Source organism: Lactuca virosa, chromosome 1 (genome assembly GCF_052849685.1).
Source record: "Lactuca virosa cultivar CGN04683 chromosome 1, Lactuca_virosa_CGN04683_v6, whole genome shotgun sequence".
Classification (NCBI taxonomy): Eukaryota; Viridiplantae; Streptophyta; class Magnoliopsida; order Asterales; family Asteraceae; genus Lactuca; species Lactuca virosa.
The window spans coordinates 208,168,821-208,240,909 of NC_136426.1; the positions used below are offsets into that span (position 1 = coordinate 208,168,821).

Consider the following 72,089-nt stretch of genomic DNA (forward strand, 5'->3'; position numbering starts at 1 on the left):
TGCATGTTTTCTAGGCATTGGACATGTATATTACAAAAATTTAGCAACACAACAACCATTCAACTCCTATAATCGCAAGCCAGCAAGCAGTAGTACAAAAATGATCAAAGGACACACCATAAAATTGTGACCATCTGCGTATAGTGACATTTTCTTTTTTCACTGAAAGTGTGACAAAAGGTGATTCCATTGTATGAGTCTTATGGCCACTTTAAAATTTAGTGTGTATATGATATGAAAAAATATGTTCGTATCACAAAAGTGTGGCTATTGGGTAAGAAATTTTGTTGCTATAGTCAATCATTTTATCCAATATGTGGCGTTAAACCATCAATAGACACAATTTTTTTTATTAATTATAGTGATTCATTAGTACAAAACTGCACATAGGACTCGCCATATAGGACCCAGTTTTTGAAAAAAAAAAAAGAGGTTATATGATGAAAAACCCAGGTTTTATATTGGGAATTATGATATGCCGCGGTCTTAGTAAGGAACCAAGTCATATGTCCATGTTAAATAATCTTGTTGTTGTTCACATAACCAGGTCATTTTCACGTACTGTTATCTGGCCCGCTTTCCCTAGTACAACCGTGTTGTATGACTGAGAAAGAGTGTTCAAAATACCGTTTTCAAAAACAACACTCTATGGTATGCCCTTCAATTTTCACACGTGCAGAAGGGCTATAACACTAAGGGCCCGTTTGATAGTTGTTGACTGAGAAATGTCTGTTTGAGTAAGAAATTTTGACTGAGTAAGAAATGATGATGTTTGATTGTACATCTGACTGAACGTGCTGACTAATGCAAAATGACTATTTTACCCTGATGCGATATTCATTTTTATGCAATATAATAATAATAATAATAATAATAATAATAATAATAATAATAATAATAAAGATGATGATGATGATGATGATAATAATAATAATAATAATATTAATAGTAATAATAATAACAATAATAATAATAATAATAATAATAATAATAAAAATAATAATAATAATAATAATAATAACCAGTGTTACACATTATATAAAATATTTGAGCAAATATAACAAAAAAAACCTTCTAGTGTAGTGGAAAAGATGTGGCTTTGTGAATGTAAGGTCATGGGTTCGATTGTCATTGCCCTCCTTTCATTTGGTGTGCACTAAATTTTTAAGGGTAGAATTTGAAATTCTTTATTCCTTTCTGAGTCTGCCATCCACCCATCTCTTTAGTCTTTCCCAGTCAGACCTTGCTGACCGAGTCATACACCAAATCAAACACTTTCAGCTGACCGAGTCAGTCAAAAATGTCTGACTTGACTCGGTCAGATGCATATCAAACAGGGCCTAAGTTTTTTTTAACAATTGGGTTACTTCCAAATTGGAACTAGTTTTGAAACAAACCCAGATTCACGCCCTATAGTCAATTAACTCTATGACTTATCCATTATAACTCTCATTATTGTCTTCTTTGACACACTCTAATATTAATTCCTTGCAAGGTATATTTCCTACTCTTCTTTTGTTCAATTCAGATAGGTATATACAACATAAATTTTAGTCAAACAATATTTAAAGATATCCAGAAATTTCATCAAAATTTATTTACAACAAAGCACCTAACAATCTAAACATGTGCATATATATATATATATATATATATATATATATATATATATATAAAGCATATATAATATGTACAAGGGTTATATGCATATGTCTTAAATTTAAGATTCAAGTTTAAGATGTACAATGATTTGATGCATGAATCAAAAACTGGATTAGAGAAGGCAGACATCGGACGGATGCTTTGAGTTCTAATTGTACATGTTAATAAATCTTTTCAATCCAATGGTTACAAACTTATTTCACACGGATCCATTAGTGGTGATCCATGGAGTTAAATTTAAACCAATAAGAAAGAAACACAAAAAGAACACTTGAAGAACAGGACTATAAAATAAAATGACCAGTTAAACATTCTTTTAAATATCCAATATACTTTTTCTCTTATCTCTCTAGAAAGACTATCCTCCAGCCACCTCCACGACTCCACCTTCAAACACCATCTTCTACCCCCACCTCTGGTACAACCTCATCGCTTCAGCCACCTTGCTACCACTGCGACAGCCGTAGCATCAGCTTCCCTTACCATCATCGCGGCTCAAAACCAACGCATTCAAGTATATTGGTTATAGCCGGTAAACACGCCATTGTAGATGTCATTGATACCTCTACCTCCACAAGTGTCGTTGTTAGCCACTGAAGGCACCTAGATCTAAACACCGATCTCTTCGAACTAACCTAGATTTAACCTCGATTTACCTCTCTCTTTCTCTCTAACAACTTTGTTTGGGTTGAATACTTTATACTTGTGATCTTTTAGCTTTTTAGTTTTGATTTTCAGATATGTAAATATGAATGAATCGCTGAGGTTTATGCGTAGATTAGTCAGGTAAGAAGTAAAGCTGTAAAGGATGACCAAAATTTGAATATATAAGTTGTTATATTTTGTTAGATCTGATTTTTTTCCTATACGTAGGAATCATGTTTTGTAATATGATTTGGTAATGGTGTTTGATATAGATCCATAAATCTGAACTTTGGCAGTCAAATAACAAATAAAAAAGTCTAATTGATTTAGATTTATAAAACATTTGAATTGTTTTTTTATTTTAATGGAGGAACTTATGATACAATTATATTTTATAAATCAAGAAATTTTAAGAATTCATTATCGAAAATAATATTTGTTATAAAAAATTAAGAAATGATTTGGGAAGCATTCTATACAAATTGAGATAATTTAAATACGATGAATTTATTTTATACAAAATTTTAAATATTTCAAGAAATTACATAAATTGTAAATAGTGTCAATTTATTCTAAAAGAGACATTAGCGTGTATTACTTTTAATCCTTTTTAAATTGTTGTATCATAAGTTCCTCCATTAATTTGAATGAGCTCCATAATTTGGGGAATTTTTTTTGCACAAATAACCTATAGCTTAATTATTTTATTTAAAAATTTCATTTTCAATCATTCCTTTTTACTTATAATATTAAGTACGAGAGATGGTGATTTTTTGCCATTAATTAGAATGCAAGAAGAATAAAATTTTGCCATTAATTACAATTCAAGAAGAATAGACTCAATTAATTAGAATGCAAGAAGAATAAAAATTTCATTTTGACAATTTTTTAGAATTTTCAGTTTTTAAGGAAACACATATAAAAATGCGGTTTAGATACACATACACTGTTAGATAATCTTTACTATCTACTTGATCTTAACAAACAAACAAAATGAGATTTCCAGTCTCCAAACACACCAAACAAATTGTTGGATCAAAGTGTATTTTTCTAACCCAAAAACCAACTTACACTTGATTTGAAATCGAAATAGGCTGCCAAAAGAAAAATAATCGCCACTCAGAAACTATTTTCTAGAAGAATCTATATTGCACAAAATAATCCATCAAAAGGCTGAAACAAACTATCTTATACGAAATGGAAATTAATCGTCGTACGAAAACTATCTGCTAAAAGGAACTATCTGGCGCCGCCGCATCGCGCGGGTATCCTACTAGTATATATATATATATATATATATATATATATATATATATATATATATATATATATATATATATATATATATATATATATATATATATAGTAGAATGTCATTTATCATAAACAATTAAAAGTTTCAAACACTACAAAATTGTTTCCATGTTCTAATACTAGCTCTTTGTTCATATAATCTGATAAGCAACTAAAATCACAAGTTCCAAATGACCAAACACAAATATTTGTAAGTCCAAGTTGGCTTCCATCAGCCATTGCAATCTCTAGTTTGGATCAAGACAACCACATGCAGACCTGTGTCTTAGAATTTCAGACAAGGTTTAAACAAAAAATGTTAGTTAATGTGATCATAGATTGAAGAAAGTAAAACAATTCATATACTTGATTAAAATTGGAAAACATAATTGATATAAGTTATATGATTATGAAAGTTAATTGGATCATAGATTAAACAAATTAAAACAATTCATCTCTCTCTCTCTCTCTCTCTCTCCCCCCCCCCCCCCCATACATACAAACACATAGCCACCTTTATGAACATGAAGAACATTCAATACTCCCTACCCCTTCTCTAGTGAAGCAGATCTTTTGGTCACCACCATAACACTGCCAAACCACCAACAATCACTAATTTTGCCAAGAAAAATCGAGCCTTTAGAAAATCATCATCATATCCATCTTCAACCCATCATGAAAAATCACCACCATTGAGAACACATCATCCCCGTCTACCTTGTTCTTCCATTTATCTTATGATCAAATTGCATCTCAACAAAATATTAAGAAAGATGGTTGAAGAATGAGGGACTATGATTGAATGGAGAAGTGCCACCTATGATTGAACAAAAAAAGAAAAAGAATAAGGGTCGGACCTACAATCGAGTATAAAGAAGGATACATAGACGAAATTAATGGAGGTGGTCGGATGACCGTCGACTTCAGATCTTCTGTAAGTTAACGGTGACAAAGTCAGATCTAGAAATGGACACACACACATACACACTTATGTCTATGTTGGGGAAGAAGATCATCAATGTCGAATCCGTTGAACTCAAATGCATTGAAGACGGCGCCTACAGTAACATTCTAGATTTGGTGCACCATTCAAAGTGCTTTCAAAAATTGATTTCATCTCCTCTCAGCCTCTCTCCTCCTTCCTCTCTGTTCGGAACGGATGAACAACTACTAGGGTTTCGTCGATGGTGGTTCACAACAGTGACAGAGAAAGCGACAGGTTGGAAAAAACGAGAATGAAGGTTATTGGGTGGAGTTTTACATCAAACAGGTAGGAATGGTGGGCGTGTGGTAGTATGGAATCGTATTGAAAGCAAGATTGGGAGGAAGAAGATAGGATCGATGGGAAATTTTTTGGGGAATGAGAAAGTGTGCGAGAGAGAGAGAGAGAGCGAGAGAGTTAATTTGCATTTTCATTTTCTATTTTTTCTGTTATAAAAATTATAAATATAAAATAGAAAAAGCAAATTATCTTTTTTCTTTTTTCTATAAATAAGAAAAATCTTAAATAATAAAAAAGTGAAAAAGAAAAAAGTAAGTGCAAAATCGTCATTATGAAAATATTCAAAGCAAATTGGACCTAACTCGCAACTAAATGAAAAACATGGAACCCTGGTGCTAATCCGAACCTTTTTGGACCAAAGAGGCAGTTTTCAACAAACCATAGGGACTATTTGTGTAGTTTTGTCTCTATTTTTTATTCAAAATACCTTGATTTTTGGCTTATAAATTAAAGGTAATTAGTAATGACCTAAAATTTATTTCTTTGGTTATACTTTCCTAATTTTAATTGTTTTAAATTGATATTCGTAATTATTTTTATAGAATCTTTGAGGTGAAAATTTATAACTTTAGGTTGTTAGGGCTTGTTAGGGTTTTGTGATTTTGTTAGATATTTAATGTGTGTTTATGTGTATATGCGTATGTATGTGTAATAATAATAATAACAATAATAATAATAATAATAATAATAATAATAATAATAATGTTAATCATAATATAAACATACAATAAGTGATAACAACAATAAATATAATAATAAATATAATAATAATAAAAATAATAAAAATCGATTATAAAAAATATATATTTTTAAAATTTGTATACTTGATTTCCTAAAAATCTATTTATTATCGTTTTTTTTTTCTAAATTCCACAGATAAAGCGCAGACAACCAATAATAAATTCTTACAAAATACTATGAATTTTTTTTTAAAAAAATGTTCTTTTATTAAGTTGAAATTTTTGTTCAAGTAGTATATGAATTAAGGAAGAGCCCTTGTGCTCGTGTTGTGGAATGATGCTACCTGTGTGTGGGTCCGACAAGTTGTGGGACTACAGGATTTTAGCAAAAGCATATCGGTTTGGTAGTTTAGGAAGCAGTGTCTTGTTCACCACTAGATCGTTTATCTCCCAGTTTGTCCTACGTTGTTCATTATATTCATGGAATCGTTAACATCATGATGAGCCTTTTCTCAAAGGAATATCTAATCCCTTCGGTCAAGTGAAAGATGTCGACAACAGTGTATGGTCCGTGGTTATGTTTTTCTAGTGGGAACCTTAGGTAATCATAAGCTAAGTAGTCAGTTTGAAAGACAAATGGAATAGAATTAGCGGTAGTTCGGTATGGACGGTCTGTCGGGGAGTCATAACAATTCGAGATTTCAAATTTTGGGTAGATTTGATGTAGTTTTCTCATAGGGTATGAGTTTAGGATGATAAAGGATTCGTCCATCATCAGATGTGGAGAGCCCTGTTAGGGTTGGGTGTGGTTGCCTTGGAAAGGTTGTTGTATGTCCGAGGTTGTGGTTGTGTTGCTCAGGCTCTCTGGCGTGCCTGGGATGGTAAGGAGTCATTTCAAGGACGAAATCTAATTTAAGTTCGGGAGAGTTGTAACGCTTGGTTCTTTGCACATTTCGGTTTAGACCCTTTGGGGGCGTATTGTTTGCAGAATTGCTCTCTAGCGGAAGAATTGCCATCTTTGGGAAAGTTGGAGTACGTTGGGCGTACTCCATGTACGTTGGGCGTACGAAGGCAGTTTGGTCGCAAAGCTCATCTACGTACGCTAGGCGTACGTGAGAAGATTAGAAACCCTACCTTAGGGGCTTGTACCCCATATAAACCATAAGATAACTTCTTTTGGCCTTGTTTAACCAGCCTCCATACCCTTGAAAATCATAATTCGTTCCTTGGACTTTGTGTGGTGCTTTTGAGCTTCTGTGAAGCTTTTGATGGGTGTTGTGCATCTTGAAGTGGTAGAAGGAGAAGCTTGAAGACTCATTCTTTGGAGGAGGGCCTTGAGATCCAGCTTTAGCACCATTTCGTGGCTTTGAGGTATAAAGTTCAAATCTTGGTATCTTTTTTCATATATCTACTCTTTAGCTTGTTTATGGTCATTTTAGTCTCTTTTTTGTTGGTGTTGGTATCGCTTTTCATATATCTACTCTTTAGCTTTTGATGGGGACATTTTTGGAGCTTATCCTTGTAGATCTCGACACATTAAGGGTTTCTTGAGCATAAAGGTGCAAACTTTATGGTGATTTGGTCTTATGCATGTGTTAAGTCATTTATAAAGCTCTTTTGAGCTCTAAAATAGGATTAAGCCATGCATGCATGTAAAGTCGGAAACTTTACGTGACAAACCAACTTAAGGAAGTCAGATTTGAGTTTGGATTGAATTCTGAATCAATTAACAGCTGAAAATGGGAAGTGGGTCAAGATGGTGGAGTACGTTAGGCGTACAAGTGGGTATGTTATGCGTATAAGCCCTCAAGCTAGTACGCTGAGCATACCCCGCGTACTCACCAGTTTAGGCTTCAGACTTATGGGCTCACGGTATTGGACCATGTTTAAACTTAGATGCTTTGAGCCTTGTTGGGCCATAATGATTCCATTGTTGGGCTATTGATACTTTATTGGACTCTGATGGATGAAGGACCATGAAAGCGATTGGGCCCAATTTGGAAAATTGAGCCATATTGGACTTTGGGTGATTTTTTTGGAATTTTGGGCTTTTTGGACAATTGAATTGGGCCTTGGCCTTGGGCCAAGTTGGGTAGAGGCTAAAAAGGTCTTTTACACTAGTTTGGACTCTTAGATTGAGTCGGGATCTAATTATTAATTCGATGTTATTATGTGGTTGATAACGCGAGGATTTAGCTGGCCAGTAGCCAGAGATTTATCTACGAGATTCAGCAGCGTGAGGTGAGTTTCCTCACTATGTTTAGCGGGTTGAAGGCACCAATGTTGGGCCATGGTTGTTAAGTAGGATGCTAGATGTCTATGTAACCTTTGCATGTGTATGTGCTTGTATGCTTACTAGGCGGGGCCCGATGGTTATTATGTATGCTAGTATCTTGTTATGATTATATGATTTGTATGTGGGCGGGGTCCGTTGTGAGACTTTGAGTGGGGTCCGTTATATTTAGTGGGTGGGACCCGTTATATGAGTTTGGGCGGGGACCATTATACTCAGTTGGCGGGGCCTGTTATATTCAGTGAGTGAGGCTCGTTAGGCGAGTGTCGACGAGGCTCGATAAAGTCATTATATGGGGGCCATTATGTGTTTAGTTATGTATGGTATGAGGTATTGTGGGGAACTCACTAATCTTTGTGCTTATGGTTTTCAGTTTATGTTTCAGGTACTTCTAGTATCAAAGGGAAGAGCCTGAGATGATTGCAAAGCACACACCACTCAATTCCACATTTTGCGATTTACTTTGATAAGGATGATGTATTGATAAAATTTGATCACCTTGGTTTTATGACAATGACATAGTTTATTGTTTTATTAATTTAAAATGAAGTATTTTTAGGTCTTATTTTTAGGTTGTTTCAATATCGACCAAAGTGTTGTACATTTGGCGAATGGTCCACAACATCTTTTGGCAACATACCAAAGCTACGACATAAACGTGTATTCGTTTTACACAAATATACAAGATGTAAAAAGTACATTTGAAAATAGAATTGATTATATAATTATCTTGGGATAGTCATGATGTAAGGTCAAGGATCACTTAACACTTGTGTTATGGTGTCCTTCAAGAAGTTTGGTAATTAAAATATGATTTTAGCATTGTACCCATGTTCAAGTACATATGGTTCGACACCCAACAATATATTAAAATTGACAAATGACTTTATAATTATAAATAATCCACATCTCATTTTGATAAATTTCAACTTTATGTATTTACTCTTTAATATTATATTAAACTTTTTAATTATAGTAATTAAAATTTGATTTAGGTAATAATGTGATCTTTTCTAAATAAAATAACAATTTAACAAATCAACCATTACATTAACATAAAATCTGAAAAATGAAAGTAACTAAGAAAAACAATTAATTAGTTTAACATAAATATGGAAATAGTAAATATAATATTAATCGTATGATGAAAGTTATATTTTCCATCAATTGCAAAAAATTTTGGTTACAATAAAGGAATTCAACATATACTAAATGAGAAAATGGAAAATATTAACTTACTGCCCGCCTAATTTTCATGAAATATATTGAAAAATGGCGCCCTTTCCATACCACCGTTTCGCATCTCGACATATCTCCTACGTTAACAAAAACACGAGAAACCATAGTCACATCATTTCATCCTTCCCGATTCCCACCAACACCGGAGCAAAATCACTGTCGTCTCTCCTTTTCCGCACTCTGAACTCATGTGTTCACTTCTCTCGTATGGGCCCAAACACGGTGAAAAATCTCGAGTCACCATCATCTCTTTTACTTACCACCATCGAATCAAAAGCATTACGACCTCTCTTCCGTCGCGCTTCAATTGGCGTAAGTAACATCCTTCTCCTTGTTACTACCATGACATCTCTTTCTTACCACTAGTTCATCAATAATCCATAACCAGAAGATCCACATGTAGTACAGTCAATAGTTTCTTAATAAGGCTCATGTTAACACGAGTTGGGTATTTGCAATTTGTATGATTTTAGAGAACAAAAGTAGACATTTAATTTACTCTTAACATAGATTTACTAACAAAATCCTAAACTTCAGTTAATAGACTTTGATCTACTCTGCTATTACTTGACTTATGGTTGGTATGTTCACATCAACAATTGACCATCCATACTACTTCAAAGACACCAGAGGTGTATCTTGATACAACTTTAATTTTAGTAGGAATATTCATCATATGCCAAATACTTGTAGTGAGAAAAGGATATAAGATGGTTTTCCAACAGTTGTTGCTCATTAAGCCAATTTCCGTTAGTCTCATGGGCGGAGCCACCCTAGGACCAGGGTAGGCCCAGGCCCACCCTCAATTTTTCTTTTTTTTTCTTTGTTTTTATTATATATATATATATATATATATATATATATATATATATATAATATTATGATTTTAAGTTAAGTATTAAGTCTTTAAATGAACTAGTGTAAGTTTTGATGAATTATATTAACTTATAGCATGGGTTTCAATTTACACTCATGTGTTAACATATGAACTTATATATTCATGTATTCATAGCATCCAAAGTTTTTATTGTATCAATGTTATGAGGTGAATTCCCTTGTACATGGTTGTTGTTTAGACTTTTATTGACTTGAAACAATGGGTTGTTACATCATAGGCAATTATTTAAACCATGGCCATCAATATCTAGTCAAAACACACAATTAGATGAACATGACTATTGTCTTCCATATTTTCACATTATTTGTATATTAACATGTCGTTTTATTTTATATTCTGACACAAATATTATCTAAACATGACTATACAAGAATTATTAGTCACATAATTACTGAATATAGTGAATTGTCGTATTTGTTTGACACACATTTTTTCGACGTTATTATTGTTTAAGTTATCGTCATAAAAACATGAGCAAAATAAGATCTCAAAACACTAATATATAGTTTAGATCATGGCTATTGTTAAATGTTTTGCAACATGTCAAAAATGAAGTAAAGCAACCATTGTATAATTTAAAAACATTGAAAAACTCTAAAGCATGGCCAAGTTTATAATATAGACACATAAAAATTTTGAAGTGTGATTATTGTTTAACATTCAGTGACATTAATTAAATTTTAATTGTTACTTTAGCTATATTTTAAACACATCAAATCAATATAAATGAAAGTAACAATAAACCAACAATATGAAACGATAAAAATAAATTGATATTATTAATACTTGAAATGCAAATTTGTACATAAGATCCCTAGTTTAAAAAAAGGGTACTAATAACAAGTATAAAAATATGATAAAGAAAACAAAAACATCATAAACCAAAAACTAGATATAACTACGCTTTCATCTTTCATCTTGTTGGTACTGTTCCTTGTCTCCTTGAGAGCTATCGCTTGATACAAAAGTACAATGCCTAAAATGGAATTGAATGAGAATGAAAACATTAGAACCTTATTTGCTTAACTATTGGATCTAATATCATCTGTGTAAAGGTTTGGTAATACCTTGAGAAAATATTGGTACATCCAAGTTGAGGTGATTTATGTCTAATTTACACTACAACATCAACATAATTGAAATAAATGTGAATGCAAATAATAAAAATTTAACTCATCAACAGGATTAATGACACTTGGAAAATACATTGCATTTCTTTTCATAACTCAAATTGTAAAAGAGAGAGAGAGAGAGAGAGAGAGAGAGAGAGAGAGAGAAAGAGATAGAGAGAAAGAGAAAGAGAGAGATAGAGGTAAAAACTATGCGCATATTTAGGTTCCTACCTAACCAATTACAACAAAAGGTAGCATTTGCACCATTTAGACAGAATCTTTTCCATTTGTTTGGAATTGGTTTCATTCCTCCATCTGTAAAGCTCATTCACTCTAGCGAAGCACCTATCCTTTAAAACTGAGCAAAAATGTAAGGCTGGAGATAATTTACTTAAATCAAAATAAAATAAAGTATGAATTCTGAATTTCATTAAACTATTGAGAATAAATGACTATATTATTATACAAAGACAATATAATAGTGGCCAAAAAATAAGATATGTATAGTATAGAATATCAATTGCTTAGACAATCTAGAAAAAATAAGTTGGCTATTATTTTTGTATCAGTTATTGTAGTGTTTCCCTAAACATAATCAAATTTATATGACACCTATAATTATATAATAACCAATAAATTTTGGATAAAACTAAAATAATATATAAAGAGAGAGAAAATTCTTAATTTTTTTAAGTTACCAATGACCTCAACTAAAGTAGATTTTTGACCAAATAGTGTAGCATACGATCTACCAAAATGAGTACAAATATGTTTTATAAAAGAATCATGAAAACTTGTATTTAAAAATAATGCATATTTAATTAAACAAACACATATAAAATCTATTTATTTGACCAAATACAAGCAAGTTTTGGCTCTAAAGAGTAAAAACTATAAATGATACTTCCAAACTTAATCGCTCTTAAAAAGTCAAGGGGTATTGGCTTGATTAAGAAAACACCTGAAATACAATCACATATTTATGATACATTAAGATGCATTAAAGCATCTAAAAGTAAAAAAAAATTGTTTTATATTACAAGTACATTATGTTCCAAAACAAACATTGTTTTATATTACAAGTATATTATGATCCTAGCATAATTAATAAACTAAACTCAAAGAGTGTAGTTCCAACTTGATTGTGCTCATCTTTTTACTCTTCTGTAAATATCTGCAAGCCATTTACAAATATTAGATTAACATTTAAGTACGAAGTACCTAATTGTTATATGAAAAGTATGAGTTCTATCTAGTATATACCTGAATTTCTAGTCTCTTCCAAACTTTCCTGCTAGATAAGAGTAGCAGATCCTCTTCCATTGTCCAGTTTCTTCACAAAAGAAACAAGATCCACAGATGCGGGCGGTCACATTTTAGAATCACCGTGACATATTTGGAGTCATCAGCCGAGGTGGTAGCGCGAGAGGATGACAATGTCAACATAGTGGACTGAGACATAGTTTTAATGAGCTATGAAATAAATAACAATGAATACATATATGATGCAATGCTTACACACACCAAATTCACATTCTGAATTTATTTTTTGAAATAAATTTTACGCGAAAATTAGGTTGAACATATTCCCATTATAATTAGCTCATGTCTTGTATAAATCTTTCCTTATTTAGACATAATTGATTAGGCTATGTTTAATTGAGGTCCAATAATACAATTCCCGCCCTAATTATATTAGTAGCATGTTCGATGTAAAAAAAGAATATAGATTTTGGTTATAGGTTGGGTTTTCTTAAAAGAAAAACAATTCTATCTATAACTTTAGCTCTGATATCATTTTTGTCACACCCCGCTAAAGTGGAAATGCAAGATATGACAGCGCTAAAGTTTCGCTACAAAAGATAAAGATACATAATATTAGTTATAATTTAAAGTTTACAACCCATAATTTAAACAAAATAGAATACAAGTTTCCCAAAATAACATTGTTCAAAAGTTAATTTCATAAAATAACTTCCACACGATGCAACATGCTCTATGATGATGAATCTTTATATCCACTTACTAATTATTTCTTGAAAAAACATGTAAAACGAGGGTCAACTATGAAAATAGTTGGTGACTTCACAACTTTACTAAATCAAGGTTTTGTATAAAAGTTTCCAAAAATTGAAGTTCATTGCTAAAACATGTAAATAAGTTTCCATGTATGTAATAATCTTTGTATGCGCATAATAATCCACAAAAAGTTCACAACCAAGCCTATGATTGATGCCCTATTAACATCTATGCTTATCATTCCATAGATGAATATGGTAAAATACACTAAAGCAATCAGGTGAGTGAGGATTTGTCAAATTCTAATAGCGCTATTAATAATGACCATTGGCTTAAAGAGTTAATGGTTGGAGTAAAGTGTATGGGACTTAATACTATAAGGCCTCATGTTTCAAGTTGCATACAAATACATAGCAAAATATCAAAAAATACAGCAATCAAGTTTGATACAATTCAATATAGATACACCAAACATAAATAGTTAGGACATGTTTTTCCACCCCAAAACATTTAAAAACCGAAAATAAGGGATGCGTGAATACTCACAATGTTTCAAATTGGTACAAGTGGTGCCTCGGAATACACCAACAACTTACTAAATGGATCTTATGACATCAAACACACGCTTGTGAGTTTCTATGTAGAAATCTAACGTTAATATACCAAATTCTACATATAGAGAAATGCCAAATTTTGTTCTAAGTATTGGTTTTCAATTATTTGGTAAGTTTTTTGATATGGTGAAATTCATAACTCATGTGGTTAAGCCAATTTTAGGTGTTGTTTTCCAAATTTTTGTAATATTAATTGAGGGTATTTCAACACATTTAAAGGTGTTTTAAACTCTTCAAATCAAAAAATATTACCAAACAATTTCCACAAAATTTCAAACTTTACAATTTCATTCCAATTACAGTTAAGGGCTTCCAGAAAATTTTCCTTGAATTTTTGATACGTTTAGCTAATTTTCTTATATTTAATTCTCAAAATCAATAAAAATTCATGGAAAATATCAATCCGTCAAGAAAATTTCCCAAACTTTTTGCACCACTTTTAAGAAACAAATATAAGTTCGGAAAAATATAAAAGCTGATTTTCAAACAATTAACCTGATTGTTCTGATTTTAGTGCACTTATACTAACAAAATTGAGATAAATAGAAAACAGTTTCAAAAATTCCCCAAGCGTTTTGTACTAGTGTTATTAAGCATATAAAATATGATAAAAATATAAAAGTTGGTTTCCAAACAGTTTAGATATTTTTCTTTGTTTTATTCACTTAAATAAGCATTAATTTCTGAATAATTGTTAAATAGTTAAGGAAAATTACCAAACTTTTTCTAAGATTCATATACAGTGTACAAAGTCTTGGAAAAATAACAAAGGTGATTTTCATAAAAAGGAGTGTGATTTTTAGATTTTTGTTTTTTTAATATTAGGAAAATAGAAAAATATAGCATACAGAACACATAAATCATCCCACTTTTTATATGGCATCCTAATGTAATATAAAAAGTCATGGAAAATTTTCATGAATTTTCCGTGAGTAAAACTAGTTTTCTCGATTTTAGTCCACTATATGTACACAAATCATGGAAAAATATATTTACATTATGAAAATTTTCCAAAATATTTTTTCAAGTACTCCACATTGTGTAGGAGCTGGAAAAAATCATAGCTGATCATTTTACATTCCCTAACACGGGTTTATGATTTATTGGAACTAAATAAAAAGAAAATTAAAAGTCATACCAAACGGTAACAAAAATCGATGAAACTTAATGAGAGACCTTTATTTACTTTAGAGGCATCCACAAATTTATCTAGGATTTATGGACCTCAGAAAGTATTTTATATGATTCATGGCCTTGTTTCCTTGTAACAATTACAATAAATTGAAGAAATGAAAAGAATTTTTAGGATTTTCCAGATCATCTTATGTTCTTACTGGGATCCTGAGAAAATTTTGTTTTGAATAGAAAAGGAGTTTAGATTTTTGTTTTTGAATAAAATCCTTTACATGCACTATTAACAATGTACTTTGATCATCAAGCCTTTAGGTTTGATGTTCATCACATGCATCACGGTTTGAAGAACATGCATGGACATATTTTGTTCATTATAATGTTTTCCAAGGAAAAACTTGGATGCATGAGGTGGATGAACATTTAAAACTAGTAAAAATCTTTATTTTAGGGTTTGACATAGGTTTTGGTCATTGGATTTCACCATCAAACAACATGCGTGTTGTTCATGGGTGAAATCCTACCACCATCATCATCAAAATCGACTTTCATGGTTATGCACATGAATGTTCATAAGGAATTGTGTAGGAGAAGAAGAAAGTGTAACAGAAGTGTAGGAGAACGAAGGATTTTCGTGATTACCTCTAAGAACGACACTTAAGGATGAAGATTTTATGCTTGAGAAGTGTTCATAGCTGAACAATTTCATGAGTTTAGAGAGAGATTCGAGAGAAAAGGTGTGGTAGAGGTGTTGGAGTGTGAGAGAAAGTAAAATAGGAAGATGGAGTGTAGGAGAAGAGAGAATCAGAAACTGATTGAGATTTTTGGGGAAGAGGCTTTCTTGGGAGGTGGAGGCCAAAAATATGAGGGAGGAGAGAGAGTTTCCCTCTCTTCCATTTTTATAAAATTCAAATTCTTTATAAAAATATAAAATTTTTATAAAATGTGAACTTTAATCTAGTTTTGACAAAACTGCACAAATGGACCTTGTGGTTTGCTGAAAATTGCTTCTTTGCTTCAAAAAGGTTTAAACTAACACTAGAGATCCAAACTTTTCATTTTGTTGCGAGTGTGGTCCAATTTGCTATGAACGTTTTCAAAATGACGATTTTGCCCTTACTTTTTTTCCCTGTTCAAGTTTTTTATTATATATATATATATATATATATATATATATATATATATATATATATATATATATAAAACAAAATTTGCATTTCTATTTTATATTTACAATTTTTTATAAAAAAATAAAAAATAAAAAATGAAATCTCTCTCTCTCTCTCTCTCTCTCTCTCTCTTTGTCTTCTCTCACTCTCTCTCGCAAACGCTCAAACATAGATCCACCTTTAAGAATATGAAGAAAGTTCAGTACTCCCTACCCTTTTCTGGTGAAGCAGATCTTTCGGTCACCACCATAAACACTGCTAAACCACCAACAATCACTAATTTTGCCAAGAAAAATCGAGCCTTCAGACAATCATCATCATATTCATCTTTAATCCACCATGAAAAAACACCACCATTGAGCACCCCTCATCCCAATCTACCTTGTTCTTCCATTTATCTTTTGCCCAAATTGCATCTCAACAAAATATTAAGAAAGAAGGTTGAAGAACGAGGGACTGTGATTGAATGGAGAAGTGTCACCAGTGATCGAACAAAAAAAAAGGAATAAGGGTCGGACCTACAATCGAGTTTGAAGAAGGAGACACAGACGAAATTAATGGAGTTGATCGGATGATCGTCGACTTTAGATCTTCTATAAGTTAACAGTGACAAAGTTAGATATAGAAATGGACACACACACACACACTTAGGTTTAGGTTAAGGAAGAAGACCATCAAAGTTGAATCCTTTGAGCTCAGATGCATTGAAGACGGCGCCTACAGTAACATTCTAGATCTGGTGCACCATTCAAAGTGATTTCAAAAATCGATTTCATCTCCTCTCAGCCTCCCTCCTCACTCCTCTCTGTTCGGAACGAATGAACGACGACTATGGTTTCGTCAATGGTGGTTCACAACAATGAAAGAGAAGGCGACGGGTTGGCTAAAACGAGAATGAAGATTATTGGTTGGAGTTTTACGTCAAACGTGTAGCAATGGTGGGCGTTTGGTAGTATGGAATCGTATCGAAAGCAAGATTGGGAGGAAGAAGATAAGATTGATGGGAAAAAATTTTGGGGATGAGAAAGTGTGTGTGAGAGAGAGAGAGAGAGAGAGAGAGAGAGATAGAGTTTGCATTTTCATTTTCTATTTTTGCTGTTATAAAAATTATAAATATAAAATAGAAAAAGAAAAAAGTAAGGGCAAAATCGTCATTATGAAAATATTCATAGCAAATTGGACAAAACTCGCAACAAAATGAAAAGTTTGGACCTCTGGTGCTAATCCAAACCTTTTTGGAACAGTGAGGAAATTTTCAACAAACCACAGGAACCATTTGTGCACTTTTGTCTATAGTTTTTACTAATAAAACCTTGATTTTTGACTTATAAATTAAGGGTAATTGTTAATGACTCAAAATTTATTTCTTTGGTTATACTTTCCTAATTTTAAATGTTTTAAATTGATATTGTAAGATTCATAATTATTTTTATAGAATTTTATAGGTGAAAGTTTATAACTTTAGGTTTTTGGGCTTTTTAGGGTTTTGTGATTTTGTTAGATATTTAACAACATATAGTAGTGAAATTAGAGAATTTTAATTTATTTTTAGGGTTTTATACACTTTTTCAATTGTAACAAATGTTTGGAGTTTGTTCTAATTCGGGTATCGGCATTTTCTACAGTAGCTAGACAACTTACTAGAATCGTAAGAGTCAAGTATATATGGGTTATGAAAAGATGCATGAGTCCGAGAATGACATGAATTTGACCGTTGTCAAAGTAATTAGTAACCAATCACCGATGAAAATATTTTTTTCAACAGATTACCAATGAAATGAGTTTGAATTGAAATACCGACTAGATATAACAAACTAACAGATTACCGCCATAATCTAAGAATAACTCACTAAAAAATTACTAATAGATTTTATATGAAATAATAGAGATGATTTTGGCATTATAAAAAATAACAAACTCATGAAAAAATTAAATAAACTTACACATTGAAAAAAAATCTTAAAACATAGTACATCAAATCTATGTTTTAAAACCAACAAATATAAATCCACGAAAATGGTATTCATTATTCATTCATTCATTGCTTACTTTAGTACATAATCAAAAGACTAAAACATAAACATCTTGAAAAGTATCTCCACCTTGAAGCCCACCACCTCCTTTTCTAACAAAGATGTTCTTTAAAATGCCTCCATTGATATCAATTTTTGGCATTTATTATTCATTCATTGCTTACTTTACAACTCAATCAAAAGACTAAAACAAAACCATCTTGAAAAGTAACTCCACCTTGAAACAAAACCATCTTGAAAATTAACTCCACCTTGAAGCACCACTTCCTCTTTTTCTAACAAAGATGTTCTTTGGAATGCTATTATTGTCATAGAAACATCTTTCCGAAGAAAACAATCCACTTCACATCGGAATATGTGATTCCGATTCCGATCCCTCCGAAATGAAAACACACCTTCAGATCAACAATCTCATATTAAATCGAGTGAAAAAGGATGGAAATTTTAGCAAATTCAGATTCAAATTAACACACCTTCAAATAGATCTTCTTGTGTTCCCTCAAACACCCTATATGATATTCCCTTCCACACTGCAAGGAGGATAACTCTAACAATCAGAAATGAAAACGCAGCATAAATGGATTTTTTTTGAATGACCATTTTAACCTTGGACCAAAACTAAAACAAGAACTATACTACAGGGACCAAATTTATTGATATATATTTTTGGAATAAGCATGTCAAGATCTAGTGATCAGATCTGCAACTTCCGTCAAGATCGCCATCATCTCCAAACATTATTTAGTAAGAATGGAACAAGATGTCAGATTTAGACACTACTGAAGCGTTACTAAATATAGCATAAATTGGAAAGTTGAGAATTAAAAATTTATTGGCATCAAAACAATTACATAAGAAAACGTTTTATAAACTTACCTTTGAAAGGGTAAGGTAGAGTGGCGTCTGGACAAACCCACAAAACCGACTCTTGAAATGCTATGAACACCTAACTGGTATCGATCTGATTCTACTAGACTGACAACAGATCAAGAAATAGAGTCAGTGACAGGCGAACAACATGAACTTCGTAACACCAAAAAAAGGAGACAAAACAGCTTGAAAACACATGATTCAGAATGGTATAAATTAACGTATCAGTTAACTTACATGTTTTTTGATTTAAAATCACGCGGATCTTTGCTACTTTTCGGATCTATGTGCATGATAGAGAATTTTTTTTTGAAATCGACACACAGAAGTCCTGGTGATTATCTTGACCGAAAAAGACGCACATCGATAACTTTATCAAAACAATGCATCATGTGTCAATGCTGGATTTAGATTCACAGGGCTGATTATGACAGTGGCTGTGAAATCGTATTAAAATGAAACTGAACATCTAATATATAGTAAGAAAAGGGTGGGCGTCAACCCTAACCCTAATCTCTAGCCATGGTGATTTGCATCAACCTCCCCTAAAATTGTTCATATCTTCACATACAACCCAACTCTTACGCAAAATGACACTTTTGTTACTTGATGAATAAAGTGGTACATGATTTTTTATTTGTAGTTTCTTTTAACGGCTCTTATGTGTAAATGGCCATATACTATGCATAACTATTTTCTTTAACAGCTCTTATCTCTAAATATCAACAGTATCTTCATTTATTTATTTTGCAAAAATACATTATATATTTTTTTCTTGTTTAAGTGAGAATATTTACCATCATTTGATATTGTGATTATTCTAGGTTGAGTTTACCATATTCATTGTTTAGCCTTTCAACATGAAAGCGTGTAATTAGCATAAACTTCTTATAACATTTGATTATGAAATTAATGGTTTGACTAACAGTGAAATTAATAATGTGTTAAATGAAATTGTAATAAACAAGTATATTGGTAATTATACTTATTTTCAAATTAAATTTTCTAAACAAACATATGTTAATAATGTACATAAAGTAAAGTCGTGCATATATTTATCATTTTACATCTCCTCAAGTTAAATCTGTAAGTATAAGAAAGCTGAAAAAAGATCCGAATTTATAAAAGTTCTATTAGAAAGTTTATTTGGATGATTATTGGATTACTCGCACCTGATGTTTTGATATTGGCACATTGTGCTATATTTATTGCAACTTTGCATTTAAAGTGTATTTGGATTCCTTCTTTGTTTCACAAAAGTGTGAGTTTTACAACATGTCAGAGACAATTGAATGAGTTTTGATAAGCATGCCAAAAACATAACACATGCACAAACTTCCAACGTAAGATTGATTTTTGCAGATCAAGTTCGACGGTAAACATCTATTGTCGGTCAATCATTAATTTCCATATTGATATAGTATTGAATATTTATCCAGATATATTTATAAAATTGGTCTATGTTTCAAAACTAATGTTGTATTTAATGAACTTACCAAAATTAACTATGGTTAATGTGATAATTCTATCAAGCATCTCTTACATGGTATTACTCCATGAGTAACGCCAAGAAACCCTAGACTACTAGTGTGATACTGTATACTCCTCCGATAAAGCTCTATATTCCTCAAAAAAACAACAAAGGGGAAACATAACAACTGGTCAAAAAATTCACAGAATGGTAAGGGTGTTGTAAGGGGGTAACTAGTCATCTATTTATAACCATTGTGAACGAAATCAACATCCAAGACAATAGTAATATGCATGTTTTCTAGGCATTGGACATGTATATTACAAAAATTAGGCAACACAACAACCATTCAACTCCTACAATCGCAAGTCAGCAAGCACTATTTCAAAAATGATCAACGAACACACCATAAAAGTGTGACCATCTGCTTATAGTGACATTTTCTTTTTTTCACTGAAAGTGTGACAGAAGGTGATGCGTGTGACCATCTGCTTATAGTGACATTTTCTTTGTATAAGTCTTATGGTCCCTTTAAAATTTAGTGTCTGTATAGTATGAAAAAATATGGTCGTATCATAAAAGTGTGGCTATTGGGTAGGAAATTTTGTTACTATACTCATTCATTTTATCCAATATTGTGGCGTTAAACCGTCAATAGACACAGTTTTTTATTAATTATAGTGATTGTGTATCACCAATTGGCAACACACTTTTTGTTTCAGTGTGGCATTATGTAAATAAATTTTCATACAATTCATAGTTTACTAAAACTATTGGGTATCATTTGTAGACATGCAATTATGGTGAACATGACCATGTTCACAAAATGAACACATGTAATTAATTTCATAAATGACGATTTGTTAATAATTAGTCACAAAACAATCTTTTACTGTGACTATTGTCTAGCGTAGAGAAACACACAATTAAGTACAACATGATGATAAGTATTATAAAGACACACACATTTTATTAAAATTATGGATTTAATATTAGCTTACGACCATATTTGTATTAATTATCTTGATCGATGCTATCATTTAGGTATATAAAAATTTGTAACTATGACTATTTTACATCATTTAAACAAAGAAAATCAATTAAAAAATAAATGTAGTTGATTTATAGACACAATAGTGTTTGTAATTGTGACCAATATTCAATTTATTACCAAAAAATTGGTTATTAGTATAATCTATTTAATCATTTAGACACGCAAACATTGTTGAGTGTGACTATTGGTTGTACTATAATCTTAGACAGTTATTTAAATCGTAGCCATCAGTATCCAGTCAAAACACGCAAACATTCACTCTACCTCTCATTCTCTTTCACACTCTTCATCACCACCACTCCATTTCTCCTTTTTACCTCTCACAAACCCACAAAATTTCTGGAAAAATAAAATCAATAAAACCTATAATCAGGAAATCTTCATCATCTTAAAGTATTCTTGAAGGTAATCCCGAATTTTCTTTCATTCCCCTTCACTTTCTTTCAAAGTTTTACTTGCTTTCTTGCAATTTCTCCATCTTCTACTCCATTCTAATGAAAGATCGTGAACACGTAAACATACACACACACAAACTCATGGTTTTGATGATGATGGTGGTAGGATTTCACCCAAAAACAACATGCATGTTGTAAATGGTGAAATCCAAGGACCAAAACCTAAGTCAAAATCAACATAACATACTTTTCTATAAGTTATGGGTAAAAATCACCACATGCACCCTAAGTTTTCTGTCAAAAATGATTTTGGAACATTTCAAACTCATGAATGGTCTTCAAAACAACATGCATGTGATGATCTTCAAGCTTAGATGCTTGATGATCAAAGTTTCTTGTTAAAAGCTTTCAAATATGTTCATAAAGGATTTATTCTCAGATAAATACCTAAAACTCCTTTCTGATCAAATCCAACTTTTTCAAGAATCCCACTGATAATATAAGATGATCTCTAAAGTTTCAGAAAATAATTCATTTTTCTCGAATTATTATAATTATTGCAATAAAATAGGGAAATAAATCATATAAAATACTTATGAGGTCTATAAATCCTAGGTAAATTCGTGGATGACCCCTATAATAGATAATAATTTTCGCAGCTCCTACACTATGTGTAAGACTCCGACAAATATTTTCAAAGTTTTTCATAATGCATTCCTATTTTTCCCCGATTTTTGTATTTATAGTGGACTAAAAATAGGAAAATTCTCTATAATATATTAGAACTCTAAATAAAAATTTGGATGGTTTTTCTATTCAGTATGCTATTTTTCTTCTATTTTCTAATATTAAATACACTTAAATCCACAAAATCGGATTTCAGTAGATAAAAACCACCTTTGGTAATTTTCCCAGATTGGGTTAAACAGTTTAGAAATCCATTTTTATATTTTTCCCAACTTAAGAATGTTTAATAACTGTAATAAAAAATTTTTGGGCAATTTTGGAAACTGTTTTCTATTTATTTCAATTTTTATTAGAATAAATGCACAAAAATCATAAAACTGGGTTGAACAGATTAGAAATCTATTTTTATATTTTTCCCAGCTTCTGTATGTCTAATGCCAGTATTATAAAAAGTTTGGGAATTTTTATCTTCTGAATTCTATTTTTCACAAATTTATATTTTTATGAAGGCATAAAAATTTGAAAAAATAGTTAATCACAACAAAAGTTCAAGGCAAAATTTTTGGAAGACCTCTATTGTGTTTAAAATGAAAATTTAAAGTTTGAGAATTGTTAGAAACTGTTTGATAATATTTTGGATTTTTAGGAGCTTAAAACACCTTTAAATGAGTTGAAATACCCTCAATTAATATTACAAAAATTTGGAAATTAATATCCAAAATTGTCTTAATCACATGAGTTATAAAATTTCACCATTTCAGAAAAATGTTTGTAACTTATCAATATTAAATTTTGACACAATATTGACATAATTCTATTGTAGTAGTAAGTATACTAATGTTAGATTTCGATTAGAGACTCACCAGCGAATACCATTATTGTAGGAATCGGTAATAGTACAAGTGGAACGTAGTTCAAGGCACCATTTGCATCATCTCAATGTATTGTGAGTATTCATGACTCCCCTATTTTCGGTTTTTATGTTTTGGGGTGGAAAAGCATTTCCGAAAAACTATTATTTCTTCGTTGTATTTAAATTGATTTGTATCAAACATGATTGCTATATTTTGCTATATTTCTCTATGTATGTCTATGCAACACGAAACATGAGGCTTTATCGTCTTAAGTCCCTTCTCTTACACTTTAATCCAACCATTAACTCTTTGAGCCAATGGTAATTATGTATAAAGCTATTAGGAATTGACAACTCCTCACTCGCCCGATTGTTGGAGTGCATGATACCATATAATCTATGGAATGATAAGCATAGATCTTGATAGGGCATCAGTCATAGGCTTGGTTGTGAACTCACTGTTTGCTCATATACATACAAACTTTTTACTTATTATAGCAACACACTTGTTTATTAATTATAGCAATGAACTTTATTTCCCATGAGAATATGAACATTGCATCTCATTTTGGCAACATACTTTATCTCTCATGATGACAACGAACATTGTTTATGCAAACTTATTACTCATTTTGCAATATATTTCTACTTATGGAAACTTTATTACTCGGTTTAGCAACAAACTTCTATTCATGAAAACTTATTTACTTATTTTAGCAATGAACATTTGTTTATGGAAACTGTTATCAATATTCAGATTATCATGAATTTCAAACTATATTATGTTATAAACTTGTGAGTACTCACCAACTATTTTTATAGTTGACGCTTGTTTACATGCTTTTTGAGGAATCATCGAGTAAGTGGCACTTAGGGACACATCACTTTTAGGAGCATTCGCATGTGTTGTATTTCAGTTTACGTTGTAATTTCTTTTAAAAATTTGTTCAAACCCATTGTAAATTTGTAATGATTTTTAATACTATGGTTGGTGTTGTCTTTTAACTTTTGCTATGAAACCCTTTATAATGCCACGCCTCGTGTTTCCGCTTTAGCGGGGTGTGACAATTATGCTATTTTACTAAGTTCAATACACAAAACAAGAACATACATTTAAACTATAATAGGTATAGTTTGGGAAACACTACACTATTTTACAAGTTCAAGAATACTATACAGAAAAAAGTATATAAACTATAGTATAGTTTATGGAATACTACTCTATTTCACTATTTCAAGGATACACTACTAAATAATTATTTACGTATAATTATTATTACATTACAAAGTACACTACTACGAGGTGATACATACAGTTTCAAGTACAAGAGAACACTACGACATTACACATAAACTAGTTAATACATGGTTGTGAGACACTACTTCAATTGTACCCATCAAGGTATAGGTCCAATTCCTATAAATTATAACCATAGTCTCCTGGAGGGAGAGCGTGAATTTATGTATAGATCTATACAAGACTGCCAATCCCGCACGTAAACTGTTAGCTACAGTTAGGCTGGCAAGTCTGGGGTGACAAATGTCATAACATTCCGACGCTTGAAGAACGTCGTAGAGGCCACTAGTCAATTTAGCAGGGTTATATGAAACTCACAACATATCAACTAGAACATTTGTTTACGGGATTAAAACTACTTCAATGGTTTTATTTTAAATAATAAAACTGCAGTACACTATTTTACACTACAGTTGGTGGATTCCAGACACTCATACAAAAGGTTTTATTTTAAATAATAAAGCTACAATACACTATTTTAAACTACAGCTGGTGGATTCCAGGCACTCATACAAGAAGGTTTTCATACAAACACTACTACAGTACACTATTTTTTTGTACCATATACAATTTCAAGAACATGCATGATATAGTTTTATTTATTAATAAGACTACAAATTAGTATTTCATAGTACAGTAACAAAAATACATTTTTGTCTTAAGTCCTAAGACTAAATTTCATACACTAAAGAAAATATTGGATTTTATGAAAGTACACTATAACATTTTCAAAGAACAATGACAAGCTTTCCATTTCAAAGACATACTTATGAACTCACACCTTAAATGTTGTTACACTTTCAAAACCACTTGTATTCTCAAGGAACCGGTAGACAGGTACACCCACAGGTTTTGAGAAGACGGAGCTTATTGAGTCGCATCTCTTATACTTTTGCTATACACTTTCGATGTCGTACAAATTATGTATTGAACAGATGTAAATACTATATTCTATAAATGTAATGGTTGTGTTCGTTTTGATTACTATTATGCAATTTTTGTGATACTGTACATGATGTCATCTTCCCCCGAATGTTTCCGCCATTCCGGTTTGGGGGTGTGGCACCGAGTAGTTCAACATGGGGAGCCCTGATCCTATTTGTGAAGAAAAAGGACGGGCCACATCGGATGTGTATAGATTACCGAGAGCTGAACAAGGTAACGATGAAGAACCGTTATCCTCTCTCGAGGATTGATGGTTTTTTTGACGAGCTTCAGGGAGCATCTTGGTTCTCCAAGATCGATCTGCGATCAGGTTATCATCAGATGCGAGTCAGGGATGACGATGTGGAGACGACAACTTTTCGGACTCGCTATTGTCACTATGAGTTCGTGGTGATGCCATTTGTGCTCACCAATGCTCTTGCCGCGTCATGGATCTCATGAACAGCGTATGCAGACCGTTTCTAGACCAGTCTGTAATAGTTTTCATAGATGATAACTTGGTTTATTCCAAGACTCAGGAGCAGCACGTGGAGCACATGAGGGAGGTGCTAGAGACACTGAAGAGGGAGAGACTTTTCTCATAGTTCTCCAAATGTGAGTTCTGGTTGAGTGAGGTGCAGTTTTTGGGGCACCTTGTCAACCAGCAGGGTATTCTGGTCGATCCGGCCAAGGTAGAGGTCGTGAGGCTGTGGGAGGTTCGGAGGTCTCCATCCAAGATTTGGAGTTTTCTTGGTCTGGCGGATTACTATCGGAGATTCATCTAGGATTTCTCCAAGATTGATGTCCCGTTGACCCGACTAACCAAGAAGTCGGTTACATTTCGTTGGGGCCTGAGCACCAGGCAACCTTCGAGACACTCAGACAGCTGTTGTGCGAGGAATCGATTCTGACCTTGTTGAAGGGCGTAGATGATTTCGTGGTTTACATGGATTCGTCGATCACATGTATGGGTACAGTGCCGATGCAGCGGGGTCGCATGATAGCATACGATTTGAGGCAGTTAAAGCCTCATGAGGCGAACTACCTGACTCATGATTTGGAGCAAGGGGATGTGGTTTTCACCCTCAAGATTTGGGGACACTACCTCTACGGGGTTTTAAGTTGTACCATTTACACAGACCACAAGAGCTTGAGGTATCTGATGGACCAGCCGAATCTGAACATGAGGCAGCGTTGTTGGTTAGATGTGCTAAAGGATTATAACTATAAGATCCTTTATCACCCAGGGAAGGCCAATGTGGTGGCCGATGCTCTTCGCCCTGATTATTGGTGGCCCTACATGAAGTAGGATATAGCTTGGTACATGGAAAGGTGCTTGACTTGCAGGAAAGTCAAGGTCGAGCACCAGCGACCTCACAACAAGATGCAACCTGTTGGGTATTTTGTGTTGCGTCATGGGCTTAGTTTTTGTATAACCGGTATGGGGCTGTCCATATGTGATTATTGATTAGGGTTAAGCTATTTATAGTGCATGCATGTATGCCTTAGATACGGTCGTCATTATTATTATTATTGCTTTGTAACCCTAAACATCTCTACAGACGAAGTTCTTAATCGAGCTCTTCTGAGGTGTTAAAGCTTAGTCATTCGACACCAGTTAAACCATTCCTATGTTCTTTATTGCATTATTTATTGCTTTTCTGCTTAGAATCAATCGATCCTACTAGAACTTTGTTCCAACAATTGGTATCAAAGTAGGAGACTGTGTAATTAATACGCATTCCTTCTGTTTGAAGAACTCTTTGGGGTTTCCGCTTTTATCAAATATAAAGAAGCCGTCTTCTTCCTGTCGACGGTAACTCTTGTGTTTGATAAAACCCTAATCTCAAGTTTACAGGTCTGATTCTAGAAGTACCTAGGAAAGGCTCATCATGTCTCACGACGATTCTCAAACAAATCCCATCAACATCTCCAACAGCATTGGATCCACTACAAGGGTTCCCATTATTTACACTCAAGACTATGAAGTGTGGGCGCATCACTTTGAAGATTACGTAGTTGGATCTGAAGATAATGGTTATCTCATTTGGGAAGCTATCACAATTGGGCCGTTTGTTCATTCTGGAACGAACAGGACAGTGAAGACTCAAAAAGAATATAATAAGCTTTTGGTGGACGTAGAGAAGATTCCACAAGACGAAAAGGATAAGCTACTATGTAACGTGAAAGCCATGAGAATGATCAGATCTGCATTGCAATCTGACACTTTTCGTTTAGTCGGTTCATGCACGACGGCTAAAGAAATCTGGGATAGGTTAAAAGAACTATACTCAACCGATGAGGATCTAGAACACTCGATCCAAACCTTGTTGCTCTCAGAATTTGGAGCTTTTGAACATAAACCTGAAGAGAAACTGATACAAACCTTCGATCGCTTCAATCATATCCTCAGCAAGATGATCAAGCATGGTATTGAAAGAAAAGTGATTGAGCAGAAGGTGACATTCATGAATGGCTTAAGACCAGAATGGATGGCAGTAGTTTCAACGGTGAAAGCTCATGAACAATTTAAATCATACTCGATAGCGAAACTGATGGGTATTCATAAATCCCATGAAAGCATGGTAACCAAAGAGGCAAAGGTAGTTTCCGGTGTGGGATCGCTGGCTCTTGTCTCAAAAGGCAAAAGTGTAGCAGAAGAACAGGAGGATTCAGATATGTCTGAGTGTGACCTTACTGGCGAAGAATATGCAATGATGGTCACCAACCCAAAGAAGTTCACACAAAAGAAGTTCCCTATCAATAAGAACCAAAACTGGCAAGGAAGTTACAGCTCTGAGAATGTGAAAGAAGAAACGAAGAACACCCCTCAAAAGGATGACGACAAGAAAGAATGCAAGCCTGTAGGAGACTCTGGATTCGACTGCAATTATTGTCATGGCAAGAACCACTTTGCCAAAGATTTCATGTTAAGGAAGACGGCTGAAAAAAGGGACGGTGAAAATCATGAGGCTTATCACATGCGAAAGTTGGAAGAAATAAAGAAAAATAATGCAACTAATAGTTCAATGAATGCCTTGATTGTGCAGTAAAATGTGGATGAAGATGAGTTCGGTGGCGTCGAGGTCTGGTCAACCGATTCTGAGGATGAAGAAGTGAGAAAACCGTCACATGGACGAGCTTATGTGGCAAGAGAGGAAGTTACTAGTTCGGCTGGGAAATGTTTAATGGTTACTGCTGGAAGACCAACCGAAGGTGAGCATAAGGAGTCGAACCTGAATGAGGACAAGTGTTTTGTAGCCAAGCCCATGAGTGAAAGGATCAACGACTGTGACCGGTTGATCAAAAAGGTACAATCCATCCTTGAATCACTTAAAGTTCCCATCACAAACTATGAAGAAGAATTAAATGAACTAAAATTTAAATTTTCTAACTTAAGTGGTAGTCTCATGCAAAGTCGCTTAGCGAACTCTAACCTAACTGACCAACTCAGCACGGTGTCTTCGAAGAGTGAGGAGAGAAGGATGTGGATTGAGCTGAAGGAGACGGAGTTAGTTAGAGCTAGAGACGAACTTATTTATTTGCAACAAGACAATTTAAAGTTTTTAAAACAACGGAATGTTTTTTGTTTAATTGCAAAACGTTTATATACGAATATTACTCAGTTGAACTTAGACTGTGAAATAGGGAAAAAGATTCACAATATGATTTTACCCTTCCTTGAATTTAAGGAGGATGAGGTTACTGCTGAGTGTGAATCAATAATATCATCAGACGAGACTTCCATCGCTTACAAAATAGGACTGGACAAGATTGAGACCTTTATTGACTCAAAGGAACACAAATGCATGCTCAAAAATATTTTGGATGAAAATGATAGGTTGAAAATTAAGTCCGAGACCATTCAAACATTTGACTCGTCAAACGCCAAATTAATTTCAAAACATAAAATGAATATAGAAAACACGTATGAATTTGATGAGGAAAGTGAAATGAGCGAAATCCCGGTGGAAGATGTGGTTGATTGCTCTGAATTTTTGAAGAGCAAAATCGAGAATGAAAAACCACTCATATCTGAGAACTCAGTTGAATATCCTCGCATGTCAAAGGACAAGTCGAAGAAACTCAAAGAAAAAGCAGTTGTCTATCAGAAAGTTCAACAGTGCCAAATCAAGTATATGTTGTTGAAGGTGTCACCAAGAAACAAACGGCAAAATTGAAAATCTTGGTCGACAAAGACAATGCTGAAGGATGCGACGATTACTTCTGGTCCGCCCCTATCGATAATGCAGACGAAACCGTCGGCTTATCGGAGCGAACCTCATGGAGAGTAAGGGGTAGATACGTTGTTGAACCCATCAACAAACCCTCAAGTTTTGATAAACCAAGCACGAGTGGAACAAAAGAGATACCAGAAGAACCAAAGAAGGCATCCAATGTATCTTCCAAGACAATCGAAGCTCAAAAGGATAAGCCGAAATTAAGCTTCAATATTCATAAATCTCAAAAGCAGCTGGCTGAACAGAAACACCAAAGAAATCAAAGATATATGAAGAATCTGAATGAGCGAAAACAGTTTTGGCAGTCTCAATACCCTAACCATGTTCCTTCCAAGAAAGATTCAAATGTCAAAGGAAATGACAAGCCAAAGATCAACCGAAAGGAAAATTTCAGTCCGAGCTCCTATTATTCCAAAGCTCAGAACCGAACATCCAGTTTCGGTTCCAACACCAGAGCTCAGTTTCGAACATCCAGTTTCGGTCCTAACGCCAAAGTTGAGAATCAAAAGTCTCGTTTCGGTCCGTCTTGCTGCTAACAAAAGCCTTCTTCAGTGAAGGATATCAAAGGAAAGGGAAAGCTTGATTCGAACTATGAAATCAATAATAAGAAAAAGTCTAGTAACCCTAGGACTCGAAAGAATATTCCAAAACCAGCTAACATAACACCATCTGAAACACCACAATTTAAACAAGACAAAAATAAAATAAAAGTTTACACCATCAAAAGAAAAGACAAAACCACTCTAATAAAAAGAACTTATTTGGTTGATATTTCTGTTGCTATTCCTTTTTCTGTAAAAGACTCACCAGGGCCCAAGTGACTTTGGGTTCCTAAATCTGCTTAAATTTGCAGGTTATAAGTGACGAGCAGTTTGATGACGAATGGTACATAGACAGTGGCTGCTCACGTCACATGACAGGAAGGAAGGAAGAGCTGAGGGAGTTTCGGTCCCTTAAGGATGGCAGATGTGTAAAGTATGGAAACAATTCCTATGGCACAATCAAACGATATGGAATGATAACGAACGGAGAATTCACAATTCGAAAAGTGGCTTACGTGGAAGGATTGCAGCACAACCTCATCAGTGTATCTCAATTGGTTGTGGGAACCGGTGTGAAAGTTTCATTCGATGATGAGAGATCAGAAATTATTGAAAAGCAATCCAAAAGAGTTCTGTTGAAGTCTGAACGCAAGGTAGACGGCTATCAAAGGCGAACTCTGATGAAAGTTGGTTATGGCACCGACGGCTATCGCACCTGAACTTCAAAGATATTAATAAGTTGGTGCTTGGTGATCATGTTCGAGGTCTTCCTCTTCTCAAGTTTGATAAGGAACACCTGTGGGCAGCGTGTGAGATGGGAAAGCAAAGCAGAAAGAGCCATCCCACACGTATCAATACAAAGATTGTTGAAGCTCTTGAACTTCTACATATTGACTTATGTGGACCTTCGGCTATGGAAAGCATCGGTGGTAGTAAGTTCATTCTTGTCATAGTAGATGATTTTTCCCGCGTCGCCTGGGTTTTCTTTCTTAAAAAGAAATCAGAAGCAACTCCTAAATTGAAAGCATTTATCAAGCAAGTGGAACTGCAACTGCGAAAGGTGATGAGGAACATAAGAAGCGACAATGAGCTTGAGTTCAATAATAAAGAGTTTGAAGACTTTCTGGCTGAAAAGGGGGTAACTCACAACTTTTCTGCTCCATATACTCCACAACAGAATGTGATCGTTGAAAGGCGAAACTGTTCCTTGTGTGAAGCAGCCCGGACCATGCTAAGCTTCGCTTCTCTTCCACTCTATTTCTGGGCTGATGCCATTGCAACTGCATGCTACACTCAGAACCAATCCTTCCTCAACAAGCGATTCTCAATAACTCCATATGAGATTCTGAACAATCGTAAGCCCAATGTGAAGTTTTTCCACGTTTTTGGTTCTAGATGCTTCATTTTTAATTCTAAAGAGAACTGAAACAAGTTCGACGTAAAAGCAGACGAGGGAATATTTCTTGGTTATTCACTTACATCAAAGGCATATAGGGTTTTGAATAAACGCTCCAGGAAGATTGAAGAAACCTACTATGTGACTTTCGATGACAATTACATGAAGAAGATACAAACAAGCGAAGGTACTGTAGAAGACATTTTTCCAGAATCAGGTCAAGTCTCGGTCCCTATCTCCAATCTGTTTGAAGAGTATATGCTACTCTTTGATGAACCGGAAAAGGCAATAAACTCAGAAGCGAAATCAGCAGATAACAACATCGACTATCTCAAAAAGATCATCGATGATGCTGCAAAGGAAATGGGAGGTGATCATCCCACACCAACCGAAACTCAACTAACTAAAAACCCTCCAAGTGAAAGCTCTACATTCAAGGGGGAGGGTTTGTCTGTACCAAAAACAACTGAAATCCCTTTCAAGGGGGAGAATCCAACTCCGATCAATGATGGTCCAACCGAGGGGGAGTGTCCTGAACCCGATACGGACTACACTTCGCCATTTGAGGGGGAGAATGAAAATTCAAATGACGAAAGCGAACAATACGGAACTTGAAGAAGAAGTAAATGCTGAGTTGGATCTTGTTTATGACCCGAACTATCCTCCTCTTACGAAATGGACAAAGGATCATCCTAAAACGCAAATTATTGGTGAATCATCTGAGCGAGTTCTCACACACTCCCAACTTAAAGCGAAACAAACTGCTTTATTCTCTCATGTTGAATTCTGCATGTTTAATTCGTTTGACTCCAAAATCGAACCGAACACGGTTAATGCTGCACTTGATCACGCTGATTGGGTACAAGCAAATGCAAGATGAACTCCATGAGTTTGAACGTAATAGAGTTTGGAGGTTGATTCCCACTCCAAAGGATGCTTCTGTGGTCGTCTTAAAATGGGTCTTCAGGAACAAGTTGGATAAAGAGAGCAACGTCATTCGCAATAAGGCTTGGCTAGTGGTGAAGGGATATTGTTAGGAAGAAGGAATAGATTATGATGAGACCTTCAGTCCCGTAGCAAGGTTGGAATCAGTTAGAATCTTTCTGGCATATGTTGCACATAAAAACTTCGAAGTTTTCTAGATGGATGTGAAATGTGCTTTCTTAAATGGAGAACTAGAAGAAACGGTGTATGTTGAACAACCTCCTGGGTTCATGAACGAGAAATTCCCTGATCACTGCTATGTGTTGGATAAAGCTGTATATGGTCTAAAGCAAGCACCGAGGGCCTGGTATGAAACGTTAACTCGCTTTCTTAAAATGTCGAAATTCAAGCAACTGCTATGTGTTGGATAAAGCTGTATATGGTCTAATGCAAGCACCGAGGGCCTGGTATGAAACGTTAACTCGCTTTCTTAAAATGTCGAAATTCAAGCAAGGTTCGGTTGACCCAACCTTTTTTCGAAAGAAAGAAGGCAAACATTTAATGATAGTTCAGATTTATGTCAATGATATCATCTTCGGCTCCATGAATTGTAGCTTAACGGCTGAATTTAGGAAGTTGATGGAGACTAAATTTGAAATGAGCGCAATTGGTCCAATTAACTTTTTCCTTGGACTGAATATAAGACAGGGACCAGAAGACATTTTTATTAACCAGGAGGCCTACACTAACGATGAAATTTAGGAAAAACTCACTAATAGATTACCGATAGATTTTATGTGACAGGTTGGCGGTGCATTTTTACATTATAAAAAAAATATAAATTCATGAAAAAATTAACAATAATTGCATATTCAACAAAGGAAAAATCTTGAAACATACATCAAATCTATATTTTAAAGCCAATAAATATAAATCCACCAAATGGATATTCATTACTCATTCATTCATTGTTTACTTTACTTCTCCATGCAAAGACAAAAACGAAAACCATCTTGAAAAGTAATTCCACCTTGAGGACCCACCACCTACATTTCTAACAAAGATGTTCCTTAGAATGTCACCATTAATAGAATAAAATCACTTCCAGTAATGGAATCAACAATAGATGTGAAGCGTTTCTGTTACAATCAATAAAAACCTGCAGAAATAAAATAAATGGTAATCTATTGATTAATCTGTAGCAACATTGTAGAATAATAATAAAAACACTATTTTATAGTTTATAGATTATACTCACATGAGAGATATCAACTGCTTGTGAAAGCAACACTTTGTCGTCATCAGAAACATCTTTCCCAAGGAACACAATCCACTTCACATCGGAATTGGTGATTCCGATTCTGATTCCTCCGAAATGAAAGCACACCTTCAGATCAACAATCTCATATTAAATCAAGTGAAAAACGTTGGAAATTTGAGCAAATTGAGATTCAAATTAACAAACCTTCAGATCCATCTTCTTATGTGCCCTCAAACACCCTATTAGATATTCCCTTTCACACTGCAAGGAGGATAAATCTAACAATCAGAAATGAAAACGCAGCATAAATGGATTTTTTTTGATTGACCATTTTAACCTTGGACCAAAACTAAAACAAGCACTATACTACAGGGACCAAATTTATTGATCAGATCTGCAACTTCTGTCAACATCGCCATCATCTCCAAACATCACTCAGTCATTTATTGGCATCAAAACAGTTACATAAGAAAACGTTTTATAAACTTACCTTGGAAAGGGTAATGTACAGTGGCTTCTGGACAAACCCACGAAACCGAATTTTGAAATGCGATGAACACCTAACTGGTACCGATCTGATTCTACTAGACTGACAACAGATCAAGAAATAGTGTGAGTGACAGGCGAACAACATATATAAACTTCGAAACACCAAAAAAAGGACAAAACAGCTTCGAAACACACGATTCAGAATGGTATAAATTAACGTATCAGTTAACTTACATGTTTTTTGTTTTAAAATATTGCGGATCTTTGCTAGTTTTTGGATCTAGAAGCATGATAGAGATTTTTTTTTTTTTTTTCGTAATCGACACATAAAAGTCTTGGTGATTATGATGACCGAAAAAGACGCAGATCGATAACTTTATCAAAACAATGGATGATTTTCAGAAATAATATATCGTGTGAATGCTATTAGATTCACAGGGTCGATTATGACAGCGGCTGTGAAATAGTATTAAACTGAAACTGAACATCTAATATATAGTAAGAAAAGTGTGGGCGTCAACCCTAATCCTGATCTCTAGCGATGGTGATTTGCATCCACCTCCCCTAAAATTTTACATTTCTTCACATACAGCCCAACCATTACCCAAAATGACAGTTTTGTTGCTTGATGAATAAAGTGGCACTTGCTTTTTTATTTGTAGTTTTTTTTAAGAGCTCTTATTTGTAAAAGACCATAGTAGTCCTTACTATACATAAATATTTTTTTAACAGCTCTTATTTGTAAATGGCCATAGTATCTTTATTTATATTTTTAGCAAAAATACTTGTTACATTTTTCTTTCTTTTTTAAGTGAGAATATCTTCTATCATTTGACATTGTGATTATTCCAGGTTGAGTATACCATATTGATTGTTTAGCCTTTCAACATCAAAGTGTGTAATTAGCACAAACTTAATATAATGTGTGGCTATAAAATTAATGGTTTCATTAAAAGTTAAAATTATAATTGTGCTTAATGAAATCATAATAATCATATATACTAACAATTATATTAATTTTAAAATTAAATGACGTGAAGAAGTTGATGTTAATAATGTACATAAGGTAAAATTGTACACATATTTATCGTTTTTACATTCCCTCAAGTTGTACTCTATAAGTTTAAGAAAGCTCAACGCAAAAGATTTGATTTTGTGAATGTTACATTGAAAAGTTTATTTGGATGATAATTGGATTACTCACACCCGGTGTTTTTATGTTTGCATATTGTGTTATATTTATTGCGACTTTACATTTAAAGTATCTTTGGATTCCTTTTTTGTTTCAACGCAATGTGACTTCTAGAACATGTGAACGACAGTTGAATGAATTTTGATAAGCATGCAAGAAACATAACACATGCACAAACTTCCTATGGACGATTTATTCTCGAGGATCAAGTTTGTTGGTAAATATCTATTGATGGTCCATCATTAATTTCCAGAATAACATAGTATAGAACATTTATCAAAACACATTTGTAAAAATGGTCTATGTTTGAAAACTAATTTTCGATTTAAGGAACTTACCAGAATTAACAATCGGTAACGTGATAATTGTGTCAAGCATCTCTTACATGGTATTGCTCCATGAGTAACACCAAAGAAAACCTAGACTCATCGTCGATACTATATACTCCACCGCTAACGCTAACGTGCTATATTCCACAATATACAACAAGAGGGAAACAAAATAAGTGGTATTTAGGGGTAAAATTGTCAGTTTTTATCATCTTACTTTAGTACAATGCTACTTAACACAATTACTTATACCACACTTTATATGCAAAAAAAAAAAGCAATGTATTTTTTCTGCTATCTCATAAACATGGAAATTATGGATGATTTAGAAAAATAAACAGTATCTTCTTAGGGCATGGGTATTTTAGGTAATTTGATTGTTTTAGTTTCTTATTCATAGTACATAAAGTATAAAGGTAGAAACAAGGGTGATCCCACCTATAGGCAGAGCGTGTCCATGGACACCCCTTATTTTTGGTTTTTTTTTGTATGTTATATAATAAATTTGGATGGCACCTGTTAAAAATTAGTTTAATGGCTAATATATATATATATATATATATATATATATATATATATATATATATATATACAAATTTATCCAGGAAAACAATCTGATTTATAAATATCTTAATTTACATTTGATTTTTCAAACTTGTTAAAAAATAGTTTTGGATCTTAGAAGATACTTATCCAGGAAACCAGTCTGATTTATAAATATCTTAATTTATATTTGATTTTTCAAACTTGTTAAATACAAGAAAAAAAATATTCTTATAAACCCGTTAAATACAAGAAATTAACAACGAACTTTGAGGAATAAAAGATAAAAAGACGGAAAATACATAAACCCTAAAAAAACAAAAGTTACATAATCTTTACTCATTGTTGCCGTCCGTAACCGCTCTTAAGCCCATCGACGTTGTTTGCTATGGAGCAACACAATCATCTACCACTCTCAGTTGAATGAAAAGCTTGAACTTGATCTTCTTATCACCACATACTGTCTCAAACTCTCCATTTTTTATGAGTCTATGTTCAACCCTCTTTCTTTTCTACTTTATAAACTTTGGAACTAGAAATCTAAAGAAAGTTGTACATAGTGGAAGTTGTTTAATGGACTTGGTACACTATTAATTGTTTAATAGACTCTCTCTCTCTCTCTCTCTCTCTCTCTCTCTATTGGTGTGGTTTATAGTATAGTCAATAGCATGATATAGACAACCACATATTCTGAAATAGCATAAATCATATTTACCATTAACTTTTATCAAATTACATGTACTAAATGAAATTTACCATTTTACCAAATTACGTTATACAATGGTTCATCATTTATGGCTTTAAATTTGATTTATTATACAATCATTAAATGGAGTATAGTTGTATTATATGTTTAATTAATAACTTAATTTTGACTTTTATGATATTAACAGTGATGCTCTAAAATTAATAGATAAGTAGTAAACTTATATTAACTGTTTAGATTATAATTAGATTTAGAATTTCTGAAATTGTATGACTTTGTGACGATTATTTTTTTAATCCAATTATAATGTTAATGTTTTTCAAAAAGGTAAACGAAACAAGTTCTTTATCTCATGATAAAGAAAAACCATGTGTGTAACATCCCGATGTTAAGGGGATGCTTATTTTAGTCCTTTAATTTATTTAGGTTGCATTTTGGTCCCTTAGTTCAAGAAAGTATGCGATGGAACCCTAATGGTATTATTGTAATTTTTGGGGATTTGGAATACTCAATGCGTACGTGGTGTACGTTGAACATGCTAGGGCGTACTCATTGTATAGTGAGCGTACTTGCCAGATTGGGAAACCTTAATTTTTTGGGTTTGGCAAGAGTATAGAGCATGTGCTACTTGCAATGAAGACACTACTTTGTACTATGCAACAAATAAAGTCGTATATATCGGTCATCATCGTTTCCTAGATGCTAATGATCCGTTAAGAAAGAGGTTGGAGTTTAACGGGTTGGAAGAGACAAGACCTGCTTCGAGACACCTTAGTAATAACGACATACAAGAGTAACTAGGTTGTCTACGAAATCATAAACCAGGTAAACATCCTGAGCATGGAGGTAGGGAGCCAAAGAGGCAAGATGACGAGTTGAACCGGTCGAAACGAAGCCTTTTCTTCAAACTCGAGTATTGGTCTTCTCTACAGTTGAAGAACAACATAGATCTCATGCATGTCCAGAAAAATTTGAACAAGAGTTTGGTAGGTAGTCTTCTAATGAACGGTAAAATTAAAGACACATCAAATGCACGAGAGGACTTAAGAATTCTAAACATTCGGAGAAATGAATGGTTGCAAAAAAATGGTGAGAAGTTTCATAGATCCCATGAAAAATACTCTTTCATGAGAGAATTTTGTAATTGGTTTCCTGAAAAGGTAACATAAATTAATAAATAAATTTGTTTCATTGATCTAAAGAATACATAATACATATTACTCTATACTTGCTAGGTTCATCAAATGAAAATAGAAAACTCTCCAGAATTCCACAAAGAGTTGTCGGCTCTTGCAATGGGTCTGCAAATGAATGCTTATTCTTACACCACTTGCATAGTCAACGGTGTTAGGTTTATGGTACTTAGTCATGACGCACAACACACAACACAAAACTCTCGGGTTTTAGCAGTGGGTGAGAAAGGCGAGAAATATTATGGCCAGTTAGAAGAGATTATAGAGTTGAAGTATACACATGATTATTCAACTGTATTATTTCGTTGCAAGTGGTTTGATACTTGAACAAGAGTTATTTCTAGTGATCATTTCACATGTATCGGCACACGAATCGAAGCATACAAAGATGATCAACTCATATATGCTTCACAAGCCAAACAAGTGGTCTACATTAGAGAGCAAAACAATAACCATCGATGTGTTGTCGAGCATGTTAATCATCAAAGTATTTGGAATCTACCTTCAAAAGATGATCGTCTCAGTCCAAAATGTTGACAATGGCTCACACGGAAAATGTAGACAATGTCGACATACTTCAAATATCTCTTTATCCGATGCTCCACTTTTTATTGATTTCAGCATGTACTTTCAAAATATTCCTAAAGTCAGTGTTGAGGTAGAAAGTGCAACTGAAGTTCCTCCGTCAACTGGTAGAGTCAATGATGTTTCTTATTGCGAGACTGATTACGATGATACCCATTCTGATTATGATACCGAAGAAGACACTGAAGGATATAAGGAAGATTCTGATTAGAATATCTTTAAGGAAATACGTGTTTGTAATATGAACTTTATTTGGATTCCGGGTTTAAATAGAAATGTTTATTCCTATGTAAATGTTTATTTGTAATAAAAGTTGTATTTGTATATCTTATAATTTTTCAGGAAATGTTGTCAATATGGATTTTGTTTGTGTATACCATGGTTGCTGTTATGGGTCGTGGACACGGGGGTGATGGGGTTGAGGACCCACCTTTCCCAGGTGGTAGAGGTATCGATCACCATGAGCAGGACCATAAGTTTATTATGGATTTTTATTTACTATTTTTATTCAATTATTATAAATTAAATACCATTTCTAATAATTTTTAATTATATTTGTAGTTGAGCAACATACACGTAGGAAAGTCCGAGGCAAAGCCAACAATATAAAGTTTGAAACATCGATCTTATAGAAGAAGGGAAAACCGATTACCATGGATTATGATAGGGAGATAACATATGATCCCATAGGAGAGCCGAAAGACATGTTTTCACGAGAAGTTGGAAAAACAATGTGGCATATGGTCCCTTTCTATAAATGGACATGGAAAAAAGTTTCCCCTGCAATAAAGGACACCGTAATACAACATTTAGGGGTAGTTATTTATTTAAAAATATTTTATATGGTTAATTATGACTGGTTTTTACTTGGTTAACTTATTTTTTTTATTTTGTAGATAAAGTTTGATTTGGATCAGATTTACCAGGATGTACAAGCTAATATGTTGACAAAGAGTTTTCAAGCAACTTTGTTAAAAGGTTATCGAGACCGTAAACCTGACGCAAAAGAATATTTTTTGGCAGTCGGAGGGTATGATGATATACCGAGAGCATTAGAAACCCTCCAGAGGATATGGATGGTGATAACTGGAAGTAAGTAGTTGAGTATTTCCAAACGGACGAACATAGAATTGCTCCAGACAAGAACAAAAAAGTTCGTCAAATGCAAACGAACGTGAGTGGGGGTTCGAGCTCGTATAGAAGCACTTGCTATTAGAAGGTAACGTACGATACATATAATTATTTATTTAAAATATAATCTAATTTTTAATGTTAAGCAAAACCTTAAGAGGGTGGAAACGTCTCGCAAGGCTCATACCGATAGGGATGGTGTATTTGTTACTACCGAGGCGGAACAACAATATGTCAGTATTTTATTATAATTTTATAATAATTAAGTGTTTATTTATACTTAATTGTTACTCACTTTTGGGAATTACAGAATCGGTTAGTCGAAGAGCTCTTAAAACAAACCCAAGGTGAAAGTGGGTTAACACCCGCTCAAGAAAGAGTTGCTTTTGAGAAAGTATTAGGAGAGAGACGTGGCCATATTAAAGGCATCGGTCGTAAACCTTCTGCTCTCCCGCCGATTTCACAGCCATCGCAACCATCACCATAACCATCACAACCATCATAGGTAAAACAATCTACTTTGGTTTTTTGTGGTGATTATTTGCTAAAAGCATTGGTAATTGGATTTTTGTCCCAAGTGCAATCTACTTTGTTTTTTTTTGTCTTAGTTTAAAAATAGCAATCTGCTTTGGCATCATAAAATTTATGTTGATTTGGTAATTTTGGTTTTGTGGTGATTATTTTCTAAAAGCATTGGTAATTGGGTTTTTGTCCCAAGTGCAAGAAAATAGCAATGTACTTTGGCTTTTTATCTTAGTTTAAAAATAGCAATCTACTTTGGCATAATAAAATGCATGTTGATTTTGTATTTTTTGTTTTGTGGTGATTATTTGTTAAAAACTTTGGTAATTGGGGTTTTGACCCAAGTGCAAGAAATATTAATGTACTTTGGCTTTTTGTCTTAGTTTAAAAATAACAATCTACATTGGCATCGTAAAACGCATGTTGATTTGGTAATTTTCGTTTTGTGGTGATTATTTTCTAAAAACTTTGGTAATTGGGTTTTTGTCCCAAGTGTAAGAAATAGCAATGTACTTTGAGTTTTTGTCTTAGTTTTAAAATAGCAATCTACTTTGACATCATAATATGCATGTTGATTTCGTAATTTTCGTTTTATGTTGATTATTTTCTAAAAACTTTGGTAATTGGGTTTGTGTCCCATGTGCATGAAATAACAATGTACTTTGGCTTTTTGTCTTGATTTAAAAATAGCAATGTACTTTGATAGTTTTCGTTTATGTTTGATAAATTAACTCATAAGTTTATATATGTTGTTATTTATTACGTAGTTGGAAAATCTTCGGGCAATACTTAATGACCCGACATGTAGGGATGAGCATTATTTGTTTTTTCAATCACAGAATAATCGAGGAAACGATGGAAACGAAGATGATGCATCATTTATTTATTTATACCAAAATAAAAGGTAGCATCCAGCTGTCCAGTTACTCTAATTAGCTCTCAAATCCCCTTTTTTCCTTCTATTTTTTAAAGTTTTAGTCGGAAGTTAAAGCATGACGAGCATATCGAGACACAGGGAAGCTTAAAAGGATCATTTGCAGACATCCAACCTACAAGGGGTTGATAGAATTTTTTTTATTTTTCATTGTTTTTATTTTTTTTATTTTTACAAATAAGTTATAGTAGGATAGAGAAAAATATAGGAGGCATATGTGGTATTTGATGATAACTTATACAAGAGGTGCATATGTAACTTGTTCTTTCCTTCCAAGGAAACAAATATACATTAGTAAATTTTGATCATAGCATCAGTTTATTAACCCAATAAAAAAAACTATGTTATATGATCAACTTTGTTGTGTAATATGTTGTGTTTTCTGGCATAGGAGATAAACACATATAAAAAAATACATCCAACCCACTATTGATAAATTTTTGGACATGAACCTTTGGAAGATACAATTCTTAATTTGGGACAACAAAACACTAAAATAAGCACCTTCATTTCCATTAGAAAACATTACAAAAAAAAGACTTGATTTGAATGGCAAAGCAATAGAGATGAGCAAAGGTCGGCTGAGCTACAAGTGTAAGTCCATTGAGTGATAAAACTTAGAAACTACCACCTAGAAGGATATTTATTTATGTGAAAACATACTAGAAATAAACTTGTCACTATTGGTTTTTGGTATATTAGCCATCCTCCAGTACGCCAGACTTCCTTTGAGAGAGAGCTCTGAAGTATCGTTGCTCATTTAATGAAAGAAATAGATTAAAGTTTTGAAATTGATTGCAAAAAATCAAAATATGAGTTATTTATCATCAAAACATTATCAGTTTAGTTACTATCTGCTCTACATAAAAAAAATAACTGCATAAGAATGATATCTACCTTTAAAGTGGGCGCCATCTCCAAATAAAGACTCGTATGACTGTATACGCATATCAATTTCAGACATCAAAAATCGCCATATGGTTAGGCTGTACTCTACAGTTGTTAACTGAAACACAACAATATCTCCACCAATAATGTGATTCCAGGACTTATAATAGCCCAATGCATCTTCTTCTTCATCCGCGTCTCCATCATCATACACAAAACATACCCCACACTCAACATGAAATGGTTTTGGCCTCATGCAAATAGTAATATGATCACCACATTCCATCTCATTAATCCCAAGCATCTAATGGCTTAACAACGTCAAACTATTTCCAAGGACATCGACTCTGCGAATGTAGTGTTCGTATATCCAGGTGTGGTTCTTTGTTATATTACGGATTATTATCACTGGAAAATAAAAGAATTCATAATCCAAAAATCGAGATGTCGGCACACAGCAGAACTTCAATCCTCTGAGCTTTTTCGGAGATGATGGGATGGTAAATAACATTGATGACCTTATGCGTCTCTCTACAATCCAATTCGACATCACTTCGCCTCCATCAATTGTGATGAATATTCCAAACTCATAATACATCTGCCAAATACAACAACCTTCATTAACTATATATACATGCATAATCATACAAAGGCATATACTTAACTAGACCAAACCTGGATTTTAGATTCCTCTATTCTATCCTCAAGAAAAGTTCCAATGCGCCTTATGATAAGGAAGTCTAGCTTAGCCCAGCCCAAACTACGTAATACATTTTCCTCAACACCTTCCATTGGTTGGATTTTTATCATGCCTTCAATTTCAAATGATGAAGGTGCTAACATCTTCCAGTCTACTAAGAACAAGAGTAGGGACATTTGCGGATCAAATACAACTTTCCGTAGCAAATGCTTATTAGAGTCGAAATAGAGGTCCAAATATGTTTGTGTGTGTGGAGGATGCTCTACTGACGTCAACATATTACAGTTTACCATACTAAGCCAGTTAATCCTATGAAGGCTTCTCACACAACTAGGCAAGGAAACAATAGGATTACAGTCTAAATATAATCGTTTTAACATGGATAGCCAACTGAAGTCCATGGGAAAGGATTCAGACAAATTATTATTTGCAAGTGACAACTTTACTAAAGATCTTGGCAAAGAAATCGTAAAGAACTTCAAATCACTTGGTATACCCTTGAGAATGTTGTCAACCTTGAGCTTTTCCGTTGAATCCATATCCCTAATCTTAATTCGATATTCACCAAGACTACATCCCTTTAACAACAATGTTTGAACCTTTTTTAACATTCCTATGGTTCTTGGTAGTTTTCCAAGCTTGTTGCAGTAGCTTAGATCGACAAGCACAACTTCATCACATTGTTCAATTGATTCAGAAACATCAAGCAAACCAGTGCAACCTCTATGTATTAAACTCTCAAGCCCTAGGGAGACGGTCAAAGCCACAAATACGACGAAGTTGTTCACAGAAACTTAAATTAAGAATCTTCAAGGATCCAAACAATCTTTTGTCTTTTGAGCACGATCCAATTAAGTGCTGAAACCAAAATAAGTTAGAATTGAAATGAATGTTAATATGTCATCAACTCGAAATACAAGTGTAACAAACAAAGATAAGTTACCTTTAGCCTTTTATGAATTCATTGTGGATAACTACAAAAAATCCCAAATGATTCAATATTGCTATATGACATGTCAAGAGCAACCAGATTCTCTATCGGTAAGTCTAAAGGTATAGATGTAACGCCCCAATTCTGGTACGTAATTTAAATTAAGTGATTTTTTATTTCTTACGAGGTACTCGACGAGTCTGAAGCTCAACTCGTCGAGTAGAGTAGGGATTGGCACGCGGTTTAAGTTGGCGACTCGACGAGTCCATATCCTGGGACTCGGCGAGTCTGCCAGTCTGGATGAAATCCTAATTTCAAGGGTTTGCACCCTATCTAAACAACTTTATAACCTCCCATCCCAGCCTCCATCACCTCCAGAGCAAATTATTCTGTAACCCTAGACCCATTGTGAAGTTTGAGTGCTTTGTGCTCTTTGAAGTTTTTAGAGAGAAACAGGAAGGAAGATCCAAAGGAGAAGAAGAGGATCTAGGATCCTTGTGCCATCTCAGAGCTTATTGAGGAATAAAACTCGAACTTTTTCTATTTGCTTCACTTGAATCACCTTTAAAGCTTAATATAGTCACTTTTGGGGCCATTTCTAGACTTGATTTCGAGTAGGGGGTATGTAGAGATGAAGGGACTTCAGATCTAGTCATGTTTGAGCTCCAGAAGCTCAGGACTACGATTTTTATTGAGCCAAGTTTATGCAAACCCTAGATCTACACTTTTTAGCTTGTTTAAGGGCCTTCTTCCCCTATAACTCGATGCATACACGTAAAGTTAGAAACTTTATGTGTGAAACCAGCCCTAGGAACCCAGATCTATGAATTGAATGCACTGGAATCGAGCAAAATCGACTGTATAGTAATGTCATGCATGGGAGTCGGCGAGTTGTTCTTTAGACTCGACGAGTCGAGTCGCGAGTTCCCGATTTTTCCCTGTTTGAGAGTTTAGGGTGGACTCAGTGAGTGAGTAAGGGACTCGGTGAGTTAGAGCTCCGATCTAGCAACGGAGGGACTCGGCGAGTCTACGCCCTGACTCGGCGAGCCCAAGGCAATCTTCTTGCCTCAAGAACAGACTCGAAGAGTTGTTCATACAACTCGTCGAGTCACAGTCTGGTCGTGTTCATCCGATGAAGGAGAACTCGACGAGTTGTTCATACAACTCGGCGAGTCAGATGAAGATAGACTCGTAGTTAGTATCGAAGAAGAACTCGTCGAGTATTTGCCAAACTCGACGAGTAGAAGCGGGTAGAGGATTAGTTTGGATGTAAGGGACTCGGCGAGTTGGTGGCCCAACTCGGCGAGTCCGGTCACTTGGAAGTTGACTTTGATCACGAAGTGGACTTTGTCCGGGGGTAAAATAGTCATTTTACCTTGAAAGCAGTTATGAGTATCTAATTTAGTGTTTTTGGGAATTGTAGTTGGGCGGTTCCGGAGCAGCAGTCAATCAGTTTCAGATTTAGCATCTTAGCAGCCAGAGTTACAAGGTGAGTTTCCTTCCAGTAGGAACGGGTCTACGACCACAATGCCGGCCCGTTTAGTTAGTAGTAGTTCCGAACCTCGGTCCGATGCAGTAGTTAGAGTGCTTGATGTCTGTGTGATTCAAGCATGTTTTCTGTTATGTGTTCCGGACCCTGGTCCGATGCAGTATGCAGTATATGTGTTCATGCTAGTTAATATGTTTATGCTATGTTATGTTCAGTCAGTTCAGGACTTCGGTCCGATGCAGGGGACAAGGTCCCAGTCAGTTCCGGACTTCGGTCCGATGCAGTTTCCGGACTTCGGTCTGATGCAGAGGGCAAGGCCCTGGTTAGTTTCCGGACTTCGGTCCGATGCAGTTTCCGGACTTCGGTCCGATGCAGTGGGCAAGTCCCAATAGTTGTTTACATGTTATTGTATGGTATGTGGTAGTTTGGGGGAGCTCACTAAGCTTCGTGCTTACAGTTTCAGTTTTGGTTTCAGGTACTTCCGCTAGCAAAGGGAAGAGCTTAGGATGATGGCATCGCACACACCACAACTTCAGTTTTATCCTGAGAGTTTTATTAAGATATTTATTATGATTGATACAGTTTTTGTTTTAACTCAGTTACTATGACATTTGAGTTACACATTCCATGATTTTGATTATATATGACATTCGATGATGTAGTTTTTAGTAATATTAAAACAAAAATTTTTGGGTCGTATTTTGGGTCGTTTCAATAGACTTCAAAAGGAACCCATGCATACACAACCATCTTAATTCTTTTAGAAAACTCTTATAATAGTCGGTTATTTGCACATAATTTAGTTGAAGAAGCATTAGCCTATCCATCTTACTCAATGCATCTGTTCTCAACTCAAGTAATCCATGTAACTTCAGTTTCTTAAGCATTCTCATGTCGAGGGTGAGGCCTAAAACACTTTATGTACCCTACAAAGAAAGGGCATGAAAAAGTAATTTAAAATGTTATAAACAGGTATATAGAAATACAAAATGCAATAAACAAGTATACATGGCATCTTACCTTTCTTTGTTTCAACACTTTGAATGACTCATGACCCCATAATCGACTTCGTTCCCATGGCTTGTCAAGTGATTCTTTACGTACTATGAATCTTCCCATCTCTTGAACCAACTGATGCATCATCAACTCAATATTCATCAATTCTTTATTCCATCCAATACTAAGAAGGCATCTGTTAATAACATTCATGATCCCATAATAACATTCATGATCCCGAACCTGGTCTCTATATCACATGCTTTTAATATTGTTATAGAAATATCTCTATCCGTTCCAACAAAAATACAAACAATATACTTAAAAAACTCCTTATCATTTTCTGATGGCAAAGAGTCGAAGCTTATTCTCAAAACATTGTTTATAGGGGAATCATTTTCTTTCTTTAGCTTATCTATGTACCCCTCCCAATAACTTACATCTCGATTATGTAAATACCTACCCAAAACTTTAAGTGCCATTGGATGTCCTTCACAATACTTTACAATCTTTTTTGACACGTCTTCATAACCATCCTTGGGATCACTGCACATGAATGAATGAAAACACAATTTTTTTTGTGAATCGATATCAGAGATGTCTTTAAGCTCGTACATTGGATGCTTGGGTTTAATGTTCTTTTTGAAAATTGCACAGCTCTCTGTCAACCATGCATCTTTTGTAGTTATTATGATTTTGCTTCCTGGATGAAAACCTGTGCTTCCAAGTAATGCATCTAACTGATCAAGACTACCAATATCATCAAGAACTAGAAACACTTTTTTCGGGCTATTGCATGCTCTATCATTATGGTCTATATAGAATCATCATGAACTTGAACTAAACTTGATTTTGAAATGTCATCACAGAGTTCTTTTTGTACATCAAGCAGTCCATTAGATTTTTCAACACATCTCCTATCGATATCTTCAATGAAGCTACCAGTGTCAAATTCATGAAAATGTAACACATACACATATTTTGCTAAAGATGTCTTACCGATCCCACCCATACCCAAAATAGTTAGTATATCTATTGTATTTGATGATGCATCTTTCGATCACGAAGTGACGACTTTAATGGAATTGTCCATCCCAATAAGTTGTGGTAGTGGAAACTTTGAGGATATGTGCAAACTACGGAAGATATTGTTAACAATTTCATCAATAAGCTCCACCTCTAGCCTGGAAATTGATTTTAGTAAGAACCACAATACACAATCCAGAAAACTAACTTGCCATATTGGAGATTTAGATTTTTTCCAAAGATACAAAACAAAATTATATCATATTAAGCTATTATTTAATTAAGTTTTTGACAGCATAAATATATCCTATTTTCACTTTTAACCATATAAGCATCTAATGTGGAACGTCATATAACATATTTATTATTTATAATAAGACCAGAGCCTCCGATGTAACAGAAGATTTCATTAATGGGCCACCAAATTTCATTGTGTTTCTACAAAACCATCAAACTTTAATACCAATATGATTTTGCATAAACCATAACTAAATGTCATTATACAGTTATAAGTTAACGTTTACTAATTAAAAGCAAGAGCATTAAATTATCATAATAAACGAAGATACGCTTTGAAGGTAGAATGATATATAAATAGTAGATACCTTACGAAATGCATAGAAATGAACTAATTCATGATAAAATAACAAATGGATAGAAAGTGTGATAAATTTAGCAGGATTGCTTAACCTACATATATAAATTAATTTATGAGATCACGTAATTGATACATTTAGATTCAATTTCAAGCATATCTTTATCAAAATTTAAATGCATAAAAATGTGCTTATTTTATGATTATGAAAAAGGTATTGAAATGCATAAGGATAAGATGATATTGACTTTTCATATGCTAATTAAACTATATTAAAGAAGTACGGAAATATGAGAAAGAAAGTGGTTACCTTCCATTTGCATCCTTCCCTTTTAAATCAGCAACTTCTGTAACCGCTTTAATCCGTTGGTCCATCTTTTGAGCCCATTTACTTCTTTTATTTGTATTTGTCTACGCCTCCATCGTATGTCTATGCTTAGCCATTGCATCTCCAAAGCTACTTAGTGGCTTCCAGACATGGGTGGGCTCCACATGATAAAAGATGGGGATTACAATATGTTTGTATGTCCTAAGTTGCTCAAGGATCAACACCAGTTCATCAAGACACCATGTGGAAGCAGCATAGTTCCTGGACAACACTATAACAGAAGCCTTGGACGATTTAATGGCACTCCCCAATTCGGGTTTCAGATCCTCCCCGGTGTCAATTTCTTCATCATCCAAGAAGGCAGATATTGGCATGCATGAGAGCATTGTAAAGGTGATTAGTGAAACTATGACGAGTGGCAACACCTCTTAAACTTAAAAATACATCATATCCATGACGATGAGTTGATGAAGATCCTTGTGGAAGTTCAGAGAGAAAAACCATTACGAGTTACGGCTTAAGGACCCTTCACCCTTTCCATAATTTTGTGTATTTATTTCTTATACATGGGTGTATCCCAATAAGCACTGAAAATGCTCTACAAACCATCAGTTATGAACTGATTTCACCGATTACCTCTGGTGTTTCTCAAAAAGTAAGTATTGTGCTAATAAAATTTTGAATCCCACGCTTTCCTACTTGAGCCTCAATCTCAGGGCCTCATATACAATGTTTCTACATAAAATCCAAATTATTAATACCTTACGCAACTAAAGTCTTGTCAAACAATATAACCTCAACAATAAAACTTCATAATCTTCAATATAAGAAAATTAAATGATTAAAATCAATACATATGTGACACCTCAAAACTTTTCCATGTGAATTTAATTTACTTTAGAAGTAACCAACATATATACAGCTATGTATTGATAAAAAATCACCACAACATTGAGATGGGAATTGTTTTAAAACTGGTTACACAGTTAATGGAATTTGTTAAACTATTTTTCCGGTTTAGTTCGGTGCAAATAAATAGCCAAGCAATCTATTCAACGAACCTACAAAACCTTTTTATTTTTAATTTAATTAACCCATCATAGACCAGTTTTTCCTTCTGATTGCAAATGCAACTATGAGCATCTTAATGATAGCTAGATTATGTGACAAAGGTGACTGTTAGCGGATATTATACCCATTATATTTATTGTTATGTATTTTATGTATTGTATTATTAGGCCCATTAGTTTATACTTATCTTGTATGAATATGGCCCAAGAAGGCAACCTTGTATTTATACCTTTGTGCAATGCATATTGAATTATGGGAAAATACGTTCACTAACATGGTATCAGAGCTACTATCTTCTTTTGTGATAACATCAGCTCCGTATACATGACCTCGAACCCCATCCAACACCAACGCACAAAACACATTGAGATTGACATTCATTTTGTGCGTGATTTGGTTGCTCGTGGTGTTGTTCGGGTCTTTCACGTTCCATCATCCGCTCAGTATGCCGACATCTTCACCAAAGGCCTTCCGACACAACTCTTCAACGATTTCAAGACCAGTTTAAACATTCGAAATGCTCCTCCCGATGAAACTATGGGGGAATGTTAGCGGATATTATACCCATTATATTTATTGTTATGTATTTAATGTATTGTATTATTAGGCCCATTAGTTATACGTATCTTGTATGTATATGGCCCAAGAAGGCAACCTTGTATTTATACCTTTGTGCAATGCATATTGAATGGGAAAATACGTTTACTAACAGTGACTTAAGTGAAAAGTGACATAGGCTTAGTTGACCAACAGTGTAGGTGTTAAATCTATAAAGAAATCCCTTTTAAAATTTGCCGCTTAAAGAAAACCTAATTTAGCTTATATGTGAATAAAGTGAGCATTAATTGATTGACAGAGGATCTTTGCGCTAGCAAAATCCGAATTTTTGATTCAAAGGACACAACACCCAAGAGTATTTCCCAAGAACCAAGATGTCTTACAATCTGGCTTCAACAGATAAACAAGTTTTGCAAAAGGGAACATCACCAGACAATTTATATAGCATTATCGTTCCGGTTCAAACAGATTAAAATATAGAAAATCGTGTCCGTGAGTAGGAAAATTTAGAGGAATTGAAATTAAAAAAGTACATGTTGGACTCTGTACTATCCTAATTGAAAAACAAAACTGAAAAAAATAAATAAATTAATTAAAATAAACAATTTATTTGATCGAATAAGCAACTAGCTGTTAATGAACAAACAAATTATTATAACGTGATTTATGATTTTCAACACATAAATCCAAATAATCCAAACTAAATTTAAATCCAATCAAATATAATTAAATTACAATTCTGTTGGATCGGTTTTTACAATTCAATTTTCTAGAGGTAAGACATTTTAATAAATATATAACTTGAGTATTAACCCACTTAATAAAAGAGACTAGAAAAAATAGTTTAGTTAGTTGTGATTTGTAAACAACTACCAAAAAATTAAATTATAACTTAATATTTTAAGGAAAAAAAACTTTTGATAAGTACATATTAATGTATTATATACATGAAACTTTCAAATCTATTAAAAAATAATTTAATAAGTTTATAAATTATTAAGATATATATTAAAATTAATAAATCTAATAAATTGTTATTTGGATTTTTTTTGGAATATTCTGTTTTTGTTTTATAAACCAAAACCGCTCCAAAATCCAAAATAATAATTCAGTTTTGCTAAAATCCAATCCTAAAATCTAAATATCCAAACCACATAGTCTGATCTAAATTGTCCAATTGGACAATTCATTTTATCAGAATATGGAACAACCCTACTTCCATGTCTTTCAAAGCCGACCGTAGACTGTTAAAACGAATCTTTCTTTTGTTTTATTCTTTATCGTATTGGATTGACCCAAATTTAGCAATCCAAGAAAATAAAGTGTTCGCGGGCGAATATTTACTCTTTCAATTTCTATTTAAGTTCTATCATTAGCTCATAACTTTTTCGAATAGATGAATTGGTTTCTGGTCGGTTCCTCCATCCCGATCCATGGATCATTCGAATTCATTTTCACTAGAATCTTTTGAAATCATAGGTTCCATCGTTCCCATCGCTTCCTATTTAATGGTTAGGTCTGAATTCTACAATGGAGCTATTAGTTCTTGAGTCAATATTCTTAGCCTTTATTGGCTCGAAGCTCTTTATTTTTTTTTTCAATGAGCAGATCCATTTAATGTTAATGATGAATCCGTATTGATGCTTTATTACACAGCTTTTTTGAGATGACTCATAGACCTTATATATTGGAATTCTATATCATCAATATTCTTTTTCTTTCTTTCTCTCATCCTTCCATTTATCCATACCCTTTCTTTTTTATTTCGATTGACAACTTAGAAGCATATTTTTTAATAAATAATAAAAAAAGATTTCAGTTGCTACAGCAATATGAACAATATATCATATCTTGACTGATTCTTTGGATCCAGATAATACGAAGTGATGAGTTGGTTATTACTTCTATAGTTATTTGTTTATACCGTGGGACTGGTTTTTTATACTAACCCTCAAAAAACCAACGAGTCACACACTAAGCATAGCAATTTTATTAAAAGATTAATTGAATTTTTATTCAACCCTATAGAATTGTAATTGTTCATTTTTTTATTGAACACAAAATAAAAAGAAGAAACGAATTTCTCATTTTTTGTTCCATCGCTAGATAGAATGCAAAAGGAATAAAGGTTTATTATTCCCCGTCTATAAATATCCAAATTTTGACGCCTAATACCCCATAGATCGTTCGAACTGTATAGCAACAATAATCAATTTTAGCTCGAATAGATTGTAGTGGAACCCTCCCCTCTCTGATCCATTCAACACGCACAATTTCTTTTACGTCGATATGTCCTACAATTTGCACTTGAATTCTTTTTGTATCTGTTTGTTTAGTTAATTCTATAGCCTTTTTCATTTCTTTGCGAAAAGAAACTCTATTTTTTAATTGGCCCGCTATAAATACTGCAAGAAAATTAGGGTTTCCTTTTGCACTTCTCGACAAATATAATCTGTTTCATTATTCTAAGTGGTTATTCTCTTTTGGGTAATAAAGAACTTGTTATTCTTAACTCTTGGGTTCAAGAATTCCTATATAACTTAAGTGACACAATAAAAGCTTTTTGTCTTCTTTTGTTAACTGATTTATGTATTGGATTTCATTCGCCCCATGGTTGGGAACTGATGATTGGCTTTGTCTACAAGGATTTAGGATTTGTTCATGAGCAAATTATATCCGGCATTGTTTCCACTTTTCTAGTCATTCTAGACACAATTTTCAAATATTGGATTTTCCGTTATTTTAATCGCGTATCTCCGTCACTTGTAGTGATTTATCATTCAATGAATGACTGAAAAATTATCTACCTAATCCAATTAGATTGTTTCTTACTTTGCAGTTGTACATAAGCAAAGCATTGAAAATCGTACTCACTCTTTATCTTTCTACCCATCCTGAACATTCATCATATATATTAATCATATATATTAATCCAGTCAAATTATTCTAGTAAATAACAGAATCATGGATAGGAAACTCCATTAGTGACCTACAGCAATTTATTGTATAAATTTTCGGGATCAATGGTTGGACCATGCAAACCAGAGATAATTTTTCTTGGATAAGGAACAGATTACTCGATCCATTTCCGTATCGCTCATGATATATATCATAACTCGTGCATCCATTTCAAATGCATATCATATCCCATTTTTGTACAGAAGGGCTATGAAAATCCACGAGAAGCGACTGGACGTATTATATGTGGCAATTTCCATTTAGCTAATAAACCAGTGGATATTGAGGTTCCGCAAACGGTACTTCCTGATACTGTATTTGAAGTAGTTGTTCGAATTCCTTATGATATGCAACTGAAACAAGTCCTTGCTAATGGTAAAAAAAGGGGCTTTAAATGTGGGGGCTGTTCTTATTTTACCGGAGGGTTTAATATAGATGGCGAGTGCCTGATCGAATTGATAAGGTCATGTAGGAACAAGGTTCAAGTCTACCGGTCTGTTAGGATGCCTCATCTGCATACATCACTGCACTTCCACTTGACACCTATCATAATGATAAACGGCTCGTATCGTCGTGACCTTCTCTTGAATTCTCAAAACTTTTGTCGCTCCATCCCCGCAGGGGCAGAGAACCCGTCGCTGTCTCGGCTGTGCTACCGGAGGCTCTAGGGAAGTCGGAATAAGAGAGCACTCATCTTGGGGTGGGCTTACTATTTAGATGCTTTCAACAGTTATCTGCTCCGCACTTGGCTACCCAGTATTTACCATAGGCAACGTTTACCGCGGGCACGATAACTGGTAGACCAGAGGTACATCCTTCCCGATCCTCTCGTACTAGGGAAAGGTCCTCTCAATGCTCTAACGCCCACCGGATATGGACTGAACTGTCTCACGACGTTCTGAACCCGGATATAGTCCTCTCGTACCGCTTTAATGGGCGAACAGCCCAACCCTTGGAACATACTACATCCCGAGGTCGCGTAAAAATTTAAGATAATCAATATAATGAAATGTATGCATATAAAGGGCAAAATGTCATAAGTAGTAAGTTTGTGGATATGGAATGAAATAAGTATATGTAATTTTTTTACCAAAGGGGTATTTTGGTCTAAATGTTGGAAAAATATGAACTCATGATGCATTTTGGTAAATAACTCCTATATATATCTCACTAGAGGTAATTTATCTTATTTAAAATTGATAGGAGTGAATGTTAGACTTTGCATTTAACAGCTACAAAAATAAGGAAAGGTAGGTACATAAAAGAATATCAAAACTGTGAATGCATGAGGGTCACAATGCGACCAATAGGTGTACGACGCGCCTTTTTGACAGTTATTTGGTGATAAATTTGACATAAGTAGGGGTAACATACTTTGGTCGCGGCGTGATGTTAATGTGAATAGCGAAGCGAATGCGGAAAATATGATTTTTAAATGGGTAAATAAAGCATGATGCATACCAAAGGAATCACGACACATACTGGGTCACGATTCGACTATAAGAGGATCACGACGACATCAGATTAAGTTTTAATCTAAAAAAAATATTCGAAACTCCGTTTTTCACAAACCTCGAATTAGAAAATTTCTGTGGCGATTTTGTGGAATAAGAAGGTGATTTACGAATCGTAACAAGGGATTGCAAGAGTTTATTTCACTAGTACAAAAATGACTTACAGTCACACCAAAAAAAGTGTGACCATATGCGTATAGTGACATTTTATTCTTTCACTAAAAGTGTGACAGAAGGTGACTCCATCGTATGGGTATTATGGTGACTTTAAAATGTAGTGTCCGTATGATATGAAAACATGTGGCCGTATTATAAAAGTGTGGCAAATGTGTACAAAATTTTGTACCTTAAATAAATCATTTTATCCAATATTGTAGCGTTAAACTGTCAGTAGACACATTTATTTAGTAACTATAATGACTATATATCACCAACTTGCGACATTCATGTTGTATTAGTGTGGTTTTTTCTAATATATTGTCACAGAGTTTAAATTTTATTAAGACTATTGTGTATCTTTTGTAAACATGTAATTACGGTGAGCATGACCATGTTCGCTAAATGGCCACATGTAATTAATTCCATAAGTGGCGATTTGCAAACAATTAGAATCAACTATTGTGACTATTGTCTATCGTATAGAGACACACAATTAAGTGAAACACAATCATAAGTATTATAAAGACACACATTTTGTTAAAATTAATGAGTATTCTGTAACATCCCAAAATTCAAGTCCAAAAATTTCATTTTTAATTAATTAACTCATAAAACATTCACTAGAAAATATTGTATAAACACGTCATCTCATAAAATAAAGTATCATGTTTGAAACCCACAACATAAACAAATATCATATCAGAGTACAATCCCAGAAAACACCGTGCGGAAAATCAGATGTGTGTGTGATGCCATGCTACGCCACCGGCTCTTTCCCCTTAGACGAAGAGGTACCTGAAACCAAAAACTGAAACCGTAAGCACAAAGCTTAGTGAGTTCCCCCATCATACCACATACCATACAATACCATCGGTATCTTTCAACCAGTAATCATCATCGGTATCTTTCAACCGGTAACTGGGGACTATTCTACCCCTTACCACTAGCATACAATAACAAGATATAAGCATACAGTCAGGCATATCCGGGTACTGACCTACCCCTTGGTCCTAAGGACCACTATCAGGGAAACTATCCCTATCATGCACGTAACATATCATACATATATAACTCATAACCAAACACATACCAGACCAAGATAATTATCACAAAGACAATCATCTTCAAAATACTCCTCATTGGTGGGTCGGCATTGTGGCCTTAGACCCACCCCTACTGGAAGGTAACTCACCTCGTACAGGTAGCTGCTGATAATCAGTGCGGGAAACCTCTGTCCGCTGCTGCTCCGGAAATCCTCCGGCTACGAACCCCACAAACACTCAGTTAGAAACTGATTTCTATACTCTTAGGGTAAAATGACCATTTTACCCCCAACCAAGTCAAGTCAAAGTCAAAGTCAACTTCCAGTTGACCCGACTCGCCGAGTTGGGACAACAACTTGCCGAGTCCCTCACTCTCTACTCGTCCTCATCCGCGACCCTACTCGTCGAGTTGGGTCGTCAACTCGACCAGTTCTTCTCTCATCCGAACGCCCCATGAAAACTCATCCGACTCGCCGAGTTGATGAACAACTCGTCGAGTTGGCCTTCATCTGATGAACCAGATCGGTCCTTAACTCGGCGAGTTGATGAACAACTCGTCGAGTTCTAAGGAGATTGCCTTGGACTCGCTGAGTCCAAGAGTGCACTCGCCGAGTCCAGTCTTGACCAATTCCATACATTTGATTTAAATGAGATCTAACACACCAAAACCATAGATCTGGCCTCCTAATGTCCACTTCATACCTAAAGTTCCAATCATGATGCACATGCATGGGGTTTTTAGCTCAAAAATCCACCTAAAGTGTCCTACAATGTGCATGGGGATTTCATGGCCCTAAAGTTTGCACCTTTATGCCATGAAACCCCTCTTAAGGCCCAGATCTGATGTCAAAACCCATCCCACAATTCCAATATCGAAACATAACATAGCAATCCAAAGAAATCCCAAGCTAAAGATGAATAAACACATAGATGAGTCAAGACAGGGGCATTATACCTTGAAGTTGCTGAAAACAAAGTAAACTCCCTGGATCTACTGTCCCCAACTCAAGTTCCAAGCTCCTTTCTTCCTTCCAAGCTTTACTATCACACAAGAACACCAAAATGGCCTCGACAAAGCACAAACGGCTAGGGTTTTGATGAGAAGTGTTTGGGAGCATAAAAGGGGGAAATGGAGGCTGTATAAGGTTGTTTAAATAGGGTGCAAACCCCTGGATTAGGGTTTTTGTCCAGACAGCAGCTACTCGCCGAGTCCGGGACCCGACTCGGCGAGTCCATGAGTTAAACTCCGCGCCTCTTCACGCTTCTACTCGGCGAGTTGGTCCTTCAACTCGGCGAGTCCAAGACCAAAAATGCAAAATAATTAAAGATTTAATAAAAGAATACGTACCAAGAACCAGGTGCTACAAATCTCCCCCACTTATTTTAGACTTCGTCCTCGAAGTCTGCTGCTCGATCCTGGAACAGCTCTGGGTAATGCTCCATCATCTCATCCATCGGCTCCCATGTCCATTACGAGCCCTTCCGGTGCTGCCATTGCACCTTTAACAGCTCAACCCTCTTGTTCCTCAGATCCTTTGACTTCCGGTCGAGGATTGCTACAGGCCGCTCGATGTAATTCAGGCTGTCATCAACCTAAATGTCCTCCAAGGGTACCACTGCTGAGTCGTCCACCAGGCACTTCCGCAGCTGAGAGACGTGGAAAGTGTTGTGGATCTGACTGAGTTCGGCTGGCAGATCCAGCTGATATGCCACCTTACCCACCCAGGCTACAACCCTAAACGGTCTGATATACATTGGGCCCAACTTGCCCCGCTTCCTGAATCGGATGACGCCCTTCCAAGGCGACACTTTCAGAAGAACCATATCCCCGACCTGGAACTCCAGGTCTGATCGATGCTTATCGGCATAACTTTTCTGCCGACTCTGAGCAGTCTGAAGCCTGCTCCGGACCTGCTGAATCTTCTCTGTCGTCTTGAGCACTACTTCGGTGCTCCCCATGACCCTCTGGCCAACCTCGCCCCAACACATCGGGGTCCTGCACCTCCTCTTATACAACATCTCGAATGGAGGACGGTCGATACTCGCGTGATACCTATTATTATACGAGAACTCCGCCAACGGGAGGTAGGTATCCCAGCTACCTCCGAAGTTTAAAACACATGCCCGCAGCATATCCTCCAGAGTCTGGATGGTCCGCTCGCTCTGGCCATCCGTCTGTGGGTGAAAGGCGGTGCTGAAATGCAGACGAGTAACTAACTCGTCGTGGAATTTCTTCCAAAATCTGGAAGTGAACCGCACATCCCTATCCGAAATCACCGAAACTGGCACTCCGTGCCGCGCCACCACCTCTCTAATATAGATATCGGCCAATTTATCGGCCGAGATGCTCTCCTGAATCGGGATAAAGTGGGCGCTCTTGGTCAATCGATAGACGATGACCCATATCGAATCCACTCCCCACGCGGTCCTGGGAAGCTTGGTGATAAAATCCATCGTGATGTCTTCCCATTTCCACAGCGGAATATCCAACAGCTGCATCTTGCCGTGTGGTCTCTGATGCTCGGCCTTGACCTTCCTGCAGGTCAAGCACCGCTCCACGTACCATGCCACATCCCGCTTCATGCAGGGCCACCAATAGTCCAGACGAAGATCCCTATACATCTTCGTCGCCCCGGGATGAATGGAGAACCGGGATTTGTGCACCTCCTCCATCAGGACCTGGCACACGCCTCCATGATAAGGGACCCACTGTAACATCCCAAAAATACGACCTAAAAATTTTCGTTTAAATAATAATAAAATCATGCACTGAATGATATATCATAAAAACCGTACGTCAAATATTTCAAACCATAGTAAATATCGTAATAAAACTGTATCAAACTGTATCAAAATAAACTGATCAAACTCCCAGGAATAAAACTGAAGCTGTGGTGTGTGCGATGCCATCATCCCGAGCTCTTCCCTTTACTTGCGGAAGTACCTGAAACCAAAACTGAAACTGTAAGCACAAAGCTTAGTGAGCTCCCCCAAACTACCACATACCACACAATAACATATAAGCAACTACTGGGCCTTGCCCACTGCATCGGACCGAAGTCCGGAAACTGCATCGGACCGAAGTCCGGAAACTACATCGGACCGAAGTCCGAAAAACTGCATCGGACCGAAGTCCGGAAACTGCATCGGACCGAAGTCCGGAACTAACCAGGGCCTTGCCCTCTGCATCGGACCGAAGTCCAGAAACTGCATCGGACCGAAGTCCGGAACTAATTGAACATAGCATAGCATAATCACAACTACTGGCATAAACACATATACTGCATACTGCATCAGACCGAAGTCCGGAACACATAACACAAAACCATGCTTGAATCACAAAGAAATCAAGCACACTGAACTACTGCATCAGACCGAAGTCTCGAACTACTGTTAGCTAAACGGGCCGACATTGTGGCCGTAGACTCGTTCCTACTGGAAGGAAACTCACCTCGTAATCTGGCTGCTAAACCAACTGCTGGGGAAACTGTCTGCTGCTGCACTGGTATCTCTCTGGCTACAATTCCCCAAAAACACTAAATCATATACTGATAACTACTTGCAGAGCAAAATGGCTATTTTACCCCCTGGTCAAAGTCAACTTCCTGGTTGACCGGACTCGCCGAGTTGGCTCGCCAACTCGCCGAGTTCCTTTTATCTGTTCTAGGCCTACACTCGTTTCTACTCATCGAGCTTGGCGAAGACTCGACGGGTTCTTCTTCGATGCATACATACTGAGTCCAAGTTCATCCGACTCGCCGAGTTGAAGAACAACTCGTAGAGTCTAAGGCAATCTTCATCGGACTCGCCGAGTTGCTCATCCAACTCGTCGAGTTCACGACTATCTTCAAAGGACTCGCCGAGTCCAGCTTTCTACTCGCCGAGTTCATTCAGTCCTTTTTCCATACAGACGTGATTTGAGCCATGCAGCAGCTCCAAATCACAGATCTGGGCTTCTAGGGCATGCTTATCACGTAAAGTTGCAAACTTTACATGCATGCAAGGCTTTAAAGGCTTCAAATGCCCAAACTAAGTTCTTAATGGGGTCCTAAGCTCAAGAGGGACCTTAATCTCTAATATAACTGAAACTTTAATATTCTAGAATGCTATGAGGGTCCAGATCTGAAGTTTCCATCCAAGGAGAGTCTATATCTCAAGTTTATATTGCAAAAAGCTTCCAAAGGAGGCATAAACAAGCATAAAGAGGGTTAAATGGAGGAATGAGCAAGGTAATGACTTTATTACCAGAATGAGAAGCTGATGGAGCCTAGAATCTGGATCTCCTTCCTTTCCTTTGGATCTTCTCTCCTTCCTTCTCTTCTTCAACACCAAAATGCACACAAAAACACACTAATTAGGAAGAACTCACTCAAACTCAACAATGGGGGCTAGGGTTTACAGGGTGAGACGTTCTGAAGGTGATGGAGGCTGGAAAGGGGTTATAAGGTTGTTTAAATAGGGTGCAAACCCTGAAGATTAGGGTTTCCTCCTGACTGGCCCACTCGCCGAGTCCAGACGTGGACTCGCCGAGTAGGTCACTTAAGACCCGTGTCCAACTCGACATCTACTCGGCGAGTTAGGACTACAACTCGCCGAGTAGCCCTTCCATAAAGAAGCAATTTAATCAAGATAAGTACGTACCAGGAACAGGGCGTTACAATTCTCCCCAACTTGTCTCAGACTTCGTCCTCGAAGTCTGCTGCTGCTGAATCTGGAAACAACTCTGGGTAATGCTCCCGCATCTCCTCATCGGGCTCCCACGTCCACTCTGAACCCTTCCGGTGCTGCCACTGCACCTTCACCAACTGAACCTCCTTGTTCCTCAAGGTCTTTACCTTCCGATCTAAGATCACAACTGGTCTCTCGACATAATTCAGGCTGCTATCCACCAGAATATCCTCCATGGGTACTATTGCTAACTCATCCACCAAACACTTCCTCAAATGAGAAACATGGAAAGTGTTGTGGATCTGGCTAAGCTCTGCTGGAAGATCCAATCGATAGGCGACCCGACCCACCCAGGCCAAAACCCTAAAAGGACCAATGAACCTGGGACCTAGCTTGCCCCTCTTTCGGAATCTGATGACACCCTTCCAGGGTGATACCTTCAGGAGGACCATGTCACCCACCTGAAACTCCAAGTCTGAGCGCCTCCTGTTGGCGTAACTCTTCTGCCGACTCTGCGCAGTCTGCAGCCTACTACGAACCCGCTGGATCAATTTTGTCGTCTTGAGCACCACCTCAGTGCTTCCTATGACTCTCTGTCCGACCTTGCCCCAACAGATTGGGGTCCTGCACTTCCTCCCGTAGAGCATCTCGAAAGGAGGTCGGTCTATACTGGAGTGGTAGTTGTTGTTATACGAAAATTCTGCTAGCGGAAGATATGTATCCCAACTGCCACCGAAATCTAGAACACATGCCCGGAGCAGGTCCTCGAGAGTATGAATCGTCCTCTCGCTCTGCCCGTCCATCTGAGGGTGGAAGGCGGCGCTGAAATGGAGACGAGTCCCCATCTCGTCGTGGAACCGCTTCCAGAATCTGGAAGTAAAACGGACATCTCGGTCTGACACTATCGAAACAGGCACTCCATGCCGTGCCACCACCTCTCGCACATAAATATCGGCTAGCTTCTCCGCCGATATGCTCTCCTAGATTGGTATAAAATGATCACTCTTCGTCAACCGATCCGCAATAACCCAAATCGAATCCACTCCACGTGCGGTCCTGGGAAGCTTAGTGATGAAATCCATGGTGATGTCTTCCCATTTCCACACTGGAATGTCTAACGGCTGCATCTTGCCGTGAGGCCTCTGGTGCTCTGCCTTGACCTTTCTGCAGGTCAAGCACCTCTCTACGTACCAAGCTACGTCCCGCTTCATGCAGGGCCACCAATAGTCGGGTCGAAGATCTCTGTACATCTTCGTCGCCCCTTGGTGGATGGAAAATCGAGACTTATGAGCCTCGTCCATCAGCACCTGCCGTACTCCTCCCCAGTACGGCACCCATACTCTCCCATGAAGGGTCAACAGTCCTCGACTATCATAGTCAAAGGAAGCTACTCGACCCACGATCCTCTCACACTTCTGCCTTTCCTCCTTGAGGCCCTCAACCTGTGCCTCTCTGATCTGCTCTAACAATGGAGTAATCACTGTCATCCTCAAACATATATCCTGGATCGGGGCTGCTGCCGCTCTACGGCTCAGGGCGTCGGCCACTACATTGGCCTTCCCGGGGTGATAAAGGATATCACAATCATAATCCTTCAACACGTCTAGCCACCTGCGCTGCCTCATATTCATATTCGGCTGATCCATGAGGTACCTCAAACTCTTGTAATCCGTGTAAATGATACAGCGGACCCCATAGAGGTAATGTCTCCAAATCTTGAGGGCAAACACCACTGCCCCCAGCTCTAAATCATGCGTAGGATAGTTAGCCTCGTGAGGCTTCAACTGTCTCAAGGCGTAAGCTATCACACGTCCTCGCTGCATCAACACTTCCCCCATGCCTGTGATCGAAGCATCACAGTAGACTACGAAATCCTCCACTCCTTCTGGCAGTGTGAGAATCGGTGCCTCGCACAATCTCTGTCTGAGGGTCTCAAATGCCGCCTGCTGCTCAGGCCCCCAGTGAAACACCACCGACTTCTTAGTCAGTCGAGTGAGTGGTACAACTATCTTGGAGAAATCCTGGATGAATCTCCTGTAGTACCCTGCCAAACCTAGGAAGCTCCGAATCTCAGATGGAGACTTCGGGACCTCCCACTGCATCACGGCCTCTATCTTGGCCGGATCTACCAGAATACCCTTCTGGTTGACGAGGTGACCAAGGAACTGCATCTCGCGTAACCATAACTCACACTTGGAGAACTTCGCAAAAAGTCTCTCCCTCCTCAAAGTCTCTAGCACCTCTCTCAGGTGCTCCTCGTGTTGCTCCTGCGTCTTGGAATAAACCAAGATGTCGTCTATGAATACTATCACAGACCGATCCAACATGGGTCTGCATACGCGATTCATGAGGTCCATGAATGCGGCTGGGGCGTTGATGAGCCCAAAAGGCATCACCACTAACTCATAATGACCATACCGGGTCCTGAAAGCAGTCTTCTGCACGTCCTCATCCCTGACCCGCATCTGATGGTATCCTGACCATAGGTCAATCTTGGAGAACCAAGATGCCCCCTGAAGCTAATCGAACAAATCATCTATCCTCGGGAGTGGGTAACGGTTCTTCACCGTCACTTTGTTCAACTCCCGGTAATCTATGCACATACGGTGCGACCCATCCTTCTTCCTCACGAATAGGATCGGGGCTCCCCATGGCGAACTACTGGGTCTGATGAATCCATTTTCTAGCAGCTCCTGCATCTGCGTAGACAACCCCTGCATCTCTGGAGGAGCCAGCCGATACGGCGCCTTGACTATCGGAGCCGCACCCTGGACCAGGTCAATCCGAAACTCGACCTGTCTCTCCGGAGGTATTCCAGGCAAATCCTCTGGGAATACGTCTGGGTACTCTCGAACTACCGGTACATCCTCAACCATCACCTTACCCTTCTCCCGGGCATCTATAACATAGGCGACGTATCCTGCACAACCCTGCTGAACATAGCGCCTCGCTCTAGCTGCTACCTCAACCTCAAGTGGACAATCCAGCTCCCCGGGAGCTCTGCTAAACCTCTTGCTAAGCGCAAGAGAGACGAATGATCGGGTAGCTCCCGAATCAAACAATATTGTGGCTGATATGCCGTTCACTAAGAACGACCCTATACAAAACATATAACCATAAGAAACAATCAATACTAAATGCAGAGATAAGAGAGAAAATTCATACCCGTTACCACATCAGGAGTCGCTCGCGCCTCCTCTGCTGTCAACTGAAAAGCCCTACTCTTCACCACCGGCGTCTCCACTCGGCCCTGACGGCCATCTGTAATCCTCAAAGTAGCAGGGGCAGGTGCTGACACCTTCCCCGCAGTAGCTAAACTCGGACACTGGGACTTTTTATGTCCCCTCTGATTGCACTGAAAGCAAATCAGATCTGATGATGGAATGGCGGTAGTAGTGGCTGTACAATCTCTGCTCATATGCCCAGTCCGACCGCACTTATAGCAGCCGGCACTCACTGACCGTGGCTCTGCTGATCTCTGGACCTGTGATCTGACACCTTGGGCTTTTTGCCCGAACTCCCTGTACCCGAAACCGCCTCCAGCTTCCTTTTCCTCTCCATCTCAAGGTCAATCTCTCTCTCGAGCCCTGGCAATCATGTCATCCATCGTTTTACAGCTGGAGCGGCTCACAAACTGGCGGATATCACTCCGCAACATCTCATCATAACGGGCCTTCTTCATCTCCTCATCAGCTGCATACTGAGGAACGAGAAGAGCCCTCTCCCTGAACTTGGCGGTAATCTCCGCCACTGTCTTTGTAGTCTGGGTAAGATCCTGAAACTCTCTGGCTAACTGATGCACCTCAATAACCAGTGCGAACTCAGCTCTGAACCTGGTAGTAAAACCAGCCCAAGTCATGGCATCCAAAGCTGCGTCATCCCCGATGACATGGGCAACCTCCTCCCACCAATCTCGTGCCCTGTCCTTCAGAAGACAGGATGCTAGTCTGACCTTGTCCCCCTCGGGACATCTGCTGGTGCGGAAAGCGTTGGCAACATCAGCCAACCATCTGGTACTCGCTATGGGGTCCCGCGCCCCATGATAATCTGGAGCTCCACAAGCCCGTAACTCCCTGAAAGTAAGCATGCGCGACCCCATCATGGCCGCCACCTCAGCACGGAAAGTGCTCAACCTCTCGTCCATCAACTCTAAGATACCCTCCTTGATCGAACCGAAGATCACCGGAGTCTGCTCAAGTATGGTGCGAGTAATCTCTGAAGAGAGAAACTCCCTAGTCTGCTCATCCAACTGCCCGGCCTCCGGGCCTGATCCTGATCCCCCTCCGGCACCTGAACTGCCGACTGCTGGTCTAGGGCGTAACACCATCATTCTGAAATAAAACACATCATAATAAACGTCAGGAACACTTATATATCTCGAGGGATCACTACTACCAAAAGTTTCCTGGTCTCATCTCAGCTTTCCTTGATTCGAGTACGGATCCTCTGCTTTCAGTAGTACGGGCCCATACTACCTTCCACATCTATCCGTACTTTCCTCAAGTACTGCCTCAACTCCACCAAGTCACTACTATTGCTACTGATCTTTGCTACTCTCGTCCTAGGCTTGCCCTAGGGAAACCTCTGACCTACTCTCCGCCATCAGCCGCATAAGAAGTCCCCGCTTTCCTTCCCTAACTAGCTCGCGAATACCATTACATATTACTCAGACTAGATAATTCTTCGAATGAGAGATCCTACCCTACAACGGTTAGACTCAGACAAGAGCTGCGAAATAGAGCTAGACCCAACCTTCTGAAATTATTTAGTCCTTGCAATATGTAACTTAACATATTCGTTTACTAGTTAGTAAAAGATAGCTAGAACTCCTAAAAGCACAAAGCAAGCAGCATTCGGGCCTTGAGTACACACAACAAAGCATATACTTCTCTGGCTATCATACTGACTAATCGGTACTAGCATACAATGCTAAACTGCTACTATCAGGCATAACCTAAACAGGCTATCCTACTGCAGTCTACTCAATACTAGCATGTAATTCTCATAAAGCTGAAACACATATAGCAGGCACATAAGGCATCCTCCTAGATCCTTAGTCCTATTCTAGCATGCTGTTCTACTGAAACTGGAACTGATAAACATAACATAAACTTGTATGGGTAATTTGGGAGTACCTACTTGAGCTCGGCTGACCGCATGCACCACACCCTTTTCCTTTTCTCAAAATTATTTTCTTTCTAAAAATTCTTTTGCTTTTCTAAAACTCTTTTCTTTTTAAAACCTTTTACCACTTCCTTAGTTCGAGTTCAGACACACTCAGGAGTGCGCCCGAGTCCCTCAAACCAAGGCTCTGATACCAACTTGTAACATCCCAAAAATACGACCCAAAAATTTTCGTTTAAATAATAATAAAATCATGCACTGAATGATATATCATAAAAACCGTACGTCAAATATTTCAAACCATAGTAAATATCGTAATCAAACTGTATCAAAATAAACTGATCAAACTCCCAGGAATAAAACTGAAGTTGTGGTGTGTGCGATGCCATCATCCCGAGCTCTTCCCTTTACTTGCGGAAGTACCTGAAACTGTAAGCACAAAGCTTAGTGAGCTCCCCCAAACTACCACATACCATACAATAACATATAATCAACTACTGGGCCTTGCCCACTGCATCGGACCGAAGTCCGGAAACTGCATCGGACCGAAGTCCGGAACTAACCAGGGCCTTGCCCTCTGCATCGGACCGAAGTCCGGAAACTGCATCGGACCGAAGTCCGGAACTAACCAAGGCCTTGCCCTCTGCATCGGACCGAAGTCCGGAAACTGCATCGGACCGAAGTCCGGAACTAACTGAACATAGCATAGCATAATCACAACTACTGGCATAAACACATATACTGCATACTGCATCGGACCGAAGTCCGGAACACATAACACAAAACCATGCTTGAATCACAAAGAAATCAAGCACACTGAACTACTGCATCAGACCGAAGTCTGGAACTACTGTTAGCTAAACGGGCCGGCATTCTGGCCGTAGACCCGTTCCTACTGGAAGGAACTCACCTCGTAATCTGGCTGCTGAACCAACTGCTGGGGAAACTGTCTGCTGCTGCTCCGGTATCTCTCTGGCTACAATTCCCCAAAAACACTAAATCATATACTGATAACTACTTGCAGAATGGCTATTTTACCCCCTGGTCAAAGTCAACTTCCTGGTCAAAGTCAACTTCCTGGTTGACCGGACTCGCCGAGTTGGCTCGCCAACTCGCCGAGTTCCTTTTATCTGTTCTAGGCCTACATTCGTTTCTACTCGTCGAGCTTGGCAAAGACTCGACGGGTTCTTCTTCGATGCATACATACTGAGTCCAAGTTCATCCGACTCGCCGAGTTGAAGAACAACTCGTCGAGTCTAAGGCAATCTTCATCGGACTCGCCGAGTTGCTCATCCAACTCGTCGAGTTCACGACTATCTTCAAAGGACTCACCGAGTCCAGCTTTCTACTCGCCGAGTTCATTCAGTCCTTTTTCCATACAGACGTGATTTGAGCCATGCAGCAGCTCCAAATCACAGATCTGGGCTTCTAGGGCATGCTTATCACGTAAAGTTGCAAACTTTACATGCATGCAAGGCTTTAAAGGCTTCAAATGCCCAAACTAAGTTCTTAATGGGGTCCTAAGCTCAAGAGGGACCTTAATCTCTAATATAACTGAAACTTTAATATTCTAGAATGCTATGAGGGTCCAGATCTGAAGTTTCCATACAAGGAGAGTCTATATCTCAAGTTTATATTGCAATAAGCTTCCAAAGGAGGCATAAACAAGCATAAAGAGGGTTAAATGGAGGAATGAGCAAGGTAATGACTTTATTACCAGAATGAGAAGCTGATGGAGCCTAGAATCTGGATCTCCTTCCTTTCCTTTGGACCTTCTCTCCTTCCTTCTCTTCTTCAACACCAAAATGCACACAAAAACACACTAATTAGGAAGAACTCACTCAAACTCAACAATGGGGGCTAGGGTTTACAGGGTGAGACATTCTGAAGGTGATGGAGGCTGGAAAGGGGCTATAAGGTTGTTTAAATAGGGTGCAAACCCTGAAGATTAGGGTTTCCTCCTGACTGGCCCACTCGCCGAGTCCAGACGTGGACTCGCCGAGTAGGTCATTTAAGACCCGTGTCCAACTCGACATCTACTCGGCGAGTTAGGACTACAACTCGCCGAGTAGCCCTTCCATAAAGAAACAATTTAATCAAGATAAGTACGTACCAGGAACAGGGCGTTACACCCACACCCTACGGTGAAGGGTCAATAATCCTCAGCTATCATAGTCGAAGAAGGAAACCTGCCCCACAATTCGCTCACTCTTCTGATGTTCCTCCTTCATAGCTTCCTGCTGAGCCTCCCAGATCCGCTCCAGAAACGGAGTCACCACTGTCATCCTCAGACATATATCCGTGATCGGCGCTGCCCTGCGGCTAAGCGCTTCGGCTACGACATTGGCCTTCCCCGGGTGGTAGAGGATTTCACAGTCATAATCCTTTACCACATCAAGCCACCGACGTTGCCTCATATTCAGATTTGGCTGGTCCATGAGATACCTCAAACTCTTGTGGTCCGTGTAAATCATACAACGAACCCCATAGAGGTAATGACGCCAAATCTTGAGGGCGAATACAACAGCCCCCAACTCCAAATCATGCGTCGGGTAGTTTGCCATGTGAGGCTTCAGCTGCCTCGAGGCGTAGGTGATGACATGCCCTCTCTGCATCAATACCGCGCCCAAACCTGCGATGGATGCATCACAGTACACAACGAAATCCTCCATGCCCTCTGGCAGGGATAAGATTGGCGCCTCGCATAATCTCTGTCTCAGTGCCTTGAACGCGGCCTGCTGCTCAGGTCCCCAGCGATACACCACCAACTTCTTAGTCAGTCGGGTGAGCGGAACTGCTATCTCGGAGAAATCCTGAATGAATCTCCGATAGTAGGCTGCCAATCCCAGGAAGCTCCGAATCTCATATGGAGACCTCGGAACCTCCCAACTCATCACGGCCTCCACCTTGGCCGGATCTACCGAAATCCCGTTCTGGTTGACAAGGTGCCCAAGAAACTGCACCTCGCGCAACCAGAACTCACACTTGGAGAACTTAGCATACAAGTTCTCCCTCCTCAAAGTCTCCAGATCCTCCCGCAGATGCTCCTCATGCTGCTCTCGCGTCTTGGAGTAAACCAAGATATCATCAATAAATACTATCACAGACCGGTCTAACATCGGTCTACACACGCGGTTCATGAGGTCAATGAACGCGGCAGGAGCATTGGTGAGCCCGAATGGCATCACCACAAACTCATAGTGGCCATAACGCGTCCGAAACGCAGTCTTCTGCACATCCTCCTCTCTGACCCTCATCTGATGATACCCCGAACGCAAATCAATCTTGGAGAACCAAGATGCTCCCTGTAGCTGGTCAAAGAGGTCATCAATCCTCGGGAGTGGGTAGCGGTTCTTCACCGTTACCTTATTCAGCTCCCGATAATCTATACACATCCGATGTGACCCATCCTTCTTCTTCACAAATAGAATCGGGGCTCCCTAGGGTGAACTGCTCGGTCGAATGAAACCCTTGTCTAACAGCTCCTGTAGCTGTGTAGACAACTCCTGCATCTCAGGAGGAGCCAACCGATACGGTGCCTTGGCTATCGGAGCTACACCGGGGACTAGGTCGATCCTGAACTCCACCTGGCGCTCCGGAGGTATCCCAGGCAACTCCTCGGGGAATACGTCCACAAACTCTCGTACCACGGGCACATCGCCCACCGTCGCCCTACTCACCTCCCGGGTATCCGTAACGTAGGCGACATAACCTGCGTAACCCCGCTGCAGATAACGTCTAGCTCTCGCTGCTGAACATAAACTTGGTCCTCGCTGCGGCCTCTCGCCCGAAATTACTAGCTCTCCCCCACTTGGGGTCCTGATTCGCACCAACTACTGCGCGCAGTCAATGACTGCCCCATTGGGGCTTAGCCAATCCATACCAATAATAACCTTGTTCCCTCGCAAAGGTATGGCAACCAGATCCACCAGGTAGCACTCCTCGAATAATCTCAACACACAATCTCGGAATACCGTCGATGCTCGCACCGATCGGTCGTCTGCAATCTCTACCTCTTGAGGGCAATCCAACATGCCCGAAGACTCGGAAAATCTCTTGCTGAGCGCAAGAGAAACAAACGATCGGGTAGAGCCCGAATCAAACAACACCTGAACTGGGATGCCGTTCACATGGAACGATCCTAAACAGAGCACATATCAATAACATAAACATCATAAAAATAAATCAGAGGGAAAGAATCATACCCGTCACCACATCAGTTGCAGCGCGTGCCTCCTCAGCTGTCAGCTGAAATGCTCGGCTCCACACCACTGGACCCTCAGCCTTGACCTTCCGACCATCTGTGACCCGCGCTGTCGCTGAGACCGGCGCCGTCGCTGGCGCTGCTGCTGACGCTGCTGTCAATCTCGGGCAATTGGCCCTTTTGTGGCCCCTCTGATTGCAATGGAAGCATATCAGGTCTGTCATCTGTACCGCAGGGGCGGGGCAGTATAATCCCTGCCAAAATGCCCCACCTTGCCACACTTATAGCAGCCCGAACCCGGCCCAGTGCGACAAGCTCCCTCGTGTGACCGACCGCATTTCCCACAGCGGTCCCGTCCTGCCTGGCCTTTCGGCCTACCATCAGATCCCTTGGTCTTCTTCCCCGAAGCCCCAGTCGTCAGCCCCTCCACTGCCTTCCTCTTTTGGACGTGCTCCAGATCAATATCCCTCTCCCTTGCCCTGGCAATCATGGAATACAAGGTAGGGCAAGCTGAAAAACTAACATGCTCCCGGATATCATCTCGTAGCATGTCGTGGTAGCGGGTCCTCCTCATATCCACATCTACAGCATATTGGGGCACCAGCAATGCCCTCTCCCGGAACTTGGCGGTGATCTCCGCCACAGTCTCCGTAGTCTGCCTCATATCCAAGAACTCCTTGGCCAGCCGCTGAAGCTCCACCGCTGGCGCAAACTCCGCCTTGAATCTGGTCACAAAGTCTGACCATGTCATAGCCTCGACAGCAGAGGCTCCCAATGAAACAGACTCCCACCAATCTCTAGCCCTGTCTCGCAAGCAGCCTGCCGCATATCTCACGCTCGACCCCTTCGGGCAGAAGATCGTCAGCTGCGCAGACTCAATGTCTGCGATCCATCTCCTAGCGGCAATGGGGTCTTTCACCCCATGGAAATCTGACACACCACTCCCTCGAAAGTCCTTAAAGGACAGTGTGCGCGTACCCACCTGGCTAGACGCCATATCACTCCTGAATGCTCGGAGGCGATCCTCCATCAGCTCAACAATCCCTTCCTTGATCGACCCGAAAATGATAGGGGTCGACTCAAGGATGCCTCTCGTGATCTCAGACGCGATGAACTCGCGCAGCCCGTCATCAACCTGCTCGGATCCCGCACCTGAGCCTGATCCCGATCCTGATCCGCAACCTCCTGCTCCATGTCGTGTGGTCACCATGCTGAACATACACACATAAATGTCAGGATCATACATATACTTGAGAGATCTAACACACTCTCCAAGGTTCCCGGTTTCATCTAGGCCCTCCTTGATTCGAGTACGGGTCCTCTGCTTTCAGTAGTACGGGCCCATACTACCTTCCACATCTACCTGTACTTTCCTCAAGGATTGCTTCGACTTTACCAAGTCCCTTTTACCGATACCCTTTCCACTGACCTCATCCTAGGCTTCCCTAGGGCGCTCTCCGACCTACCTTCCGCCATCAGCTGCACTAGGAGCCCCTACTACTTCCCCCTAACTAACTTGCAGGTACTGTTACATATCCGCTCCTTAGTTAGTTGGAAATAGCCAGAACCCCCATAGCACAAAGCAAGCAGCATTCGTGCATCGAGTAACCAAATCAAGCATAACCTATACAGGCCATCCTACTGCTGACTAAACAGTCCTAGCATACAGCTCATACAACAGGCATATAAGGCATCCTCCTAGATCCTTAGCCCTAACTAGCATGCAATTCACAGAATCATATATCAGGCACAAAAGGCAGCCTCCTAGATCCTTAGTCCTATTCTAGCATGCAATTCTGAATCAAAGCCATATAGCATAACATAACAAGTATGGGTATCTTGGGGAAAACTTACTTGAGCCCGGCCGGTCGCATGCACCACACACCTTGTCTTTCTTAAAATCCTTCCGTTTAGATTTTTAGAAACCATTTTCTTGTAAAAATCTTTTAGCCTCTCAGTTTGAGTCCAGACACCCCTGAGGGTGTGTCCGAATCCCTCAAACCAGGGCTCTGATACCAACTTGTAACATCCCAAAATTCAAGTCCAAAAATTTCATTTTTAATTAATTAACTCATAAAACATTCACTAGAAAATATTGTATAAACACGTCATCTCATAAAATCAAGTATCATGTTTGAAACCCACAACATAAACAAATATCATATCAGAGTAGAATCCCAGAAAACACCGTGCGGAAAATCAGATGTGTGTGTGATGCCATGCTACGC

General features: G+C 37.4%; 1 protein-coding gene and 2 long non-coding RNA genes across 3 annotated transcripts; all 3 read right to left on the reverse strand.

Moving 5' to 3' along the window:
- Positions 1-18,052: 18,052 nt before the first annotated feature.
- Positions 18,053-19,369, reverse strand: LOC145108448 (uncharacterized). The gene is made up of 4 exons (XR_013708277.1): positions 19,178-19,369; positions 18,947-19,045; positions 18,544-18,600; positions 18,053-18,465 (listed from the first exon to the last, which is right to left on the reverse strand). It is a non-coding gene; the product is annotated as an uncharacterized LOC145108448 (long non-coding RNA).
- A 14,283-nt stretch (positions 19,370-33,652) lies between these two features.
- LOC145108455 (uncharacterized) lies at positions 33,653-34,916 on the reverse strand. The gene is made up of 5 exons (XR_013708278.1): positions 34,709-34,916; positions 34,476-34,574; positions 34,190-34,246; positions 33,983-34,111; positions 33,653-33,883 (listed from the first exon to the last, which is right to left on the reverse strand). It is a non-coding gene; the product is annotated as an uncharacterized LOC145108455 (long non-coding RNA).
- Positions 34,917-46,534: 11,618 nt separating this feature from the next.
- LOC145126882 (disease resistance protein RUN1-like) lies at positions 46,535-48,609 on the reverse strand. The gene is made up of 6 exons (XM_079062167.1): positions 48,545-48,609; positions 48,245-48,329; positions 48,103-48,127; positions 46,857-47,427; positions 46,638-46,809; positions 46,535-46,543 (listed from the first exon to the last, which is right to left on the reverse strand). The coding sequence occupies exons 1-6, from the start codon at positions 48,607-48,609 to the stop codon at positions 46,535-46,537; spliced, it is 927 nt and encodes a 308-aa protein (XP_078918293.1).
- Positions 48,610-72,089: the final 23,480 nt, after the last annotated feature.

Bases quoted from the DNA above. Each gene is read 5' to 3' on its own strand.
- LOC145126882 (XM_079062167.1), bottom strand. From the start codon at position 48,609: ATGGACCAACGGATTAAAGCGGTTACAGAAGTTGCTGATTTAAAAGGG. The intron at 48,128-48,244 runs GTATCTACTATT...AATGACATTTAG, and splicing joins ATTTCTATGCATTTCGTAAG to TTATGGTTTATGCAAAATCA. The intron at 47,428-48,102 runs GTATTAAAGTTT...GATTCTATATAG, and splicing joins GTTTATGCAAAATCATATTG to ACCATAATGATAGAGCATGC.